The sequence below is a fragment of the Macaca nemestrina genome, chromosome 7, assembly GCF_043159975.1.
Source record: "Macaca nemestrina isolate mMacNem1 chromosome 7, mMacNem.hap1, whole genome shotgun sequence".
Taxonomy (NCBI): Eukaryota; Metazoa; Chordata; class Mammalia; order Primates; family Cercopithecidae; genus Macaca; species Macaca nemestrina.
The window spans coordinates 179224209-179296297 of NC_092131.1; the positions used below are offsets into that span (position 1 = coordinate 179224209).

Below are 72089 nucleotides of genomic sequence, written 5' to 3' on the forward strand. Positions count from 1 at the left end.
GGTGAGCGTCGGTCTTGCTCTGAGGAAGGCCCCTGACAAGTATCCTGAACATGCAGGTACACAGCTGGCTGACTCATCTGAAGGGACCTGCTGAGCTACGAGCTAGGGACAGCTAGAGAAAACTGCGTGAACCTTTGTGACTACTCACAGGTAGGTAGCTACTGCCTGAGACACAAAGGTAAAGAATTAACCTGAAACTGCATATTATAAAACTTATTTTTAAATGATGGCGCTTAATTGAAAAGACTCCCAAAGAATACTGCATTAGAAAGTGACAGAGTGAAACCGTGAGGCTGACCACAGGAGTCCCTGGAAATTTCACCAAATGTTGTGTCAAAACTGGGAAACAGAAGAACTGCACCTGATGAAACATTCCATTAATCACTCGAGTCCTCCCCACATACGAAGCTATGTAAAAAGTGTTCCCAGAAGGTAAAGTGAGCAGGAGGGCTGTGAACACACAAAGAGAGAGCCACTTCGTCCACGGACCACAACAAAAGAAACGCTAATGAGTGCCGACGACACGCTGGAGTCCAGGGCTCTGGGCGCAGCTGGGACGGGGACACTCAGGGTCCCACTGTCCAGATGGGAAACCAGGGTGGAAACACCAGGGAGCCTGTCCCAGGGTGCAGAGCTAGTGAACAGTGGTTCATACTGCGACAATCCCAGCTGCCAGGCTCTGGGGCTCCTCGGGACAGAATCCTGTTGACTTCACTCTGGGGTGCGAGAGGCGGCAGCATCCCCCAAAGGCACCTGGAGAAGTGGTGTTACCCTCCATCCCCTGTCCCCGGCGTTACCCTCCGTCCCCCTGTCCCTGGTGTTACCCTACTTCCTCTGTCCCCAGTGTTGCTCACCATCCTCCTCACCTCCAGGCCCCTCTCCCTGTCCTCCCTCGTTTTCCTGTTCAGCCAGAGCACATCACATGTCTCTTCCCTTTTCAAGAGACTCAGCTGCACCCAGAGGCATTCCAGCCTATTCAGGATGGGGCACACACCCTGGGGAAATGCCAGCACAGGGCCGGAAGGGCCTGAGACCCTCTCACTGTCGCCCAGGAAGGATGGAACAGCCCACGGTCATGCTCATTGTCAGGCAGGATGAAAACTTCTGGGTCCGAAATGTTCTTTTCACTGGAACTGTTCGGACCATTCGTGAACGAATCAGTTAAATACCAGCAAGTGCAACTCCCACTTATTCTCTGGCTAGTTTTCCACCCACCAGCAACCACACTCCTAGGAATTATCCCTAACGCAGAATCAGCGCCTTGTGCCTTTAGGAAAACCTCTTTCTCTCCAGCTTTGTCCTCCTTCCACAAAAGGTGCCTCTGACTGCCTCACTCGCTGTACCAGGATTTCACTCGGCTATGGAGGAAAATCTGCGTGGGGCTCAGAGGTGGGTGGTCCCTGCATGGGCAGCAGGTCTGTGACATCCTCCGAGGAGCCTGGCCCAGGCCTGCCTCACACGCCAGGACTCTGCCTTCTGGCCCTCGGGCCCCCGAAGCTGCTTTCCCTCCAGGTGTCATGCCCCGGGCAAGAAGGCCGGACAAGGGCCCAGGGCTGCTGTGGGTCAGGAAAGCCTCCTGACACCTCCCACTCCAGGACCCCCCATCAGCATCCCAGCATCTGGACCTGTGTCACCAGCCGCTCCGCCGTACAAGAGAATTGGATTTTCAGCTGGGTGTGCTGCTTCCCTAAACAAAGTAGGGTGTTGTTACTCAGGAAAAAGGAGAAAATTGGCATCTTCTTGGCAACCCCGCGACATCCAGCCACCGGTTCTCACCATCCCAGAGATGTCCATCCAGGGCAGATAGTGTCTTCAACCGAGCGCCACTGACCCAGAAGTACAGTAATTAGTACACTTTCACCAGAATCACCCACTCCTTCACCTTTACACTCAAGAAAAACATGTTTGCCAGGCAAATTAGATGTCCAGGAGGTGTAAGGAAACCCCAAGCCTGCTTTAAGCCTCAGACTTTTGAGACCGTTGAGGGCTGTGCGCACAAGAGCAAGGCTGCACCCGAAAGCTCTGCTTCTGCCGGACGTCATGGACAGACCACACGGCTCAGCCACATGGACCCTTCCAGGACTTCACGAGAGGGACTTCCGTGGTACATGCAATGATGTGCACTTCGTTCAGCCTCGAGCAGACCACGCCCTCGTTACAGGGTCGGTGGTCCACCTCCTGCCATCAGCCCCCCACCTCACCGAGGGTCTGTGTCTGCATCTGAAAGAACTTTGCTGTTTTACCTGGGTACCAAAATGCAGCATCGCGATGTTTAAAGGTCTTTAAATATCAACACTCCGGGTGCAGTCCTTGTCACTTTAATGCGGTCACTCGATGCAGGCCTCACTCACAACTCTGAGGTAGCTCATCCCTTCCCTACCTAACCAAGGAAGAAACGAAGGCATGGAAGGTGCAGCTCCTAAGGAGCAGATTAGGATTCAAACCAGTGAACTTCGTCACATGCTGACCTACCTCTCAGGCTGAGATAACGTTGAAAATTAACCAGGTAGAACAGCGTTCCATAAATCGGCTGGAAATGGTCCTTGTGCATGGGCCTGTGGTTACTCCCTGAAGAACAAGACCATTAGCCCAAAAATCCACCTGTGTCACACTCAAATGTTTACATATACAACTATTTTTTAAATAACCCAATCAAGCATGTTCACAGCCATTTAGAGCCATATAGATTGTCTGCTTCGCTGACAATCAACCCAAGACCTCTGTTGGCAAAGGGCACGGTGCCGGGTCCAGAGAAGGCGGGACAGAGACACAAGCAGGAACCTTTCCATCCCTGGGAGCCTCGCTCTGATCGGTCCGTGAGGACACGGTACAGACCGCGTGGCACAGGCAGACGGCAGGCCAGGAGAAGGGGCTGCATTGCCGGGAGGCAGTGCTTTGAGCTCTAATGGATGGAACACTGCTAACCAGTGAAGGTGGAGAGAGGGCACACGTCTGAGAGCATGTAGAGGCAGCAAAGCACAGCCAGCCTCGGGGAACCAGAAGCCACAGGGACATCAGGTTGGGTGCTGCTGTCTGCCGGCCACCGGCTGGGGGACTGTACTGGGCCTGGAGGGACATCCCTGACACTCCCCACCAGATGCCAGGGGCACCCCCAGCCCCAGGTGAGAACCACGGATCCCATGGCGAATGAGGCCAGCCTGTGAAAAGTGGGGCTGGGACAGCTCTGTACAGCTTAATAGGAAAGTTGGGTTCTATTTTGTGGGGTTTTGGTCACGCCGATGGCTAGTCACGGCTGTCCGTCAGGAAGTGATTTGAGGACAGACTAGAGAAGGGGCTGCCCAGACCAGCGGAGCATTTACTGCCTGGGTCCAAGGAAAAGGAAATAAAGGCTGGCGATGTCACAGTGGGGGGGAGCACAGAGCGAAGGAACTGGTGGAGACACAGGGCTGGCCCCGCACAGGGCTTTGAGCAGCTACCCGGGGGTCGTCCTATCAATTGTCCTCATGGCCCCAAGAGGCTGCTGTGAGGATCCATCTCCTGAGGACAGAACTGCTCCAGAGCCACACAGCGAGGATCCACAGAACCAAGATCCGGGCCAGCTCCAAAGAGGGTGAACTTGACCCCTCAGCCATGGTCCTAAGACAGGGATCGGAGCCCCCTGGACACACAGACACAGGAACTGCAGGAAGGGGAAACGGATGCCCCGGACCAGTGGCAGGACCCAGGGTTTCAGCCCTCCAGGGCCACTGGGACCAGCCACTGCACAGGTGGACACACGGTGCTTTAACCCGCGCTGGGGGAAGGAGCCCTCACTCTCAGGGTGGAGACCGCAGCTCGATCGGGCCAGCCTCCCTGCTGGACACAGCCTGAGCCACACAGGATGCTGAGGTGCCCCAACGTTGGGGTGCTCAGAGCCACTCAGCTGAGATCGTGGTGCTTTCTGTAACCACCCTCGTTTCTTTATGACATAGATCTGGACTCCATCCTTTGCAATGTGTGGGGTTCTAGGAAGAGGCTGGCCAGCCGGGGAAGTGTCCTGGGCTCTGTCCCAGTGATGACGAACTTGGCTCCCCACAAGGGCGGCCTGTTCACCACAGTGACCCCCGGGGACCACGCCCGCACCCACCTTGCTGAGGATAATTCACTTCTCATCCGTGAAAGAATAAAGCTAGACTAACTCAATTTCACACTCACTTCCAACTTTAACAACTTGTGTTAGGAAATCAAAGACAAGGACTCTGACCACGTCACAAACCCAGGAAGCAAAATCCGAGACTAACGGAATGATGCCACCTTCGCAGTTCCGAGCTTTACTAGTTGTTTTTCTTTTCTGGTCTGTTTTTCTCTTTTGGTTTAAATAATTAAAGACTCTCGTTGACAAGAAAAAAAATTCTCTATGAAACTAAAAAAAGTGGTTCTAATTAAACATTTAAACATTCTTCCATATGCTTTATAAACAGTTGAAATTACAGCTCTACTTAGTGTTAAGTACTTTAACCAAATGAAAGGTTAATTATACAGACTGGCAATTATAAAAAATAAGGCTACATATTCATGGTATCATGAATAATTAATAAGAACCGTTTGATTTCATTCAGACCAGGGATTCTGTGCTAATAGGCTCTCAGCTGTCTTGAAATAATGGTGAAATTTTAAAATTACTTTTGTACTTAAACATGTCCCCAAAGTGAAGCACAGCGGCTAACATCCATCATGGTGCCCTGCAGAGCGACCCACCCTACTATGGCCGACACCCTGATTCCCGAGGGCTGCATCCCGGGGCTGTACTAGTGCAGAGAATGTTCAGGAAACAGACCAGGTGGCAGGAGGGGGTCTTGTCCTCAAGGAACCTCATGAGTCTTGCTAGGGGGACAAACAGCGAGACAATGAAACCAGCAGCCACGGAATCCCGACAGCGATGCTCAGGCCTCGCTATGCATACCCCCTGGCTGGCACCTCCCTGAGACCCGTCTGGCACAGGCAGCGGCAGGTTCCGGCCCTTGGAGCGCAGGGATGGCAGCGCAGGGCCATCAAAGCGGGTGGCATGCCGACAGCGGCTTCTCTGCAAGAGCTCCTGGCTCTCGGGGAGCTGAGGGCTCCTCAATGGGAATTTCTGGCTGAGCTCCAGGGGAAAGCGGGTGGGAGGCCCGTCTCCTCTGCCCCCATCTCCTCTGCCCCAACCCTGGAAGAGGGTCAGATATCAATGCTAACTCTTGTGCTGACTCAATTAATTCAAACAATTCAGAAAACAAACTTGCTTTAAGTATTAATTTCCTAAAAAGAACTAACATGAGTTCAAATAATTCACATAATTAAAATGATTTTAATTGTTAATTTAATTAAAACATCTCCATTTTCACAGCATCATGTACCTTGGTACTTTCTCCTTATTGCATTTCCCATCTTCCAGGGCAGGTTTCCTTCCACCCAGGGCAGCAGCGACTCTGGTGTCTCGGGTATTCCCAGGCTTCCGTCAGCCCCTGGGGGGCTTACAGTTCTGCAGCGGTCTCCATCCTCATTAATCTGCATAAGAACATCCGTCCGCAGGGATGTCCTGTGGCCCCGTGGCCACATCTGACGCGCAGCTAAACGCTGGGCGTGTCGCCTGGTGACAGCAGATGACACAACTGTGGGCAAGGTAGCACCTCTGGGCGCCGACACTCTCGATGAGTTTTTTACAAGACCATTCTTTAATGGGTGAACCCTGACAGGAAACACTAAACATTGTTTTTAACTATTTTTATATCGAGACAAATCTTTGTCAAACGTTCACTCAATGTTAAATGTCACTTCTCCAGCCAACCCCTTTAAGAATACCTAAAACTTAAGACTGGAATGACGCTTTCAAACACATACTCTACTCATGTATTCCCGGGAGCAGAGAGCAGCTTAATGTTTTCACGATACACAGGCATGAAGTTTGGCGAAGGCATTTTAATATTTTTACCTGAATATTTTAATTAAATCAAAAGATCATTTTCACTCTAATACTCTACTTAGAATGTAATTTTCCATTAAATAAACAGTCAATGTTCAGTAACCCACGTGCTGATAAACTTTTGAAAACTTTAGAAAGTATTAAGTATAATCAAAGATTACCTTTAATTTTCGAGCTGGTAAGAGCCTGTGTCAGGGAACAGAGTTGAGATTGAAGAGATAAAAGCACGATTATTTTCTTAAAGAAAAGCGAAATTCGTAAAAGAGACCACGTGATTATATAAAGAAACACAGAATCCGTTTTCAGAAATGGCAAACATTGACCACAGAACACCAGCGTTGCCCGTGATGAGAGAAACAGTTAAAAGGAAGAATTCACGGTGGCCCAGCATAGATCAGGTGTGGGAGGACAGAGAGGTGATGAAATGCTCCTCCTTCTAACTTTCCAGAAAGGCACAAATGGCCAGCACTGTAACTGAGGACCACGCAGGCACCAGTGTGAACTCAGACTCCATGGCCAGCACTGTAACTGGAGACCACATGGGCAACGGTGTGAACTCAGACCCCACGGCCCACACCGTAACTGGAGACCACATGGGCACCAGTGTGAACTCAGACCCGACGGCACCTGCCTGGGCTACTCCAGCCAGCACCAGAACCTGTTCTGCAGCTGAACTGGAAGCTGATTCTGGAAGGAACTGAGGAGCATGAGGACGAGATCCTTCTACCTCAACAGGGATCAATTTTTTAATGATTTATCCTCTGGTAAAGGGCAGAGGCTGGAGATCGAGTTGATAACAATTATGCCTACTAGATGAACACTTTGTAAAAATCCCTGAATGGTGGGATTCAAAGAGCTTCTGCATGAGTGAAGAGCCATCCACACGCTGAAAGAATGGTACATGCCAACTGCTTGGAGACAGACCTCCTAAAACTAAGACCCTTCCAAAACTTGCTGTATGTAACTCTTTAGCTGGCTGTTCATTTGTAATATTTAAAATGTCCTTTGTAATAAATCAGCTAAGCAAACTGTTTTCCTGGGTTCTGTGAGCTGCTAAACCCTAGCAAATCTAACATAAAAAGGAGTTCTTGCCGGGCATGGTGGCTCATGTCTGTAATCCCAGCACTTTGGGAGGCCAAGGCGGGAGGATCACCTGAGGTCAGAAGTTCAAAATCAGCCTGGCCAACATGGTGAAACCCCCTCTCTACTAAAAATATAAAAGTTAGCTGGGCGTGGTGGCAGGCACCTGTAATCCCAGCTATTTGGGAAGCTGAGGTACAAGAATCGCTTGAAACTGGGAGGTGGAGGGTGCAGCGAGCCGAGATCACACCACTGCACTCCAGTCTGGGAGACAGAGCAAGAGTCTGCCTTGCAGGGGGTGGCGGGGAAGGAGTTCTTAGGAACCTCCAATTTTTAGCAAAGTCAGACAGAGGTTCTTCACTTTTTAAAAGATTCTTTTTCTTTTTGCTCTTCTGATTGAATAATTTCAAATAACCGGTCTTTGAGTTCACTGGTTATTCCTTCTGCTTGATCAAGTCAGCTCTTGAAACCCTGTATTGATCTAGTTCAGTTACTGTGTTCTTCAGCCCCAGAATCTACATTTCTTTTATTATGGTTTCTCTTTGTTGATATACTCATGTTGTTCATGTATTCTTTTCCAGATTTTACTTGTCTATCAGTGTCGTCTCACAGCTCATTGAGCTCCTTTAAGGCAATTTATCTTTAATTCTTATCAGGAAATTCAGAAACCTCCATTTCTTTTTCTTTTTTTTTTTTTTTTTTTTTTTTAGCGGAGTTTCACTCTTGTTGTCCAGGCTGTAGTGCAATAGCACAATACCAGCTCTCTGCAACCTCCATCTCCTGGGTTCAAGCAATTCTCCTGCTTCAGCCTCCTGAGTAGCTGGGATTACAGGTGCCCATCACCATGCCCAGCTAATTTTTTTTTCTTGTATTTTTAGTGGAGCTGGGGTTTCACCATGTTGGCAAAGCTGATTTTGAACTCCTGGCCTCAAGTGATCTGCCTACCTCGTCCTCCCAATGTGCTTTGATTACAAGTGTGAGCCACTGCACCCAGCCAAAAACCTGTATTTCTTTATGGTCAATTATTGTAGATTTATTTTGTTCCTTCAGTAGGGTCACATCTCCTTGATTTTTCAAGGTTGTTCAATATCTCCCAGTCTCACAGAGCTGTGCCAGTTGCCATAAGACACCCTGTATTTCTCCTTAGAGCTGTGCAATGATAGCCTGGGATGCTAAATGCATACTTCATTACTCTCCTTTCCTCCACTAGTCTCACATATTCCTCTGGGGGAGAAGTCTAAGGGGTCTGTGCCTTCTACCAGTCTCACAGAACCATGGGGGTCACCATAAACCTCCATACAAGCCTCCTCAAAATTCTCTACCTTGGCTTAGGAGTATGGGAGTCACACTGCAGACAATGGAGGCATAAGAAAGACATCAAAGACCCCTGTGAGCTTCTAAATCTCTACAGGCATCAGTAAAGATGGGTGCTAGACTGGGAGGCATGCCCATCCTCATGGGCAATCGCAGGATTCTCTAAGTCCTCCAAGGAGCCCAGCAATGGCTTATGTGGGCCTGGGCCACCCTTGCCAGCAGGGAGTAGTACTAAGGATGAGATCCACCAATGGCCACTGCTGAGTTATGCCAAATGAGATGTCCAGACCTCACAGTGCCTAGGAGGACAGATGGCAGAAGCTCAGCCAGGCCACGGAGATTAAAACAGTGCTAGGGGCTTAATGTATGTTTTTAGTGGGTCTGCTACATGTCGAGTTTGGATCTGGAGTCCAGCCTATAATCCTAGCAAAAATTAAACACCAAATATGATATTCAAAAAAGTGTATGTGGCTAAAAACATATGTTGGAAATACACATGACTAGAAACGTCTGGATTCAAAGAGAAATTGCTAATTCCATAAATATGATAGAGGAATTTAATAACAAGATCACACTTACATAAATAATAAATATCAACTCTATATTTATCTGAGTTGTAAAGACTTTTTTTCCCCATCTCAGTACACTAGTGGGTATATGTCATCAGTAAAATCAAAGGAGTATTCCAATTACATTCATGATATTAGTAAGTCTGATAAATAAAAGTAGCCAGAACCATAGAATTGGGGCTACAGCTGTGATCTTCAAGGAAAGTAAAACTTTAAAAACACTCATAAACCAAGATAAAGAAAAATAAAACAGTAGTTACTTGACTTTCCAAATTGTTACAAATGCAGTACATAATAATAAAAGTTAAAAAGTTAAAAGAATTTAATAAATAATAAAATAATGTAATGAATGAACAGATTTGACAGAAATCAATAGTTTAAAAGTTTTGAGAGCAAGATCATGAAACCAAAAAGACTCATGGTGGAAAGAAAAAACACAGGTAAATAAAAGAGACTGTATTTATTTAAAAGTAGTAATTCAAAATCTAAGAAATCAGAACAATTGTATTCTAACATGAATACATGATACATTGATTAATTTCCATGAAAATAGAGTTAAAACTTTCCCTCAGTAATCAGCAGAAAAAATCTGATTAGCTAATTTTAATGTTTAAGTTATACATCAGAGTTCATGTCAAATCACTTCTACCTCCTTTGTAATGTAAATGCTTTTGAAGGAGAAAAATAAGCCTGTCCTCATTAGTTTATTATGCTAATCAAAATGAACATAAATGCAACAATAACTAGAATTTTAACCAACAATTTTCATTAATTATATTTGCAAAAATCATTAATACACTTTTAGCCATTTGGCTATTTATTTTGGTCACCTGGCCATCACTGGTATGGTTAAATAATACCAGAGCATTGTAAAGTGGAGTTAATTGCAATAATAAAAGGATAATTCCATACTAGAAAACGTATTACTTTCACATATTAATTTTAAAGATTAAAAACAATCACATCAACTGATGTTTGAAAAAACACTTTCAAATAATTTAAATCTTTAAAAGTAATTTAAAATCTTTAAAAATCATATCGAATTGTGAGGACTAATTATTCTTAATCAATAAAATCTAAACTATATATTGAAGAGTTAACAAAAGAACCATTTCCACTTAAGGTAAGGCTGGAATAAGGAGGCTGGCTGGGGCTGATGCCATTCACCACTGCACATGATGCCTGAGGTGGGACCAAAACAAGACGGAAAAGGAGAGGGACTACAAAAATGGAGTCAAAGACATGAGACTGTAGTTATTCTCAGATGATGTGACTGTAAACTTGAAAAAGTAGAATCCATTCTAATTATCAATACTAATAAGAACATTTAAAAAGTGGGCAAAACTATTCTGAATAAGCTGAAATCAGTATTTCCTGTTTAGTAACATTAATCTTTAAACAAAGCAAACACACAAAATCAGTCTCTATTTACAATAGCAAAATATTATGAGGAACATTTGAAATAAATTTGTAGGCCCATGTAAAGAAATTTTAAAACTTAATGAGGACATTAAAATGACATGAATATAGCCTGAAAATAATATTATTAGATTGGAGGACACAGTGACATAAAACCCCGGTGACTGCAGACTCACGGCAAGCTAGACTTAAAAGTCACATGTAGTCTTTCACATGTAAAAAATGAGAATTAGTCTAAAAGCCAATTTTGTCTAAATTTTGATTTTTGGTGAGGATATAGTCAAAATAGTTGTGAAAAGAAAAAAATAAAGATGTCAAATTTCATGTAAATCTATGTTAGTTGGAAATTTAAAATAAGTCATGTAAATATTCATAATATTAAACAATATCATAAGTGGACTCAATAAAACATAATATTTTATCATATAAAATAGGTCCTGCCTTCCTGAGGAAAACATAAAGTCAAACGGCATGAAGGAAGGATTTTGGTTTCGCTACAGAAACATAATAAGACACCTAAGTGTGTATTTGTGTGTGTGTACATACAATTAAACTACAAAATATAAAATAGCATCTAAAATACATCAAAAATGAGTCACGCAGAAAAATTCATTTTACACATACATCTATAAAATAATAAAATGTATTCAGCCTCACAATTACTTTGTGAACTGGAAATAATAATGAATTGTCATTTTATCCAAATCTACAAAAAACATACATACAGTATCAAGTTCTGGTTAAAGTAGTAGATGAACTTTATGTGGTAGTTAAGAGTATCTACAGTTTGTGGGCTGCATCTTGCTATATTACAATATAAAATGTACCATTTATTTACTCTGCGATCAAACCCCCAAGTTACCCAAGTGGAGGAACCCTCAGACATTTGCAGATAAGTCAGTGTGCTAGTAAGCAGCATTCTTTACAAATCTATGAACATCAAGGTCTCCTTGGAACAGACGTGCTGTGAACAATTTCTAAAATACCCTCCTGTTAGACACTTACGTTGATTCCATTCTTAAAGCAATTACTGAATAAACAAACTCCATCGTGTGGATGAAATGCTACTTTAATTTGTCATAGCTATCATTTTCTAAAGTCTTCCTTCTAATCCAAATCATTAATATTTTGAGGCTAGATCAATACTGATTCATTGTTTTAAGCTTCAAATGCATTATACAATTGGGCAGAACAAATTTCCTCTCATTAATCTTCTTTTCCAGGATTTGTCAGGTATTCCCAACATTAATTCACTACTAATATGCACAGTGTTTCTAATCATGGTCAACAAGATCTGACAGTGCATCATCCCTAAACTATCCATACTTGCCTCACTGACATTATGTGGCCCACTTCCACACCATGTCTGGGTGTGAAGGCCTTCCCATATGATCCCCCGAATGGAACTTCACAAGTTAGAAATCACTGGGTCACAGTGTGATACTGTGAAGATGGGATGAAGTTAAGGGAAGGCTATGAGTGAGTTAGGAAATGTGTTAGGCAGGGTCAGATATTACGAAATCCTAAAAACAACATTTAAGGAGGGAGATGACAAAACAATCAGTGAATAATATGACTTTTTCCAGTGAAAATGTCATATCTAATTGTTCTCCATTTTTCTTCTCTGAGCTTCTTTCTAAGGCAAGATGTGTCTTGAGAAGTCCCTGCTGAATGTTAGGAACATGCATTTCAGGACTTCCCATCGACATACCCTCTTTCTTTATCACAACCACATATATGGGGGCATAACTCAACATGTGAAAAAGACAGTCTTCTGCTTTTCACTGAACCTCCAGGAATTCGGGACAATAAACTTCTACCTGGAGACCAACAGGTGAGTTTTTCTGCCCCTTCCTTCATAACACCCTTCTTCCCTAGTAAAGTCCACACACATCCTTACATGGCAGCTGTGGGTATATGAACTGGTCTGATCCCTTTTAGTCACAGAGCCTGAAGTATCTGCTAGTACCTGCTGAACACAGAGTCATGGGTGTGAATGGGCAATGCTTTTTCTTTCTCTGGTTCCTGCTGAAGTCTCTGCTAGTACCTGCTGAGCACAGAGTCATGGGTGAGAATGGGCAATGCTTTTTCTTTCTCCGGTTCCTGAGCTTCCCAAGCTCTCTCTCACTTCTGGATCCTGAATACCCAAATCTTATTGCCCTTTCTCCTCCAAGCTTCCTTCCCGGAACCAACAGCTCCTCCTCATTAGAAAGACACCTTTGTTCTCTGCTTACTTTAAAAAGTCTTGCTCTTTCCCTATCCACTGCCTTATGTCACTATGTGTATGTCTTGGGGCAGGTGGAAAGGTGAACAGAAGCCAGTAGACAGTAACCAGCACCAGCTTAACAGGAATGACATGATCTGGATGCGACAGTGGCAGTTTTCCCTTAACATCCCTGCCCCCTAAAGATTTGAGATCAAATTTCACACTCTTAAGTAACAGCAATTTGTCTTTCACGGTTTTAATCATATTGACTAAAAGCATTTGTCTTTTCCAGAACATCACATTAAGTCATCCAAAAATATAAAAATTAAAAAGATGTAATTATTGGCAAAAAAAAAACATAAAAGGTGAGCTTTCGAAATATCTTTGAGCAATTTATTCATTATGAACACATGGAATCTGTTGGAACAAAGTTCTAGGACAATTCAGCCCATCCTTCAATAATTTCAGAAAACAGCACAAAGAAAACTTGATATTTATACTTAGTTGGAAATTTTATCCTACAGTCATTAAATACAGAGATCATATAAAGGAATAGAGGAAGATGTTGAAAACTAAACTAACTCAAATCATCAATATTCTTACAAAGTGCACACTGAATTAATGTAAAAGTATTTACCAAACAAAAAGTATTTTCAATACATAATTAAGACTGAAAAGTATTGAGGCCTCATAAACTGAACCTGATACAACAAATTTCAAAGGGAAACTAATTTGGAAATCAGAAAATCATCTAAGGAATTTGAGAATTAGGCTTCTGTTGCCCCCTCTGCTACTGACAGTCAGGGCCCCCTCATTGTATTCTGTCCTCCACATCTCTGCTGATTGCCGTTTTGTCTATTTCCATTTACCCCACTACTACTTGCTCAGGTCACTCTCCTTCATTCTCAGTGTTTGTTCAAATTCCTCACACCCATCCACTTCCCATCTAAATTTCCCTCCCCTTTTGTCCCTCGCTGGCCCTACCTCCCTCTTCTCTTGTTTTCTCCTCACGATCCTGCCCCACCTCGACATCCACAGCGATACAGTGAAGAAGCCCCTGCCAAGGAAGAGCCCACTTCTCAGTGGGGCACCGGGAAGGTCACCGCTAGTGGGAGGTGACTGTCAGAAGGACGCGGGCTGTCACAGGATTGGGCAGGTCCCTTACCCCAGGCCCGGACTCAGCTTCCTGTCTGAAGCGGTCACCCCGAAGCGGGGGGTTTGCGGAGACGTAGGGCCTGGCGGAGGGAAGGATGGGGAGACATCTCAGGGAGGACTGGCGTCTGCCAAATCCCAGGGCTGCCCTGAGCTGCCAAGAGGGGCAAGGGTGGGGACGACGGGAGACAAGCCATGTGCCGAATGGGGACCTGACGCGGCGCGCGATAGGATAGGCGGACGGTGAAGAGAACTAGGGTAGAAGGGCTGGACGGGGCGACCTCAGTGACGGAACCGGACACAGACGCAGATCTGGCAGCTGAGCGACAGGCTTCGGAGCATTTCAGGGCTTCGCGGGGCTCCCCGCCTACAGTGGGGCTGTTGCCGAGCCTGTGACGTCCGTGGAGACCCACAGACCCCGGGTATGGAGGATGGCGCAGGAAGTGGACTGCGTGGCTGGATTTGGCCACAAAAAGCGGAGGGCACTCACCCGAGCGGACCTTGGCTCCGGAGAATCCGTTTCCGGGTCAACAAAAAACGCCGCGCGAAGGGCGGGGCCAGTACGTGCCGGGCGGGGAGGGGTGAGGCAGACAAAAAGGCGGGGCCGGGCCGGGGCGGGGTCTCGGGTCGAGGCAGGGCGCATTCTGAGTTCCCGCACGCGCTGCTTGCTTTTCCGACCCTGCCAGTTTTTTCCCCTGGGCTGAAAGCGCGTGTCTGCGTCCGGTTCTGTTTGAGTGCGTTCAGTGCACCTTGGGGGCGCGCCGCTTCCAACTTCCTGTTAGGTAAGAGGCGCGTGAGCCTCTTGTGCCGGGGGCGGTGCTGCTGCCTAGTCGGCGCCCGGCGGGGACGCGAGTCCGTACGTGCCGGCGGGAGCGAGAGGCGGGTGGGCACCCTCGCGATCCCGCACTCCGCCTCTGGGTAGCAGCCTCCCCGGCCCCACACGTTGTGACGCGCGCTAGGGCTCCGCGTTAGCGTGGAGTCAGAGGCGTAGCAATCGTCGGGCCCAGGGCTGGAGGGGCCTGGACCGGGTAGGGTCTTGCCCTGGACACCGCGCCGGCCGCTGCTCCGCACGGGTTCATTGCGTTCCTATTTTCAACCTGTCCTGCACCGCATCTGAGATGATTTATAAATTCGGTACCTTTGGGACAGGCGTGGATGATCTCCCATAATTTGCTTCCGTTATTAATTTCTAAATGTATTGTAATACCACTATCTAAAAGTATTTTTTATTTGAAATATATTTTTATATATATACATGCATATATTTATTTCTGAAACTTGTTTCCAGTACGTATAATGAGGCTTGTAAAGTGGATACTGTTCAGGAGATAGGTGGATTTTGCTTTTAAGTAGTAAAGACTTAGTTGGTGACTATTACTGGGGCTATTTGATAAAGATGTCTTTTTTTTTTTTTAATGAACATTAAAAGCAGTAAGATTGGATTTCTGGATTTCATTATCTTGATTTATATCTTAATTTGTGAAAAATGTAAGTTAACTCATTTTTATTTCCTTTGTAGAATCTGAAGTTTGTGCTACCGATGATTATTTCCAAAAAAGGCACACTTCTGGTTTTCCCAGAACTAATGCTATCTTTTCCATCTTTTGAGTTTACTTGATATTAATGTTTGACCTCAAATCATGTTACATTTTGGAAGAAAACTTTCTCTTAGCCAATGGAACATAAACCACCCTGGAGTTCATATAAAGGAGGCGTTAAACGCCTCTGACAGTGTCATGTGTTAAAACTCATGACCAAACCCAAGGTCACATAGTTTTCTGTGTTTTATTCTAGAATTTGTATAGTTTTGTCACTGGAAAAGGGATCTTGTCCCAGACCCCAAGAATGGGTTTTTGGATCTCACATTGGAAAGAATTTATGGCGAATCACAGAGTATAGTGAAGTTAAGGTAGTTTATTAGCGACTACTCAACTACATAGCAGGGCGTCCTCAGAAAGCAAGAGGAGGAATGCACCTGTTTTAAAAAAATTATTTTTTGAGGCGGAGTTTCACTCCTGTCACAATGGCATGATCTCGGCTCACTGCAGCCTCTGCTTCCTTGGTTCAAGGTTTCTCCTGCCTCAGCCTCCCAAGTAGCTGGGATTACAGGCGCGTGCCAACACATCCGGCTAATTTTTTGTATTTTTGTTAGAAACTGGGTTTCACATGTTGGTCAGGCTGGTCTGGAACTCCTGGTCTCAAGTGATCTTCCCGCTTCAGCCTCCCAAAGTGCTGGGATAACAGGCATGTGCCACCGCGCCCGGGCTTAATGTTTGTTTATATAGGTTATTATAAATAGTGTTGTCTTTTATAAAGGCTTGTGATCAGTTTGTGACAGGCTATTAATATTGTTACTTGTCTATGTTACTGTGGATTTTAACAAGAATTTATGAGTGTATTATTACCTTTAAAGTAAAACTTATTTTTAAACTAAGAATGCTTTTTTGTTCTTAAAGTCCTGGTACATTTTTATAAGTTTTATGTCTTTATTTATTAACTTGTTCCCGCAACCATAAATATTTTATAACCAAAAGTACTCAACCCCCTAAATATATAATCCAACAAATTTAACTTGTGTGTGTGTGAGGCAGGGTCTCACTCTGTCGCCTAGGCTGGAGTGGAGTGGTGTGATCATGGTGGGCTAACTGCAGCCTCAAACTCCTGAGCTCAATCAATCCTCCCGCCTCAGCGTCCCGGGTAGCCGGGACTACAGGTACGTGCCACCATGCCAGCTAATTTGTGTGTTTTTTGTAGACATAGGGTTCTCACAATTTGCCCAAGCTAGTCTTGAACTCCTGATCTCAAGTGATCTGCCCGCCTTGGCCTTCCAGAGTGCTGGGATTACAGATATGAGCCACTGCGCCCTGCCCAGATTTAACTTTTTTAAAACCTTTATTTAAAATAAAGTCACTGTGGTTAAGAGGCCTCTGACAGTTTCGCGTTTTAAGTCTGAGGACTATGTTGAGTAAATTTTTGCATAAGTTGTAAAATGTGCATTCATGTTGATTTTATTTCCTATGGTTTCCAATTAATTGTGCCTTCTGCATTTTTATAAATTCACGGGCTAGTGGGCTCTGTGTCAGTTTGCATTTCTAGAACGATAACGCCAAACACTCCATGCTGTCTTTAAGTGGTGCAGCGGGATGTGTAGCAGCGGGCACGGGGCTGCGGACAGCGCAGTGAGCTCTAGGGCGCTGCAGTGCCCCCGGCCGCCAGCAGAGTGCGCGCGAGTCCGTCTTTTCTGAGCCCTGAGGCGGCCGAGTGCTACCTCCTCGCCTGAGTCCTGCGAGAGCGGGAGCCGCGTTCTCCTCCGCACATACTGGGATACGCCCCTCGCTTTTGGACACCTCGAGCTCGCGTCCGTGGTGAATAAAATCCTTCCTTTTTCAGCCTTGGCAGCTGAGGGGCAGAGACCCTTCCTGTGGAAAATTAGAAACCAAAAGCCCCTGTGAATCCAGCACACTTGAGGTTCGTTCTCTGCACCCAAGGCGAGGCAGCCACGGAGCCAAGCCACGGTCTCGGAACAGAAATGTAGCCTCAGGAAAGCAACTGGAACATCCGCCACACTGATAATAACCCCCGTAGTACTAAGAACACTCCATCTGTGATGCTGGTGTTAGCACCCGTTGTATACAGAGATCACACCGTCAGGGTAACGTGACAGCTGCTGTCCAGATCCGACCCTAGGAATGCGGATGTGTCCCTCAGAGCGCACGTAACGCCCAGAATGCGGGGATGAAATCGTGTGCCTAACGCCACACCTGTCACACTTATATAACCTCCGGAACACGCAATCTGTCCCTCCGAGCACACACGTAACCACTGGAATGCCCGTGACACCGTCAGACTAATGCCACACCCGTCACACTCATATAACCCCAGGAACATGCATGTATCCCTGAGAGCTTACGTCCTGTCCAGGATGCGGCCATGGCCTTTGCAGCCCACAGGAGAGCGTCTGCAGCTCCCAGGGTGGGACCCTCTGGCTCTTGCTGGGGCGCTGGGTTGACAACCTCTGCCGGACTGGGTTTGGGCTAGATTTGGCCTGTCATGAAACTTCATGTTGTTGTCTGTGCCTTACTGACGTGGTATTGACACAGTTGATTTAAGAAGCAGTTTACTTCCCAATAATGTCATACTTCTGGGAAACTTACAACAGCAGTTAGTATGCCTTCTCTTTTCTCTCCAATTCCCCAGTGGTTATTGCTGTGCCATATTTGCAGCTTCACAAAGAATACCTCCCTGTGTTTCACCAAAAGCAGGAACAGTCCTCCAGATGATCCCCACATAACCCCCAAATTAGGAAATATACGGTCTCTATGTGAAAGTCCAGTCCGCAGACCTATTTCACTTCATTGCCTGCCCCAGCTGGGAGAAAAATGTGTTTTCATGTGGGCCCAATTTCTTTTTCGGGAACTGTTCATGAGACTCAGTTTTCTGGGGTTTTTTTTGGTTGTTTTTTTTAAGACAGAGACTCACTCTGTCATCCAGGCTGGCATGCAGTGGTGCCATCTTGGCTCATTGCAACCTCCGCCTCCCTTGTTCCAAGAGATTCTCCTGCCTCAGCTTCTGGAGTAGCTGTAATTACAGGCATCTACCACCACGCCCGGCTAATTTTTTGTATTTTTAGTAAAGATGTGATTTCACCATGTTGGCCAGGCTGGTCTTTAACTCCTGACCTCAGGTGATCCACTCGCCTCAGCATCCCAGAGTGTTGGGATTACAGGTGTGAACCACCGCATCTGGGCGACTCTCAGTTTTCACAGCCTTGACAGATGTAAAGAGCAGAGATGACTCTAAGCTGGGTCTGCCCAGCGTTTCGTCCTAAACAGGTGCAGATCCTGCATTCCTGGTAGGAACACCCTGGCCTGATGCCATGTTCTCCTCACTGTGGCCCACATGGAGGAGCACCTAACCACTGGCGATCTCACTTGGTAATGGCAAATATTCATTTACAATCACAAATTTCATCCTGTCAAGCTCTGGATTTAAGTTAGCCAATGATTTCCTCTGGCCTTAGAACCATGGCCTCCAGACCCTGAGTTCTCCTGCCTGCTGTCCTCTCCCATCCAGTCTGCTACAGCTCCCTGCAGTCCCTCTCATGGGGTCATGGGCTTCCAGATGTCTTGGGGATTTTGTGTGGGTTCCCCCAACCCATTCACCCACTGTCCACCCTAGTTTTTTAAGGCTTTGTTGAGATAAGTCCTTCAAGTCACAGCAGTTACGATATCTAAAAGTAGAAAAGTTAATAATGTGAATTTCTAAAGACAAAGCATTATTTATTAGATCATCTGTGAGATGACCCTCTTTTTTTTTTTTTTTTGGAGATGGAGTCCCCCTGTGTTACCCAGGCTGGAGTGCAGTGGCATGATCTTGGCTCACCACAACCTCCACCTCCTGGGTTCAAGCGATTCTCATGCCTCAGTCTCCTTAGTAGCTGGGACTACACGCACCTGCCACCACAGCTGGCTAATTTTTGCATTTGTAGTGGAGACAGTGTTTCACCATGTTGGCAAGGCTGGTCTTGAACTCCTGACCTCCAGTGATCTGCCTGCCTTGGCCTCCTAAAGTGCTGGGATTACAGGCATGAGCCACCATGCTCAGCCACCCTCAATTTATAAATTAAGGAAATACTAGTTCCCTGGAACCAAAATTCATGTTTGAAATAATTAGGAAAGAAAAATAAAATCTCGGTGCTGAAGGAAAGGCAAATCGCACAGTTGATTGTCGAAATTGCAGAAGAAGACTGGGCGCAGTGGCTCACTCCTGTAATCCCAGCACTTTGGGAGACTGAGGTGGGCGGATCACCTGAGGTCAGGAGTTCGAGACCAGCCTGGACAAGTTGGTAAAGTCCCGTCTCTACTAAAAATACAAAAATTAGCCTGGTGTGGTGGCACACACCTGTAGTCCTGGCTACATGGGAGGCTGAGGCTGGAGAATCGCTTGAACCTGGAAGGTGGAGGTTGTATTGAGCTGAAATCGTGGCACTGCATTACAGCCTGGTTGACAGAGTGAGACTCTGTTTCAAAGAAAAAATTTTTTTTCAGAAGAATTTACTGGACAGACTATTACCTTGCTATATTCTCTAGCCCTGTGTTAGCAGTTGCAAGGTATTTTACGTTTAAACACTTATATTTTTCTTTTCTTTTTCTTTCTTTTTTTTTTTTTTTGAAACAGAGTCTCACTCTGTTGCCCAGGCTGGAGTGCAGTGGCACTATTTCTGCTCACTGCAAGCTCTGCCACTTCCCAGGTTCACGCCATTCTTCTGCCTCAGCCTCCCGAGAAGCTGGGACTACAGGCGCCCACCACCACGTCCGGCTAATTTTTTTGTATTTTTAGTAGACACGGGGTTTCACCAAGTTTGCCAGGATGGTCTCGATCTCCTGACCTCGTGATCCGCCCGCCTCGGCCTCCCAAAGTGCTGGCATTACAAGCGTAAGCCACCACACCTGGCCTTAACACTTATATTTTATATAGTCATTTGGTATAGTTATCAAAAAGTCCTGTCCACATCATGACGACCTATATGAAATTTGGAAACCTCTTCATCAATACAATGGAAAATTGGTAAAGTAAGTGTAGATATTTAAGCGGATGAATTATTAATATTTAAGTATTGAAATGGAATGTAATAATGTCATAGTTCTGGCATGGGACTTGGGGGGCTTCCTCTGTTGCCTCTTGCTGGATGGCAAATTCTTGGCCTGTGGAGACTGAAGGATAAACTGTCACCTTCGTTGGAAACCCTAGTCCAGAATGAAAGTCCTCATTTCAGGATATACCATTTCCTCCCATGTATTTTCTTTTTTGAGACGAGTCTTGCTCTGTCACCCAGGCTGGAGTGAAGTAGCCTGATATCGGCTCACTGCAACCTCTGTCACCTGGGTTCAAGCAATTCTCCTGCCTCAGCTTCCTGAGTAGCTGGGGTTACAGGTGTGCGCCACCACACTGGCTAATTTTTGTGTGTGTATGTGTGTGTGTGTGTGTGTGTGTGTGTGTGTGTGTGTATATATATATATATATATATATATTTTTTTTTTTTGGAGGCAGAGTTTTGCTTTTGTTGCCAAGGCTAGAGTGCGATGGTGCCCTCTTGGCTCACCGTAACCTCTGCTTCCCAGGTTCAAGCGATTCTCCTGCCTAGGCCTCCCGAGTAGCTGAGATTACAGGCATGCACCACCAAGCCCAGCCAATTTTGTATTTTCAGTAGAGATGGGGTTAGTCCATGTTGGTCAGGCTAGTCTCGAATCCCAACCTGAAGTGCCCCGCCTGCCTTAGCCACCCAAAGTGCTGGGATTACAGGTGTGAGCCACAGAGCCTGGCGCTAATTTTTGTATTTTTACTAGAGAAAAGATTTCACCATATTGGCCAGGCTAGTCTCCAACTCCTGACCTCAAGTAATCCATCTGCCTTAGCCACCCAAAGTGCTGGGATTACAGGTGTGAGCCATCATACCTGGCCCTTTCTTTCTTTCTTTCTTTTTTTTTTTTTTTTTGAGACAGGGTCTTGCACTGTTGCCCAGGCTGGAGTGTAGTGGTGGGATCTCAGCTTACTGCAACCTCCACATTCTGGGCTCAAGCAGTCCTCCCACCTCAGCCTCCCTAGTACCTGGGACTGCAGCTGTGTGCCACCATGTCCAGCTAATTTTTGTATTAGTAGAGACGGGGTTTTGCCATGTCATCCTGACTGGTCTTGAACTCCTGGACTCAAGTGATCCACCTGCTTCAGCCTCCCAAAGTGCTGGGATTACAGGCATGAGCCACCTTGCCCGGCCTATTTTTAACTTTTTGATGAAATACCAAACTCTGTTACAAATAGGCTGCACCATTTTATATTCCGCATACCGTATTTAATGGTTGTGATTTTTCTCCGACTTTGCCAACCCTTGTTATTTTACATTTATTGGATTATAGCCTTTCTAGTGTGAGTGAAGGAATATCTGGTTGTGGTTTCAAGTTTGGATGGCCATAATGATAATGATATTGATCATCTTTTCATGTACTTCTTTGCCATTTGCATGTCTTTTTGGCAAAGTGTGTGTTCAACTCTTTCTCCATTTGTAATTTGGTTGTTCTTGTTGCTGAGTTATATAAATTTTATATATATTGTAGTTAACAGACCGTTGTTGGACATATAATGGGCAAATATTTTCTTCTTTTCTGTGGGTTGTCTTTTCTCTTCCTCTTTTTTTTTTTTTTTTTTTTTTTTTTTTTTTTTTTTTAGGAGACCAAGTCTTGCTCTGTTTCCCAGGCTGGAGTGCAGTAGTGCACTCTTGGCTCATCATAACCTCTGCCTCCTGGGTTCATGCGAGTAGCTGCGATTACAGGCATGGGACACCATGCCTGGCTAATTTTTGTGTTTTTGGTGGAGGTAGGGTTTCTCCATGTTGGTCATACTGTTCTCAAACTCATGATCTCAGATGATCCGCCTGCCTCTGCCTCCGAAAGTGCTGGGATTACAGGATTGAGACACCATGCCCGGCCTTTATTTATTTGTTTGTTTATTTATTTATTTATTTATTTTATTTTTGAGACAGGGTCTTGCGCTGTTGCCCAGGCTGGAGTAGTGGTGTTGCCTCGGCTTACTGCAACCTCCACATTCTGGGCTCAAGTGGTCCTCCCGCCTCAGCCTCCCTAGTAGCTGGGACTACAGGTGTGTGGCACCATGCCTGGCTAATTTTTGTATTTTTAGTAGAGACGGGGTTTTGTTATGTCCTTCTGCTGGTCTTGAACTCCTGCACTCAAGTGATCTGCCTGTTTCAGCCTCCCAAAGTGCTGAGATTACAGGCATGAGCCACCATGCCCATTGTGTTTTTAACTTTGTGAGGACATAACAAACTATGTTACAAATAGGCTGCACCATTTTATATTCTACGTATAGTATTTAATGGTTTTGATTTCTCTCCAACCTTGCCAACACTTGTTACTTTACATTTGTTGGATTGTAACCTTTCTAGTGTGTGTGAAAGAGTATTTGGTTGTGGTTTCAGTTTGGATGGCCATAATGATAATGATATTGATCATCTTTTCATGTGCTTGTTTTTCATTTGCATGTCTTTTTGGCAAAGTGTGTGTTCAACTCTGTCTCCATTTGTAATTTGGTTGTCCTTGTGGTTGAGTTATACAAATTTTTTATATACTGTAGTCAACAGACCGTTGTTGGATATATAATGCGCAGATATTTTCTTGTTTTCTGTGGGTTGTCTTTTCACTTTCTTTTTTTTTTTTTTTTTTTTTTGGAGACCGAATCTTGCTTTGTTCCCCAGGCTGGAGTGCAGTGGTGCACTCTTGGCTCACCACAACCTCCGCCTCCTGGGTTCAAATGATTCTTCTGCCTCAGCCTCCCGAGTAGCTGGGATTACAGGCATGTGCCACTACGCCCAGCTAATTTTGTATTTTTAGTCGAGATGGGGTTTGCTTTTCTTGGTCAGGCTGGTCTTGAACTCCCGTCCTCAGTTAATCCTTCTGCCTCAGCCTCCAGAAGAGCTGGAATTATAGGCGTGAGCCACCGCTCCCGGCCCTAATTTTTGTATTTTTAGTAGAGACAAGGTTTCGACATGTTGGCCAGGCTGGTCTCCAACTCCTGACCTCAAGTGTTCCATCTGCCTCAGTCTCCCAAATTGCTGGGATTATAGGCGTGAGCCATCATACCCATTCTTTATTTTTTTAAGATAGGGTCTTGCACTGTTGCCCAGATTGAAGTGTAGTGGTGTGATCTCAGCTTACTACAACCTCTACGTTCTGGAGTCAAGCAGTCCTTCCGCCTCAGTCTCCCTAGTAGCTGGGACTGCAGCTGTGTGCAACCATTCCTGGCTAATTTTTGTACTATTAGTAGAGATGGGGTTTTGCTCTGTCATCCTGGCTGGTCTTGAACTCCTGGACTCAAGTGATCCTCCTGCCTCTGCCTCCCAAAGTGCTCGGATTGCAGGCGTGAACCACAGTGCACAGCCAACTTACTTGATAATGTCTTCTGATGCATAGTTGTTAATTTTGAGGAAATTATTTCTTTTGTGGCTAGTGCTTTTGGTTTCAGATCTGTAACACCTTTGCCAAATCCAAGGTCATGAAGATATATCCCTGTTTTCTTCTAGAGTTTCTATTTGTAACTCTTATATGTAGGGCTTTGAACCATTTTTAGTTACTTTTTCTGTGTTGTGAGGTAAGTGTACAGTTTCTTACCTCTGACTCTAGGTAGTCAGATGCTAGCAGCATTTGTTGAATTTAGTGGTCTTGGCTCGTGTCAAAACTCAGTTGGCCGTAGAGGTATAGTTTTATTTCTGGACTGGACATTCAGTTCCATTGATTTATATTTGTCTCCTTATGCCAGTATTATGTTGTCTTGATTACTATTCCTTTGCAGTAATATTTGACAATGAGAAATGTGAGCCACTAAGTGGGCTTTTCGTTTTCAGGAGTGTTTTGTCTATTCAAGATCACTTGATATTTATACAAAGGGTTACGGTCAGGGGTCAGGGTTACAGTTGTTAGGTTTAGGGTTGCTAACATTAGGTTTGTTAGTGTTGTTAGGGTTAGGGTTGTTAGATTTAGGGTTGTTAGGATTTTAGGGTCATGGTTTTAGAGATGGGGTTGGGTTAGTGTTAGCATTATGTTTGTGGTTGGGTTTGGGGTTGGATTTAGGGTTTGGGTTGGGGTTCTGTTAAGTTTAGGGCTAGAGTTAGGGTTAGGGTTTAGGGTTAGGGTTTAGGTTTAGGGTTAGGGTTAGGGTTTAGTGGTAGGGGTTAGGGTTAGGGTTTAGCAGTAGGGGTGAGGGTTTGGTTCAGGGGTTAGGGTCAAAAGAAAAATCTTGAAAATCGTAAAAATCTCCAAAAATATTGGTGAGAAAAAAGTTTTAGCCCTCATATGAAGAAGATAAAAACTTGTTCCATTTTTTCCAGAAACACAGTTATAATACAAATATAAAATGGGGTAAAGACAAAACCCAAGTCCTCTATATAAGCTGGTGAATTTTGTATTATTATTATCACATTAGTCAGGGTTCCCCAGGAAGGCACAATCCGTCGGATTTATGTAGATAGACAGATGAGAGAAGATTCATTAGGGAAACTGGTTCACATAATTATTGAGGCTGAGAAAGTCCACAATAGGCTGTCTCCAAGTTGGGGAACTAGGAAAGCTGGTAGCATTGCTCAGTCCATGTCCAAAGGGCTCAGAATCAGTTCAGCCAATGGTGTAACTCTCATTCTGAGGCCAAAGGCCTGAGACCCTGAAGTTCTGATGTCAAAGACAAGAGAAGGATGTTTCAGCTTCAGAAGGAGATAATTCACCTTTCCTCTTCCTTTTTGTTCTATCTGGGCTCTCAAGTAATTGGATGGTGCCTTTATTAGTCCATTTTTGTATTGCTATGAAGAAGTACCTGAGGCTGAGCAATTTATAAAGAACAAAGAGGTTTAATGGGCTGACAGTTCCACATGGCTGGATGGGCCTCACAATCATGACGGAAGGGGAAGCAAAGATGTCTTTCTTCACATGGCAACAGCAAGAAGTGCTAAGTCAAAGGGGAAAAGCCCCTTATAAAACCATCAGATCATGAGAACAGCATGGCAGTAACCACCACCATGATTCAATCGTCCCCCAGCGGGTCCCTCCCACAACATGTAAGGATTATAGGAGCTACAATTCAAGATGAGATCTGGGTGGGGACACAGTCAAACCATATCAGTGCCCATCCATATTGGGTCAGAGTGGATCTTCCTTATCTCAGTGTCTTCCAGAAACACCCTCACACTTATGCCCAGAAACTGTGCTTTACCAGCTATGTTAGTATCTCTTAATCCAATGAAGCAGACATCTAAAATTAACCATCAGAATATTTATGCCTGATTCGTGGCTAAAATTTCAGGATGAAAGATATGAGATCTCTATTTGTGTTTGTATGTCTATTAATGTATGTTTTGTATATTTGATTTTTCTTAACTCTGGATAGCATTGCAAATTTCATTTATAAAATCCTCTAAAAGTGCTCTATTCTAACTTGGCTTGGAAAAAAATCATTTATAAATAAATATTCCCAAACTCCTAGAAATATAGGAACCGATCCAAATGTTTTTCAGGTTAATGTGATTTGGATAAAACTTAAATAAAATAAATTTAATATTTTTTGTGTAATAAAACAACTATGTCTTCAGAGTTATCACTATTAAATATAAAACAAACAAGTTTTTTTTTTCCTTGAGATGTAGTCTCTCTCTGTCACCCAGGCTGGAGTGCAGTGGTGCGATCTTGGCTCACTGCAAGCTCCGCCTCCCAGATTTATGCCATTCTCCTGCCTCAGCCTCCCGAGTAACTGGGGCTACAGGTGCTCACCACTACATCCAGCTAATTTTTTTTGTATTTTTTTTAGTAGAGACAGGGTTCCACAGTGTTAGCCAGTATGGTCTTGATCTCCTGACCTTGTGATCCACCTGCCTCAGCCTCCCAAAGTGCTGGGATTACAAGAGCGAGCCACCGTGCCTGGCCCCTATAACAACTCTTGATGTCTGAGTGGGTTCCCACACAGTCATCTGTTGTAAGACTTTCTGATTCCTTTTTTTCCTTTGGTCATTATGAATAGGGCTTCTGTACATAATTGCATGGTAGCTTTTGTTTGGAAATAATATCAAAGTAGCGGTCAAAATACTTTACGAATATGATTTTTGCATTGTAAGGTGAGACTTGTTTAGCTTTGGGAAAAACTGCCCAACTACTAATAGGGGAGGAAAAATAATTTTCTCTCTACCTTTACGGAATTCTTAGATGGGACCCTCTGTAACAAATTACAGATTAAAATGAGAAAAAAGTAGACGAGTTTAAAAACATGTATACCTTATGGATACATGGGAGATATCAGGGAAAAATGAGTAAATCCCCAGTAGGTGGCTTTCAATTCAAGTGTAAATGCTATCTTCAACTTAAAGAAAGAAGATTTGAGGCTCAGTAGTGGGGACATAGCAAGCAAAAGCACAGTAGACAAGGGTAAGTTTTCTTATACAGTCTTAACTCCATGCGTTCTCTGTTGATAAGACTCTTTTAATGATTTAGTTATCCTCTTCTTGGTTAGTGCTGAGAGAGAGAGAGAGAGAGAGAGAGAGATCTTTTAAACGGGGATTTCCTTTATAGATGTAAATTTTCCTTACACAAGGGTAACTTCTCTGTTTTCAGAACTTCCTTTTTTAGCATTTTTTCAAAGTAATCAGCTCAGAATAATTCTTATGCCAAAAGGGACATATTTTGGGGTGGCATATTCTGGTCTTACACACTGTCTTCTACCAGCAATGAAAAGAGTTCTTGTTTTTCCTCCAGCAATTTGTCATTTTTTTAGAGTTTAGCTGTTCTAACAGATACAGACCAACTGTGCTATCTCATTGTGGTTTTCAGTTATCTACTATGTTGAGCATCTTTTTGTATGTTTACTTACCATCTGTAGATTGTCTTTGGTGAGGTGTCCAGATCTGTGTGCATTTTTAATTGGGCTGTTTAACTTACTGTTTAGTTTTAAGAATTTTGTATGTATTTTGAATACAAATTCTTTCTCGGATCTGTATTTTGCAAATTTTTTTTCAATATGTGGCTTGTCTTTTTGTTCCCTTAACAAGGTCTTTCCCAGAGTATAAACTTTAAATATTAATAAATCCACATTGTCATTTCTTCTGTGTATATAAACCTTTGGTGTCATTTGTTAAAATTCATTACCAAATCCGAAGGCACATAGCTTTTCTTCCATAGTTTCTTCTAGAAATTGTATAGTTTTGCATTTTTAGTATAAGGATGATTTTGAGTGATTATTTGTGTAAGTTGTAAAGTTTTCATCTATGTGCATATCATTTCCTTTGGTTTCCCATTAATCTTTCCCTCACTATTTTTGGGAAAGACACAGGATAGTGGGCTCTGTTAGAGCACATAGATAGCTAGACATGAACAGGAGGGGGAGCTCCTGGAAAAGGGAAAGTCTGGGAAGGCTCACCTAGAGGGACCACCAAAAATTCACATATTAGTGGCATCTCTAATGCTGGAGTGGATGGGCACTTGTCAATTGTGGGTTGGAGGGAGAAGAGGTACCTATGCATAAAGAAACACCCTACAACTCCTCTTAAGATGCCCCAGTCATCATTCACTCTGCAGTAATAATGTCACAATACTGCTGGCTACATGCTGATAAGGACAAAGGGGACATTCTTAAAAGAAACCTGGCACCATAAGTACAGATTAGGGCAGAGAAGGACATTCAAAAGAGATAGGCACAGTAGATACAAATGTGACTGCTGTCAGCCTGCCTGGGATGGCGGGAAGGAGCCTGGTGCCAGAGTGAGTTCGGATTGATCACCACACATGTGCCTCAACCAACAGTGAGGAGGTCCCACAAGCCTAAGTGGGGCAAGTTGGGGACCTAAGGCAGTAGCAGAAAAACCAGACAAAGAAAACAGGTGGAGACTTGAGACAGAGGCAGGAATGTGAAGAAGTCCAAAATAAAATTCCCTGCACAGGACTCTTAGACTTCTTTCCTGCACGATCAGCCTACTCCTTCCTATTTTTCTACAATAAGCTCTTCACACTGTATTTTTTTCAATGAAGTTATCTGCCATCTTTGTATTGCCTCTTGGTGAAAATACTTCTTCCAAGTTAGACAAGAACCGGGACATCAGCTCTCCCCAGTAATAGCTCCGTTTCAGTTTGAATTTCCAGAACTGATGGCGCTTAATAACTGGCGCTCCAACGTTAAGTGGTGCAGAAGGTGGCCAGTAGGGGGCGCCAGCCATCACACCTGGAGCAAGAGGGCCCTGCATAGTCCCCATCTGCCTGCAGGTGTTGTGCTGCGACGACACTGCCAGCAAGAGGGACCGGCAGTGTCCCCAGCTGCCAGCAGGGGGCGTACGACGACTACATTGTGAGCAAGTGGATCCTGCAGTGTACTTAGCTGCCAGCAGGTGGCGCACGGGCACCACACCATGAGCAAGAGGACCCTGCAGCGTCCTGGTTGGCAGCAGGGGGCGTGCTGCCACCACACTGTGAGCAAGAGGATCCTGTAGTACCCCCAGCGGCCAGAAGGGGGCGTGCCCCCACTACAAGGCAAGCAAGAGGGCCCGGCAGTGTCCCCAGCTGCCAGCTGCGGAGCCAGCCGCCACTTCACTTGGAGCAAGAGGGCCAGGCAGTGTCCCCAGCTGCCAGCATCGGGAGTGCTGCCACTACACTGTGAGCAAGAGAGCCCTGCCACGTCCCCAACTGCCAACAGGTGGCGTGCCATCACTATACTGCGAGCAAGAGGGCCCTGCAGTGCCCCGGCGCCAGCAGGGGGCGCTGGCCACCACTGCAAGAAAGAGGGCCCTGCAGTTGCTGTAGTCGCCAGCAAGGGGCGCACTGGCACAGCACTGTGAGCAAGAGGGCCCTGTAGTGCGCGGCTGCAAGCAGAGGTCACCGGAGCCCGGCTTTTCAGATTACTGATGTTTCGCCCGTCTCCGCCGCTCCCCTCTAAGCATGCGTCTCTGCGCCTGCGCCGCGACCCTCCCCCCCTCCCCCCCACCGCGCAGGCGTGCGACTCTGCGCTTGCGCCGTGCTGGCCTGCGACTCTGCGCTGGCCTGCGCCGCGCCTGGCGCGCGACTCTGGGCCTGCGCCGCGCCAGCCTGCGACTCTGCGCCTGCGCCGGCCTGCGCCTCGCCTGGCGTGCGACTCTGTGCCTGCGCCTCGCCGGCCTCTGACTCTGCGCCTGCGTCGGCCTGCGCCCGCGCCTGGCGTGTGACTCTGCGCCAGCGCCGGTGCTGTACGTTTGTGAGGGCGGAGCTGAATTCTCCTCAGCCCAGACGCTGAGAGCATCGCGAGGGCGGAGCTGTGTTGTCCTCTGCACAGACCTCGGGGGTACCGTGAAGACAGAGCAGCGTTCTACCCTGCCCAGACCCTGGCGTGGGGGGCACCGCGAGGGCGGAGCTGCGTTGTGCTCAGCACAGACGTTGGCGGCACCGCCTCGCTTTGGGACAACTCGGGGCCGCATCCACAGTGAATAAAATACTTCCTGTTTCTAGCCCTGAATAACGAAGGTCAGAGACTACTTAGAATGGTTCAGTGTGGAAAACGGGAAACCGAAATCCCCTCTGAATCCTGCGCACAGAGGTTCTCTCCACCCAAGGGTTAGGGTTAGGATTTTAGGGTTAGGGTTTTAGGGCTAGGGCGAGGGCGAGGGTGAGGGTTAGAGGGTTAGAGGTTAGGGGTTAGGGTCAGGGTCAGTTTCGGAGTCGGGGTCGGGTTAGGGGTTAGGGTTGGGGTTGGGTTAAGGTTAGGGTTTGGTTCCATGTTAGGATTAAGATTCGAGTTAGGGTTCGGGTTCTGTTTTGGGTTAGGTTTAGGGTTAGGGTTCATGTTCGGGTTAGGGTTCAAGCCGTTCTCTTGCCTCAGCCTCCCGAGTAGCTGGGGTTATAGGCACCCACCAACATGCCCAGCTAATTTTTTTATTTTTGGTAGCGACAGGGTTTCACCATGTTTCCCAGGCTTCTCTCGAACTCCTGACATCAAGTAATCCACCTGCCTCCGCCTCCCAAAGTGCTGGGATTACAGGCATGAGCCACTGTGCCCAGCCTTCACTTTCTTCTCTGAGTCAGAGATCTCTAGCAAGATAGCCTTTTCACAACTTTTATTGCAACGGAAGTATTTCAGAACTTTATCAGGTTAAACTGTTAAGGGTATGTCTGTTTTTCTATGATACACTGAATTTAGGAATATATGACTCAGTAATGAAAGTTGATCCGGCATCACTCTTGGCATTTGAGTTCCTAGATGGAGAAGGGTCTGTTTTTCTGGCATGATCATATCTTACAGGATGCAGCACCCCAAGAGGACCCTAGCAATTGGGAGAATTTTGTTTACATGACACTAAACCCCAAATAACCTTAAATTCTAAATAAAAGTTCCAAGGGTAATTTGTATAAGGGTCTTGTTTTTTGTTTTTTGTTTTGAGATGGAGTCTCACTCTGTCACCCAGGCTGAAGTGCTGTGGCATGATCTTGGCTCACTGCAACCTCCACCTCCCGAGTTCAAGTGATTCTCCTGCCTTAGCCTCCAAAGTAACTGAAATTATAGGTGCCTGCCACTATGCCCAGCTAATTTTTTGTATTTTTAGTAGAGACGGGGTTTCACCGTGTTGGCCAGGTTGGTCTCAAACTCCTGACCTCGTGATTTGCCCGTCCCAGCCTCCCAAAGTGCTGGGATTACAGGCGTGAGCCACTGCACCCAGCCAGTGCCTTGTTTTTAAAGAAAATAAATTATATGACAGGTTTGTTTCATATACATCTATATATATAAACTATACTCGTGAACATTTTACTCAACATTTAAAAATCTTTAAGACCTTTCAATACATAAATCTTACATAACAAAATCTAGCAAAAGTGTATAAAATCTAAACACATTTCTAAAAGAAAGGGTGAGGCTTTCAGGGTGGCTATGCTGTGTTGGATATGGGCAGTGTTCTCTCTCTCTTGTGGTTCTGCTTATATGGCAGTTCCAGCTCACAAGAGCCCTCGGAGCCTGTCTGTTGGCCTGCATCCTGTGGCATTTGGCAAGTGAGATCTGTTTAATATAAGGTGTCCATAAAGCCAAGATTATGATATCTAAAAATAATCAACACTAATTCCCCAGAAATTTTGTCTTTTTTGACCAAGCCACTGGTGCAATGTGGAGTCACTGCATTATATGCAAAAAGAATAATGCCCTCACTCCAGAGTCTGAACCAGAACTGACCCTTGGTGGTGATTCCCCCTTTATTCTAGGAGGTGTTAACATTAGCTATGGCAATGTAAAAACGGTGTTTCTGGACCTCCCGGGTTCACGCCATTCCCCTACCTCAGCTTCCCGAGTAGCTGGGACTACAGGCGCCCGCCACCTCGTCCGGCTGGTTTTTTTGTATTTTTTTAGTAGAGACGGGGTTTCACCGTGTTAGCCAGGATGGTCTCGATCTCCTGACCTCGTGATCCGACCGTCTTGGCCTCCCAAAGTGCTAGGATTACAGGCTTGAGCCACCGCGCCTGGCCTTGCTTATTTCTTTTATAATAACTAAGTCATATAAATTGAGCTCACAAAAATATTTATATTAATAAAATTATAATTTATCATTTGTAATGTTTGAGTTTTTCTTGTACATTTATATATAGCAAGAAAAACAGTTTTTACTTTTAAAAATGGTTTTTAAAAAATCAGAGCAAGCCTAAACCCCTTCATTTTATAAATACAATAACCTGAGGCTCTTCATTGCTGGTGACTCACACAGGCACACACTCAGCATTGCTGGATGTCAGCTCAGGATCCAGAATGCATTTGAACAATTCATGCTAAATTAATAAATGCACTTTAATATAGGCCCATATTAATCCCAAAATAACTAAACCTGTGGAATTTGTAAAATAAGATGTTTATGAATGAGGACATGGCATTTTGACTTAGTTGTGATTCCCCCCTTTCTGAAAGCAGAATCTACAGTCTATTTTCCCATTGCTAGATTTCAGAGGAGAGCCTGGTGTCACTTACAGCAGACATTGCAGATGCCTCAGCATTTCGGATGAAGACGGTAAAGACCTTCTTTGTTTCAAAAAAACCTTTTTTTCCAGGGGAGAAAACACAGGTTGGATCTAAACTCAATCCTCCTGTTGAAATATTTTAATGACACTGAAAGAGGTTGTTGCATTTGGCAGGTGCAGGTGGAGCTGTGCAGTCCTGCACTGAAGCCCTGCAGTCCTGACTTCTGAGTGGAGCTAGAGGAGAATTATATTAATGTGTTTGCACTACTTGCTCAATTGTAAAGCATAACAAATATATTTAAGGCATGTTTTTAAAATGAGAATAAAATAGTTTAACAATGTTTATACACCTATTTTAGTTATTACATTCTCTAATCTATTTTTATCCTCACAACCATGGAAGCGCTCCACCATCTCCATTTCAGAAAGTAGACAGTAACTGAACAACACTATCTTCTTTTAAAAAACATTTATTTCATTATGAAAGTTTATGGTTTATGTAATTAATACCTTTTTGTGGTCTGCATTCAATGGGTGTGGGCATCTGCACACTGTCGTGGGTCCACTATTGTGATATCGCACACAGTGGTCTCACTGCCCTAAACAGCCAAGGCTCTCTGCCCATCCATCCTTTCCTGTTCCCAACCCCTGTCAACCACTGATTATTTTGCTATCTATGTAATTTTCCCTTTTCCAAAATGTCACATAATGCCCACAGCAATGAATGCGAGTTTCTTTTGCTCCACATCCTCACCAGCATTTGTTGTTTTTGGTCTTGTGGATTTTGTCCATTCTAATAGGTATGTAGTGGTATCTTACTGTTGTCTTAATTGGCAATTCCTAATAAGACATTATACAGAGCATCTTTTCATATACTTAATTTCCATCTGCATAAATGTTCAGCTTTTACCCATTTTTAATTGGATTGTTTGTTTTCTTATTGAGTTTTAAGAGTTCTTTGCATATTTCAGATATGAATCCTTAGATATAGTTTGCAAATATTTTCTCACAGTCTCTGGTTTGTCTTTTTATTCTCTTAACAGTATCTTTCACAAAACTAAAGTTTTTTTATGTTAAAGTTCAAGTTCCCAATATTTTTCTTCGTGAATAATGCTTTTGGTGTTGTATCTAAAAGAATCACCAAATCCGAGGTTATCTAGAGTTTTTCCTTATGTTATCTTCTAGGAGTTTGAAAATTTTGCATTTCATATATTGATCTAATCTCTACTTTGCATTAACTTTTGTAAAAGGTGTAACGTCTGTTTATAGATTCTTTTTTTTTTTTTTTTTTTTGCACATGGATGTCCATTTGTTCCAGCATCATTTGTTAAAAAGACTCTCCTCTCTCCATTGAATTGCCTTTGCTCCTTTGTCAGAGATCAGCTGGCTGTATTTCAGTCTGTTTCTGGGCTCTCTGTTTTGTTTCTCTGACGTATGTGTATATGTCTTCTGTTTTGCCTTCAGTTTAAAAAAATGTAATTGCTACCTCAATTTGCTTATGAATTCTCATTTGTAAACAGAAGAGCGTAAATTAATGCCTGAGTATATTTTAGGGTAGATGTTGCCTTGAATACAATGAGCAGAATGAGTTATAATTTTAAAGTGAATATAAAAATTTGACCATAGTGGTAACAGATTTGCGAACTAGTGATATCAATGACAGAGTCCATTGCAATATTGCTTCATCCTTTGGCTCAGCTCTGCTTCACACCAGGTAACTACCAATCCCTTTTGTGATTAGTTCAAGGATTTCTGTGGGGTGGAAAGTAGAAATACGATATCAGTGGAGGGAGAGAAGGCAGTTTCCCAGACTGCGAGCAGTCAGATCTCCAGTGGGTCCCAACACTGCTCTGTGGCAATATCTAGAGGGTGATGGAAACAGAGACAGGGTGCAAATGAGGTGGGTGCTGGCCCTAGGGTTCCCAGTGTTTCCTGGTTCCCATGGTCCATAAGACGTCTGAAATGAGACCTTCCGGGCTTTGGGGGGCCCCTGAGGAATTGGAAAATGAGGAAGTGAGCAGTGACAATCTAGACTGATTATTAGAGGTACGTCTCTCATTTTTCAGTAACCAAGGAGCCTTTGATTAGTAGTGAAATTGTGGCACCCCAACAATGGTGGAGTGGAATATCCTGCTACTCTGGAGGGGTGATGGCTCAGGGTCAAGACTGAACTAATTAGAAAAAGAAATGCACTCCAGGAATATCAAGTCCAAAACGAAGCTCTTCAAACCATCTGGGAAGAGAAAACAGCATGACAAGGAAAGGTATATTTGTCTGATCCCAGGAATCAATATAAACATCCATGATAACCCCACCTATTTTTTAAATATATGATTTGGATGAAACAAGAGAAAGAGACTGATTGTTGCTGAGTCCCTGCTGCAGTCCCGACACAGCTGGAGATGCCCTGCTCCCCTGCTCCCCTGCTCCCCCGCTCCCCCGCTCCCCCGCTCCCCCGCTCTCCTGCTCTCCTGCTCTCTTTATTTTGTTGATGCTCATGAGGACCCTGATGTCTGAGGAAGAAGGTTCCCGTCCAGCTCTGCCCCTGGTGTGTCACGTGCCGGCCTTGTCAACGCACAGGAGAACCTGACAGGGTGAGTGTTATAACCCCAATCATAGAAAAGGAAACGTCTCTAAAGTCTTTAGCATCTTGCCCGAGTTCGGACACTTAGCAGAGGCCTGAGTTTAGATGCAGCCCCGTCTTGCTCTTTGACAGCCTCAGCACCACGTGCCCTGGGTGACCCACGCAGAGTCACTGACAACCCTCTTGGTTGGCTCATGGCACAGCGTGGAGCGAAATGGCCCACTGACTTTTCCAGACACTTTGACAATTCGTGATATAGTTTATGCGGTCACTCCCAGTGAGTTCTATTGTTCAGTTTAATAGAATACCTAATTCTGTGTTTATTATGAATAAAGGGAGATTTCTTGTGGTTTGTAAGAATATGAAGGATATCTATTTTGTATACAAGTTGGAAGTTCCAATACTATAGGAAGCATAAGTGCAGGTTATAATGATGGGTCTTTTATAAGACTGAATTCACATCAAACTGAATCAGTAACTCCGGCTGTATGAACGGGGTGAGACATTAAACATTTAATGAAAAGAATTCCTTTCTTACGTTACAGCAAGGACTAAATATGTCTAATTATCATTCCCGCTAAGAAGATGTATTGTGATATTTGCAGTTAATCACTCATTCAGTTCCAAGGGTATTTATTAATTGTCTGCTCTGGGCATAACAACAATTGGAAGCAGTATGTTCACATGAAAAAAAACTTACCTGAGGCTCTAAGTCACAACTTTCCATGACCAGCACACATTTCTGATTTGAAATACATATCTAAAGCTTCAAATGCATAAATAGATATCCCAATCTAGAACTAAGTTAATAGTTGCTTAGAATTAATTGTTTAAATTATCCTGGGAACCAGAAAGATATGTCTACATGAAACAATAAAGGTTATATTAGAATTAATAAACTTTAGAAGACCATTTTAATCTTAATATATAAGCATACTACCTAGGCACACTGTTTAAATACATCTGCAACCTACTATTTTTAGATTTAGGTAAATCATTAATCCTTAAATTTGGAAGATTTCAGCGTTAGAGCTCTAGACTATGAAACTTGGAAGTTTTTCTAAAATTTTTCAGTTTTTATCCAGAAATACATATTTTCCTGGCACTGAGAACTGCAAGAAATTTCACTTGGAGTCTCCAAATAGTCAGCCATGTGTGATGTCAACATCAGTGTAATAGATACTATCACAAACATCCTGTGACTTTTATTTTTTTTTTATACTTTAAGTTCTGGGATACATGAGCAGAACGTGCAGGTTTGTTACACAGGTATACACGTGCCATGGTGGTTTGCTACACCTGTCAACCTGTCATCTATGTTAGGTATTTCTCCTAATGCCATCCTTCCCCTAGGCCCCGACCCTGCAACAGGCCCCCATGTGTGATGTTCCCCTCCCTGTGTCCATGTGTTCTCATTGTTCAACTCCCACTTATGAGTGAGAACATGCGGTGTTTGCTTTTCTGTTCCTGTGTTAGTTTGCCAAGAATGATGGTTTCCAGCTTCATCATGTCCCTGCAAAGGACATGAACTCATCTTTTTTTATGACTGCATAGTATTCCATGATGTATATGTGCCACATTTTCTTTATTCAGTCTATCATTGATGGGCATTTGGGTTGGTTCCCAGTCTTTGCTATTGTGAATAGTGCTGCAGTAAACATACGTGTGCATGTGTCTTTATAGTAGAATGATTTATAACCCTTTGGGTATATACCCAGTAATGGGATTGCTGGAGCAAATGGTATTTCTGGTTCTAGATCCTTGAGGAATTGCCACACTGTCTTCCACAATGGTTGAACTAATTTACAGTCTCACCAACAGTGTAAAAGTGTTCCTATTTCTCCACATCCTCTCCAGCATCTGTTTCCTGACTTTTTAACGATCGCCATTCTAACTAACATGAGTTGGTATCTCATGGTGGTTTTGATTTGCATTTCTCTAATGACCAGTAATGATGAGCCTTTGTTCATATGTTTCTTGGCCACATAAATGTCTTCTTTTGAGAAGTGTCTGTTCATATCCTTCACCCACTTCTTGATGGTTTTTTTTTTTCTCCTTGTAAATTTGTTTAAGTTCCTTGTAGATTGTGGATATTAGCCCTTTGTCTGATGGATAGATTGCAAACATTTTCTCCCATTCTGTAGGTTTCCTGTTCACTCTGATGAGAGTTTCTTTTGCTGTGCACAAGCTCTTTCGTTTAATTAGATCCCATTTGTAAATTTTGGCTTTTGTTGTCGTTGCTTTTGGCGTTTTAGTCATGAAGTCTTTGGCCATGCCTATGTCCTGAATGATATTGCCTAGGTTTTCTTCTAGGGTTTTTATGGTTTTAGGTCTTATGTTTAAGTCTTTAATCCATCTTGAGTTAATTTTTGTATAAGGTGTAAGGAAGGGGTCTAGTTTCAGTTTTCTGCATATGGCTAGCCAGTTTTCCCAACACCATTTATTAAATAGGAAATCCTTTCCCCATTGCTTGTTTTTGTCAGGGTAGTCAGGCATCTTAAACTTTAAAATTTAAGAACTTGCATTTTTTTTAAAGTAACTGGCAACTGACAATCATTTAAAAATCCATAACCTAAAAAAATAATAATTCCTCCTAAGTTTTCAACCAAGAGAAGTAAAAATCTGTTGACACAAAGGTCTGAATATAAGTATTCATAACAACTTTCTTCTTAATAGCCAAATATTTTTAAAATAGTCTATCACTGAAGAGTAGATAAGCTGTAATATATTCCTACAACGGTTACTGCCCAACATAAGAATGACATATACACTGGAAATCACATGGACGTATCTCAAAGGCATTAGAATATATGAAAGAAACTAGGTATAAGAGAATATTCTATATGATTCCATTTATATCAAATACTTCTTTTTTGAGATAACATCTCACTCTGTCACCAAGGCTGGAGTGCAGTGATGTGATCACAGATCACCGCAGCCTTGACCTCCCAGGCTCAGGTGATTCTTCAGCCTCCTGAGTATCTGGGACCAAAGGGGTTGGGACCAAAGGGGTGTGCCACCACACCTGGCTAATTTGTGTGTGTGTGTGTGTGTGTGTGTGTGTTTTAAGAGATGGGGTTTTGCCATGTTGCCCAGGCTGGTCTCAAGTTCCTGGGCTCAAGTGATCCCCGCTTCTCAATCTAGTGCTAGGATTACAGACCTGAGTCATTGCATGTGGCCTGTATCATATTCTAAGACAAACAAAACTAGAGTGAAAGAAAGCAACTGCCGGAAGCTGTGGTGTGGGGCAGGGGTCACTGACTACAGCAGCATGCAAGAGAAATTTGGGGGTAATGAAATGTATTTTAATGGTACTGTTGTGTACATGACTATATGTATATTTGTCAAAATGCATTGATTTGTACACTTAAAATTACTAAATTTTGTTATATGTAAATTAAACTCAATTAGATAATAAAAAATAAACTTTTGATCCTGAAAAAATACCTACCTACATACAAACTACCCTGAAACAAACTACTTTTTCAGAATTTCTAATTTAAATATTCAGAAATATGAATGATGATGATGAATTTTAACAAGGCTTACATAATTCAATTCTGTTTTGGATCATGTCTGAGAGGCATATTAGCTGCTGGACTTATTTGGATTTCCTTTCCTCCTTTGCATATGTAAAAATAAGAGGTTGAGACAGAAACAAGATATGTAATTTATGTACAATGAAACTTTCTACTGCCCAGGAGATGAGGCTTTCTATTGTCCAATGAATTGTGCCTGGCAGCACAATTCACTGCTTCACAATTCATCGTTCTTTTTACCCTCAGAGCATCCTTGAAATGATTGACTCAACCATGAGGGAAACACTGTAAATATTCTCAGATGCAAAGTCACAGTACCACCTTCACAGAACACCTGCAGGTGCAAGTAACTAAAAATCTAGCTCAATTTTACTTTAAATACAAGGGAATTTATTGACTCAGGTGGGTAGTTCAGAAGGAGGCCAGGCTTCAGTGTGAATCTGAGCACAGAAGCTCATGGATGCTACCAGGACTCAGTCTCTTCCCAATTTTCTGCTCTGCCTTCAGTGAAGTCAGAATAATTCTGCATGTGGCAAAATCTCCAGGAACAATTTATGAGGTTGCATTCTTCACCAAAGAGGGAGCATGAACAAGCACACCCTTGTTCCTAACAACCTAGCGCAACTTGTATTTGACTCTAATTGGAACAACTCAGACCCCGCCCATCCCAAAGTCCATTAGGGGGACCAAGGGAGTGCTTTGTGGCACCTGGCATGAGCCTCAGTTATGCACTCACTTTGGAACCAGTAACTGTGACACAGGGTGAGACAGTGCTGGTTAAGTCAACCGGGACCCACCCCATGTTTCAAACCACGTGACTGAATAATTCAGGGCTCTGTTGGGAAGGAGAAAGGGGGATGCTTCTTAAATAGCACCCACCACTCAACTACAATTTAATTTGACAGGAACCCGGAGGCCCTGCCATAGAAATCTCTCACAGTTGCTTGGAATGAGAGCACTCAATACAAAAATCCTATGGTAGCAACCCTATGGCCTCAAGGGCGCCACGTAGTTGGTGTGGAGGGTGGGGCAAGGAGGGTGGGGAAGGGCTCAGGGTCTTCTGAAGATGAAGCCAAAGAACAGATGGCACTGACTTAGCAGAGTGGAAAATGTTTAACCCCAAGAGATTCCTACAGAGGCAGCTAAGCCACACCACAGACTCCTAGAAGGGCTTGTGTTAGGGTTCCCAAGTGTCTAGGTAAGCTGAGGAGATGGTGAGGCAGACACAGAGGGTCGGTTCAAAGCACATTGGGAAGACTGATCCCAAGACCCCTCAGTCCACACTGGCAGTCAAATGCTCCTCCCTGACATCAGAAAAAGAAACAATTTATTTTCTTCAGATACTGAAACAGAACTTTTCTAAGCTCCAGGACACTGGATAATGCTGCTTATGCAAAGACAGTATTTAGTTAAAGCCAATTTACTGAGCAGGGAGATCAGCGGATTCTTTCTCCCTCTTGGCTCCCAGAATGCTGGGATCAGCTTGTAGTCTTAGGAGATTGGCGACCTCTTTTTGGAGAGGATCTGCAGATACCAACATTTTCAGGGTTTCCTCAGGTCCAGGAGTGCCAGGCTCCTGTGGACTCTTCCTTTGGGGAAGCAAAAGAAGACTCCATCTGTACACACAGAATGCATTAATTATATTTTCTTATTTTCTGTTTTCTTGACGCTCTAGCATCTAGTCTATACTGGGAAAAGATTGTCTTTCCCAGGACCAGCCAATTAAACTACCAATTCAGAACCCATACTCCTAACCACCTACTTTATCTAGCTCTGATACTGTAGGAGACAATACCGCCCTTCCTTAATCACCACAGGGTGAGGTACTAGACAACTAGAAATGGCCCCTATGCCCCAGAGCCTGCTGAAGCTATTAACGCTGGGCAGCCTAAGCCTGCCTGCCCTGCCTGCCCTTGCTGTCCCACAGAGACTACAGCAGAGGATCCTGCCCGTGCCTTCCCCTCTCCTGCCTCTGCCTGGGGCGTCCCTGTGCCTCCTATTTCTAGGGATCTTTGAGTTTGAATGGGACAGTCACTTCCATGTCTCCAGGTCTTAACATCCCTGGTTAAAACAAATTTGAGTACATTTTAAAACATAAGGCTTCCAATGTAATCTTTAAAACCCTTATATGGACAATTTTAAACATATATGTAAATAAACATGAATATAACCAACCCCTGTATATCTATAACCCTTCAGAACAACAAGAAACACATGGGCAATTCTGTTGTATTATGGCTAAAAGGTAGCCATGGACACGAAATGAAGACAAGAAGTCTTTGGAATAAGTGATCCCATCACAATGAATCAATTTTCCATTGGAACATATTTTTACAAAGTCACTGTTTTGAAAATATTTAGCCATGAATTGAAACAGAGTCTGTAAGGTTTTTTTTCCCGGTCTAAGGCGAACAGCATTTTAGAGAATGAACCAGGACACAACTACAGCACAAGAAAAAAGTATGATAATTAAGTTTACACATATGTGTGACTACTCTAACAGAAAACATGTAAAGAGCATTTGTTTTGATTTATATATCAATCTGTACTGTTTAATTTTTTGTGTCATATGCTCTTATTTAAAAAAACAGGACTAGTTAACAGTGTCAATTACTAGTAATTCGTGGTATAAATAATTAAACAAAGAAGTATTCAAAAATTATAACTGTTTTCAATAAAGTTTTATTTTACATCATTTTTTTTTACTTACTCAGAAATTGCCCCCCCAAAAATGCAGAGATTTCCCATGTAGCTGCAACCTAGTTTCATCTCTTATTAACATCTTCTATCAGTGTGTCTCACATGGCTTATTAATATCTTACATAATTTGTCATAGTTAATGAACCAATACTGATAGACTATTATTAACTAAAGTTCATATTTCATTTGGATGCCCTTGGTTCTGTCTTACTCTGACCCAGGATCCCATCCAGGATCACGCATGACATGTGGTCATCACGTCCCTGTGGGCTCTTCCTGGCTGTGACAGTGTGTCAGGCTTTCCATGTCATGATGACCTTGATAGTACTGAGGAGGATTGGTCAGGAATTTTGTAGAATGTCCCCCATTGTCACTGCATGTTCTCAAGGTGAACTGTCACCTTTTATGTTCACTTGAATCATTTGGAAGAGCTACTGTTTGTCAGGTTTCTCCACTGTGAAGTTATTTTTCCTCCTTGCCCATACTGCATGTGTTCTTTTGGAGCAAGTCACTGTGCAGAGCCCACACTTACGGAGTGAGGAGTTGGCTCCACATTATTGATGGCTGAGTGTCTACATCAATTACTTGGAATTCTTTTGCAAAGGAGATTTCTATGCAACTCTGTTTTCTTATTCACCTGTGTATACAAATACAGACACCTAGATAATTACTTTCAGCTTTAATTATTATTCAACACTACAATTCATTCCTGTGTTGGCCATCAGTAGCTGTTTTTATTGGCTATTATTTTTCTTTGATATATTTTAATTTTTTTTAGTACTTACTTTCTGATACTTCAAGATTATCCCGACTCCTATATTTACTGTCCCAGTTCTAGTATCAGACATTTCTTCAAAGAGCCTCATTCCTTTCAGAATGGTAGGAAAACTTACATCTGGCTGCCGAATGAGCACATTGTTGAATGAGCACTTGTTCCTCATTAGCAATGCTAGGAAGTATATGTGTGTGTGTAACCTACCTATACACACCTAATTATAAAGTTTTCTATGTAGAACTGTGTGTATCTATATTAAACTAAACATAAGTTTACGTTCATGTCTCCACCTCTGATCTAATAGCACATGAATCATTCTAGCCTTCTCCCCTTGCTAATTTGTAACCTCCCACTTCAACAGTGAGAAACCTGGTTACTACCATCTGCGACTTATGTAAGTCATTGTTTTATTCCAGATACAGATACTGTGGTTTTACAATTGTTCACAATTGCTTCTGTTGGAAAGGATTTTATAAAATAGAATCCAGTGATGAAGTATAGTTTGTTTGCCTTCAGCATACGGATTCTATTAATTTTCAAAGTGACTTAGGTCAACACCATTTTCCCTACACCTTCAGTGAGTTTTTTCCTACATTTGTGTCTTAGTCTGTTTTGTGCTTCTGTAACAGAATACCTGAGGCTGGGTAATTTATAAATAAAAAAGGTCCTTTTGGCTCACAATACTGGTGGCTGGAATGTCTGAGATTGGGCAGTTGCATCTGGTGGAGTCTCAGTCTTTTTCACCTCATGGTGGAAAGTGGAAGGGGAGCAAGGGGTGCACCAGAGATCACATAGCAAGAACGAAAGCAAGAGGGAAGCCAAGGAACCCAGACTCTTGTTAACTACCTACTCCTGCAGGAATTAATCCATTCCTGTGAGAGCAGAACTCACTCATCCCCATGGAGAACATTAATCTATTCATGAGGGATCCGTCCCCATGACCCAAACAACTTCCACTAGGCCCCACTGCCCCACACTGCCACATTGGGGGTCAAATTTCAACACGAGTTTTTGCAGGGACAAACCACATCCAAACCACAGTAATTTGTAGCATAGTTAAATTATTTTTCACATGATGTATTCTGTCCTGGGATACTCCACATCCTGAGTAATTTTATTTAATTTGAATAGAGTTTGATTTACCCATTTGGTTGTAAAATTCTGCATATTTTGACCAGTGCATTGTGGTAGGTATCCCACTATTAAAGTATCATATGAAATGCTTGAAACCCCCACCCCATGGAGCCAATGGTTTCCCATCTGTGTAGTTTGCTTTCTGCAGTGTCTCATTAAATGAGGTCACACTGTGTGTATTCTCCTCAGACTGTCTTCTTCCACTTAGCAATGTGCATACAAGATTCACTCATGTCTTTGTGTGAGTTGATAGCTTGTTCCTTTCTATGGCTAAATAGTATTCCATTGCATGAATGTACCACAGTTTGGTTATGCATTTTGGGGAGCAAAACCTGCCTCTTCTAACTTTGTTCCAGAGTTGGAGACCTTCAAATTAACTGACAATAGATACATTAGTAGGAGAGACAATACTTGGCTTCTTATTCCACAAGTATTATTGTGGGACAAAATTCATCAGATGGCAGGATCCAGTTTACAAAGAGGTAAAAATAGCCCAAAAACAAGAAACAAGACTAGAATCTGATAACCCACAATAACTATAGCTTTCCTTAAAAAAAAATTTTTTTTCAAGACGGGGTCTGGCTCTGTCACCCAGGCTGGAGTGCAAAGGTGCAACAATCTCGGCTCACTGTAACCTCTACCTCCTTGGTGCAAGTGATCCTCCCTCCTCAGCCTCCTGATTAGCTGGGACTACAGGCACATATCATCGTGCCCATCTAATTTTTATATTTTTGGTAGAGATGGGGTTTCCAACATGTTGCCTAGGCTGATCTAGAACTCCTGGCCTCCCAAAGTGCTGGAATTATAGGCATGTGCCACCATGCCCGGCCAAGTTATAGTTTTCCATTGAAACATAAAGTTATTCTCTGTAGTAACCATCATTTTTGACCATAATCAAAGTAAGACTATTCTTGTTTTAAATTTAAGTATAGTTTTGTTAGATTTTGCTTGATTATTTACGTAAGTGCAGCAAGAACAGGAGACGACCACATAGGTGCTTTCAAGTTTCTTTGCTGGAAGTTTTCATACAGAATCTCAGATTTGACTTTTAAAGGCCTCATTCAGGCTAAAAGCCAAGCTAAGAACATACTATCAAATTTCAGCTGCAGTCCTTATAGCTTTGTGTGAATTCCTCTTTTCTTGAGGCCCCCCAAATATCCCTAAATTCCTGGGCCTACCAGGAAATGACCTTCTTTACTAACCTGTAAGGCTGTGAACCCTGTAACGTAAGTATCAGGCTGACTTTTCTCAGAGTGCTGTTGGGAACGAAGTTTTTGGTGTTCTAAAAAAAAAAAAAAGAATTAACATGGGAACAAATAATCTCTTAGCAAGGCGAGCTTTACTTTCTGCAGAAACGGTGCTACTCAATAGCTGTCCAGCCACAAGAGCACACCGAACAAAGGAGACAGAGTTACTTATAACCTGATATGTCTACCCTACTGCTGTGTCCAGTTACCATTGGCTGGAATAGGACCTCACATTTTACACTTTACCCAATTGGCTATTAGTTTAAAACTTTCTTAATTAGGTAAGGGGAATAGAACAAAGAAAGAAAAGGAAGTTGCCAGGGATAGTTAAGGAAGCATCTCCAAATAAGGAATGGCATACAGTATGGGCTGGGGCTTGTCTAGTTCTGTCCAGGCATGCCGGAGCAAGCTAGGACAACTGATTTGGAACACACACACACACACACACACACACACACACACACAAATAGTGGATAGCAATCTTATAGTAAGAAATTGTGACTTTTTACAATCTTTGAAGAAGAACTTTCCCATTTCTCACAGTGCTTTGTAAGCATTGTCTCCATAATAGTCAACCTTACTTCCTTAAAATTGCTGGTCATAACTGATCTTAGATACGCTTCTAAAATATGATGTTCCAGTAAAAATCTTGATAATATAACCAAATTTTCCAATTATGTCCTGTTATAAGGTGAACAGATTCTTACTGGACTTTTGCTAATAACTATATCATCATGAAAAAAAGAGTATTCAGTAAGAATTTCAAAATTCTGGAGAGATTAGGCAGGGAAAAAAATGTAAACGCTTCATTTCTGTTTACAAAAGTATAATCTACCAAATTGTTGTAAGTTACAGTTAAATTAAGAGAAAGAGATTTCTTAAATTCAGAAACTAGAACATTAAAGAACCAGCAATGCTCTAAAAAGCTATAAAATTATAATCAATTTTCATCAGTTCATTCAGTGCCACGTAATCAATTCCAGTCTTGCTGGATCTTGGGTTAGCAGTCTCATGACCCCATCAATTTCTCCACCAGGCTTCTGGAGATCTTCACTGAGTCAAGTGTATGGTCTTAAAGTTATTTAAGCAATATCATCAGAAGTCTTTAACCAGAGTACCTGTCATACTCTTTTCCATGAGTCTCAGAGGGAGTCCTGTATCGGAGATGAACATTCTGACCTGTAGCTGATCGCAGGAGCTTTCAGGAAAGCATCAGGGGGAAATAATATCTAAATGACAAAGAGTATGAAATGGCTGTGATTATACCACAGTTGACAAGGATATTTGATTTTTTCTGTGGCATACAACATTTATTTATTTATTTATTTATTTAGAAACAGAGTCTCGCTCTGTCACCCAGGCTTGAGTACAATGGCGTGATCTCAGCACACTGCAAGCTCCGCCTCCCAGGTTCACGCCATGCTCCTCCCTCAGCCTCCCGAGTAGCTGTGACTACAGGTGTCCGCCACCACGCCCAGCTAATTTTTTGTATTTTTAGTAGAGATGGGGTTTCACCGTGTCAGCCAGGATGGTCTTGATCTCCTGACCTTGTGATCCACCCACCTCGGCCTCCCAAAGTGCTGGGATTACAGGCATAAGCCACTGCACCCGGCACAACATTTAAAATAATAATTGGAATTATGACTCATAACTCTATACTGGCACATAGCATGGATAAGGAGGACATTGACAAATTTCCAGGAATTTTGTATAATTTCTGAAAACAACATTTTACTGATACAAATATAACACAGGGAAGGTTAGATATCTCTTTTTATTTGTATTTTTTGTAAGGTTTTCCTTATAAAAAATACATCCTACTTTACTTGTGAATCATGCCCTACTTTTCTTGCATGCTTTGCATAGAGTTGTTTCTAGTTATTCTATTGCTTCTAGTAGTTTTATTTACACATATTGATTATAATTTTAATACTTAGTAATCTTTTATTTTCCAGAGAAAACTAACAAGTAAACAGTTATAAACTGTCATATATTAGCATTCCATAGTAGGTTAGAAAATGTATGAGTATACCATCTCCCGACATCTACATGGATGTGTTTCCTCATCGTACAATTTCTCATTGTGGTAGACAAAAACATGTTTATTAATGGTCCAAAATATCTTTAGTCTCTCTGTAAAAATAAGAATCGAAAATTATATAAACTTTAATTATTTATGTTCAGTAATTAATGTTTTAGTATTGTATCTTATTTATAAATGGTCTAGATATTTAATGCAAATCTTTTACTTAGCTTAACTTTAAGGTTAAAAATTACCAAAAGTATTTTGGAAACTACTATTAAGCAGATTTACAGTAAACAAATTATTTTTGAAATAATGTTTTTCGCTTTTCACAAGATGGCACCGAAAGTGAAGAAGGAAGTTCCTGCCCCTCCTAAAGCCAAAGCCAAAGCCAAAGTTTAAAGGCCAAGAAGGCAGTGTTGAAAGGTGTCCACAGCAACATACAGAAAAGAAGATCCACATGTCATTCACCTTGAGGTGGCCCAAGACACTGCGACTCCGGAGGCAGCCCACATATCCTCGGAAGATCACCCCCAGGAGAAACAAGCTTGACCACTATGCTATCATCAAGTTTCCGCTGACCACTGAGTCGGCCATGAAGAAGATAGAAGAAAACAACATACTTGTGTTCATTGTGGATGTTAAAGCCAACAAGCACCAGATTAAACAGGCTGTGAAGAAGCTCTGGGACATGGATGTGACCACAGTCAACATCCTGATTCGACCTGATAAAGAGAAGAAAGCATATGTTCGACTCGCTCCTGATTATGATGCTTTGGATGTTGCAACAAAATTGGGATCATCTAAACCGAGTCCAACTGACTAACTCTAAATATATGTATATCTTTTCACCATAAAAAAGAAATAATGTTTTTCATAAGAATGACAACTTAATTAGAATCAAATTTAAAAGCTTTAAGATTTTACGTTTCTAGTAAGTATAATATTAGCTTATTTGAGTAGAACTCAAGCAGAATAGGAATTTATGTTTGTTTTATATTCGATAGTGGTAACTTTGAAGACATAGTTGTTTTATTACACCAAAAATATTATATTAACCTTATTTAATTAAGTTTTATCCAAATCGTGTTAACTTAAAAAACATTTGACCAGTTCCTATATTTCTAGGAGTCTGGTGAATATTTATTTATAAATGCTTATGTTTTTGCAAGCCAAGTTAGAATAGAACACTTTTAAAGAATTTTATAAATGAATTTTGCAACGCTAACCTGAGTTAAGAAAATATCACATATACATAACACACATTAATAGACATACAAACACAAATAGAGATTTCATAGCTTTCATCCTGAAATTTCAGGCATGAATCAGGCATAAATATTCTGATGGTTAATTTTAGACATCTACTTGATTGGATTAAGAGACACACAGCTGGTAAAACACAATTTCTGGGCATATGTGTGAGGGTATTTCCGGAAGACACTGAGATAACCCTGACCCAATGTAGATGGGCACAGATATGGTTTTGCTGTGTCCCCACTCAGATCTCATCTTGAATTGTAGTTCTTATAATTCCTACATGTCGTGGGAGGGACCCAGTTGGAGGTGATTGAATCATGGTGGTGGTTACTGCCATGCTGTTCTCATGATAGTGAGTGAGTTCTCATGATCTGATGTTTTTATAAGGAGCTTTTCCCATTTGGCTCAGCACTTCTCCTTGTTGCTGCCATGTGAAGAAGGACGTCTTTGCTTCCCCTTCCACCATGGTTGTGAGGCCCCTCCAGCCATGTGGAACTGTCAGCGCATTAAACCTCTTTGTTCTTTATAAATTGCTCAGACTCAGGTATTTCTTCATAGCAGTGTATAAATGGATGAATATAGGCACCATCCAATTGGTTGAGAACCCAGATAGAACAAAAAGGAAGAGGAAAGGGGAATTATCTCCTTCTGAAATGGAAACATCCTTCTTCTCCTGCCCTTGACATCAGAACTTTAGGGTCTCAGGCCTTTGGCCTCAGAATGAGAGTTACACCATTGGCTTCCCTCATTCTGAGTCCTTTTGACCTGGACTGAGCCATGCTACGCTTTCCTAGTTCTCCAACTTGGTGATAGGCTATCGTGGAACTTCTCAGCCTCCATAATTATGTGAACCCATTCCCCTAATGAGTCTTCTCTCATCTATCTATCTACATATATCACATTGATTCTGTCTTTCTGGAGAACCCTGACTAATGTGATTACAATAATACAAAATTTACTAGTTTATACAGAAGACTTGGTTTTTGTCTTTGCCCCATTTTTTATTTGTATTATAACTGTGTTTCTGGAAAACGGAACAAGTTTTTACCTTCTTCATATGAGGGCTAAAGCTTTTTTCTCGCTAATAATTTTGGAGATTTGTAAGATTTTCTTTTGTTTTGACATACAATCTTACAGAGGCTGAGAAATAATTTTTTTTTCTGTTTTATTTTTCAGCCCCAGGTGTTTGCTTTTGCAGATTCTTGAGCATGTTGAGAGCCTCCAAGGCATGGAGCAGGGTGCCTAAAGTTTCAGTGATTGTAGGGAGTTGAGAGACTCAAATGGGAAGGGAAAGATCTAAAAGGAGGCAGTTTGGAAGATAAAAATTTTCTCAAAGGAGCCATTTAAGTTCTAAATAATTCTTATTCTTAGTAAAGTCATGCAAACAGGAAAGGAAGTAGACAGAACTAGCTCCATATTGGTGGAACACATAGTCAGCAGAGGTTTGAGAAGGGAGAATTTAGTCAACTGAGAAGTTCCCATGAAAAGAGCAAGATCAAGATCACAGAGACACCATGAAACAAAAAGCCAGGAATAACTTCCAACCCAAGAGGAGAACACAGAGGCCTCAAAACCAAAGCTAGGATAAGAAACTTGTATCCCAAAAGTTACCTTCCAGACAAAGAAGCCTGAGATTCCAACCCAGCTTCACAAAGTACTCACTCAAAATGTTACTGAAACTGTAGGCTTTTCAATGACTTAGCCATGCATGCAAAAGGCATTCCTTAAGGTGGTACAGAAGATGGAGCCCCCCTATCCAAAGATAGCCAAGGAGAAAGAAAGACCCCTGTTGGCAGAGCCAGTGGGCAAAGGCAACAGAAAAGGAGACAAGAATCCTAATGGGATGAGATTCTTTCAGATTTAGGATCATACAAACTCCTGAGAATTGGCAGGTTGACAGCCATAAATGGGCTACCAACATTTCTACTCATTGGATTACAAGTTCTTCAGCATCCAAAATGATTAACAAAATGACAATTTCATAAATTTGGAAAGGAGACATTTCTTTATTTTTATGGTTTTTTTTTTTTTTTTTTTTTAGAGTTTCACTCTTGTTACCGAGGCTGGAGTGCAATGGTGCGATCTCGGCTCACTGCAACCTCCACCTTCTGGGTTCAAGCGATTCTCCTGCCTCAGCCTCCCAATTAGCTGGGATTACAGATGCCCACCACCAAGCCTGACTAATTTTTTGTATTTTTAGTAGAGACAGGGTTTTCTTCTATAGTTTCTTCTAGAAATTGTATAGTCTTGCATTTTTAGTGTAAGGATGATTTTGAGTGATTATTTGTGTAAGTTGTAAAGTTTTCATCTACATGTATATCATTTGCTATGGTTTCCAATTCATTGTTCCCTCACTATTTTTGGGAAAGACACAGGATAGTGGGCTCTGTTAGAGTAGATAGACAGCTAGACATGAACAGGAGGTTGAGCTCCTGGAAAAGGGAAATTCTGGGAAGGCTCACCTGGAGGGACCACCAAAAATTCACATATTAGTAGCATCTCTAATGCTGGAGTGGATGGGCACTTGTCAATTGCGGGTAGGAGGGAGAAGAGGTACCTATGCAGAAAGAAACACCCTACAACTCCTCTTAAGATGCCCCAGTCATCATTCACTCTGCAGTAAAAATGTCACAATATTGCTAGCTACATGCTGATAAGGACAAAGGGGACATTCACCCCCAGCGATGGGGCTCCCAGAAGCCAGGAGTGCGGGCCGGGGGTGGCGGCTGGGAGCCCGATCGCGGGGGGTGCCTGCACCCCCAGCGACGGGGCTCCCAGAAGCCAGGGGGGTGGGCCGGGGGTGGCGGCTGGGAGCCCGATCGCGGGGGATGCCTGCACCCCTGGCAATGGGGCTCCCAGAAGCCGGGGGGGCAGGCTGGGGGTGGCTGCTGGGAACCTGATCTGGATATTTGGAAGAGTATCACAAGGGGTTGTACAGTGTCTGTGATACTGAGATTAATATCAGTCTCTCGGCCTTGGAATATTGAGAAGGATGAAACAGGGTGAATGTCCACCCTGTGCCACATTGCGAGTAATATCAGCCTGTCCCCTCCATGGATATTAGGAACAATATCCCAGACTGGGTGTACGCCTCCTGCTGTACAGAGTGCAATATCATCCTCTCCCTCCCAGGATAGTAATTACAATATCACTGGGCGGGAGCACACAGCCTGCGAATTATTATCATCCTCTACCCCTCCGCATACTAGGAACACTATCTCAGAAGAGCTGTACCCTCAGTGCCATATTCGGACTAATAGCATAGGCTTCTTCCGGGAATATTAGGAGCAATATTACCGGGTAGCTATCCATTTATTGCTATGTTTGGAGTCATGTGATACTCTTCCCCGCTTTATATTCGGATCAGCATCACGTGGTGAGCGTACACCTACTGTGATATTAAAACTAAAATCCGGCCGGGCACGGTGGCTCAAGCCTGTAATCCCAGCACTTTGGGAGGCCGAGACGGGCGGATCACGAGGTCAGGAGATCGAGACCATCCTGGCTAATATGGGGAAACCCCGTCTTTACTAAAAAAATACAAAAAAATAGCCGGGCGAGGTGGCGGGCGCCTGTAGTCCCAGCTACTCGGGAGGCTGCTGAGGCAGGACAATGGCGTGAACCCGGGAGGTGGAGCTTGCAGTGAGCTGAGATCCGGCCACTGCACTCCAGCCTGGCCGACAGAGCGAGACTCCATCTCAAAAAAAAAAAAAAAAAAACTAAAATCCTGCTTTCCGTCCCTGGATATTAAGAACAGCATCACAAGTAGGTTTACATTTCCTGTGGAATGAGGAATAATAATATGATTATTAATCATCAATGATCGATTTTAATAATTATCAATGATACTAAAAATTCATAAGATACCATTATTAATTATGGATAATGATTTTCAATACATGATTATGCCTGCTTTCAATTAATTATTAATATTAATGTCATCAAATATTATTAGTTCCTAAAACTAATTATTATTTGATTCCCAGCATCACTGGGTATTGATTTAAGTCACATTAATTGCTAATATCGTTATATTATTATTAATAGTGATATTACTAATAATTATTGTTACAAATCATTAACATTTTAAACCAGTATTAATTTTTACTCTCTTTATTGTGATCATTAATATCAATAATTATTATTAATATTAATATAATTACTAATATTAATGATTAATAGACTTGTTCCTGATATCCACCGGGGAGAGGACGATGTTAATTTCTATATCACAGACGGTGTACACCCCCCGTAATAGTGTTTCGAACTTCTGCTTGGGAGAGGAGGATATGACAATCAGTACCACTGGAAGTAGAAACAACCCTGGGATACTGTTCTGAATATTCAGGGAGGAAAAGGCTGATATGACTCCTAATACAGAGGGGGTTACTCCCTCTGAGTATGTGCACACTGGGGGTGTACAATCGTCTGAGAAGGAGATGAAAATTTTCAGATGTGGAGATGATATTACTCACAATATCAGAAAGAGGCTGTGAGTCCACAAGGCTCCCAGAAGCCAGGGGGGCGGGCCGGGGGTGGCAGCTGGGAGCCCGATCGAGGGGGGTGCCTGCACCCCTGAGGATGGGGCTACCAGAAGCCAGGGGGGCTGGCCGGTGGTGGCGGCTGGGAGCCCGATCACGGGGGGTGCCTAGGCGATGGGGCTCCCAGAAGCCAGGGGGCCGGGCCGGGGTAGGCGGCTGGGAGCCCGATCTTGGGGGGTGCCTGACCCCCCGGCGATGGGGCTCCCAGAAGCCAGGGCGGCGGGCAGGTGGTGGCGGCTGTGTCGAACCAGTTTTGACCAGAACAAACCAGATCAGACCGGATGGATCCGGTTTTGACGGGATCAAACCGATTTTGACCGGATCAGACTGGATCAAACCGGATCGAACCGGACCAGACCGGATGAAACCGGATCAGACAGGTTCAAACCGGTTTTGACCGGATCAAACCAGATCAGATCAGAACGGATCAAACTGGATCGACCGGTTCCAAATGGTTTTGACCGGATCAAACCGGTTTTGACTGGATGAAACCGGATCAGAACGGAAGAAACCGGTTCAGACCGGATCAAACCGGATGGAACCAGATCAAACCGGCTCAAACTGGTTGAAACCGGATCAATCCGGTTCAGACCGGATGAAACCGGTTAGGCCGGGTCAAACCGGATGGAACCAGATCAAACCAGCTGAAACCGGTTGAAACCGGCTCAAACAGGTTCAAACCAGCTCAAACCGGTTCAAACCGGATCAGACCGGATCAAACCGGATGGAACCGGATCAAACCGGCTCATACTGGTTCAAACAGGATAAATCCGGTTCAGACCGGATAAAACTGGATGGAACCGGATCAAACGGCTCAAACCGGTTCCAACCGGATCAGACCGGATGAAACCGGTTCAGACCGGATCAAACGGGATGGAACCGGATGAAACCAGGTGAAACCGGTTCAAACCGGCTCAAACCGGTTCAGTCCGGATCAAACCGGCTCAAACCGGGTCAAACGGGATCAGTCCCGATGAAACTGGTTCAGACCAGATCAAACTGGAAGGAACTGGATCAAACCAGCTGAAACCGGTTCAAACCGGATCAAACCGGATCAAACCGGATCATACCGGCTCAAACTGGTTCAAACCGGATCAAACCGGTTCAGACAGGATCAAACCGGATGGAACCGGATCAAACCAGCTGAAACCGGTTCAAACCGGCTGAAACCGGATCAAACCGGCTGAAACCGGCTCAAACCGGATGGAACCGGATCAAACCAGCTGAAACCGGTTCAAACCGGCTGAAACAGGTTCAAACCGGCTCAAACCGGTTCAAACCGGATGAGACTGGATGAAACCGGTTCAGACCGGATGAAACCGGATGGAACCGGATCAAAACAGCTGAAACCGGTTGAAACCGGCTGAAACCGGATCAAACCGGCTCAAACCGGTTCAAACCGGATCAGACCGGATGAAACCGGTTCAGACCGGATCAAACCGGATGGAACCGGATCAAACCAGTTGAAACCGGTTGAAACCGGCTGAAACCGGATCAAACCGGCTCAAACCGGTTCAAACCGGATCAGACCGGATGAAACCGGTTCAAACCGGATCAAACCGGATGGAACCGGATCAAACCAGCTGAAACCGGTTGAAACCGGCTGAAACGGGATCAAACCGGCTCAAACCGGTTCAAACCGGATCAGACCGGATGAAACCGGTTCAGAAAGGATCAAACCGGATGGAACCGGATGAAACTGGCTCAAACTGGTTCAAACCGGATCAAACCGCTTCAGACCGGATCAAACCGGGTGGAACCGGATCAAACCAGCTGAAACCGGTTGAAACCGGCTGAAACCAGATCAAACCAGCTCAAACCGGATCAGACCGGATGAAACCGGTTCAGACCGGATCGAACCGGTTCAGACCGGATCAAACCGGATGGAACCGGATCAAACCAGCTGAAACCGGTTGAAACCGGCTGAAACCAGATCAAACCAGCTCAAACCGGATCAGACCGGATGAAACCGGTTCAGACCGGATCGAACCGGTTCAGACCGGATCAAACCGGATGGAACCGGATCAAACCAGCTGAAACCGGTTGAAACCGGCTGAAACCGGATCAAACCGGCTCAAACCGGTTCTAACCGGATCAGACCGGTTCAGACCGGATCAAACCGGATGAACCCGGATCAAACCAGCTGAAACCGGTTGAAACCGGCTGAAACCGGATCAAACCGGATGGAACCGGATGAAACCGGATCAGACCGGATGGAACCGGTTCAGACCGGATCAAACCGGATGGAACCAGATGAAACTGGCTCAAACTGGTTCAAACCGGATCACACCGCTTCAGACCGGATCAAACCGGGTGGAATCGGATCAAACCAGCTGAAACCGGTTGAAACCGGCTGAAACCAGATCAAACCAGCTCAAACCGGATCAGACCGGATGAAACCGGTTCAGACCGGATCAAACCGGATGGAACCGGATCAAACCAGCTGAAACCGGTTCAAACCGGCTGAAACCGGATCAAACCAGCTCAAACCGGCTCAAACCGGATCAGACCGGATGAAACCGGTTCAGACCGGATCAAACCGGATGGAACCGGATCAAACCAGCTGAAACCGGTTCAAACCGGCTGAAACCGGATCAAACCGGATGGAACCGGATCAAACGGGCTGAAACCGGTTCAAACCGGCTGAAACAGGATCAAACCGGCTCAAACCGGTTCAAACCGGATCAGACTTGATGAAACCGGTTCAGACCTGATCAAACCGGATGGAACCGAATCAAACCGGCTAAAACTGGTTCAAACCGGATCAGACCGGATGAAACCGGTTCAGACCGGATCAAACCGGATGGAACCGGATCAAACCAGCTGAAACCGGTTCAAACCGGCTGAAACAGGTTCAAACCGGCTCAAACCGGTTCAAACCGGATCAGACTGGATGAAACCGGTTCAGACCAGATCAAACCGGATGGAACCGGATCAAACCGGTTAAAACAGGTTCAAACCGGATGAAACCGGTTCAGACCGGATCAAACCGGATGGAACCGGATGAAACTGGCTCAAACTGGTTCAAACCGGATCAAACCGGTTCAGACCGGATCAAACCGGATGGAACCGGATCAAACCAGCTGAAACCGGTTGAAACCGGCTGAAACCGGATCAAACCGGCTCAAACTGGTTCAAACCGGATCAAACCGGTTCAGACCGGATCAAACCGGATGGAACCCGATCAAACCAGCTGAAACCGGTTATAACCGGCTGAAACCGGATCAAACCGGCTCAAACCGGTTCAAACCGGATCAGACCGGATGAAACCGGTTCAGACCGGATCAAACCGGATCAAACCGGCTGAAACCGGATCAAACCGGATGGAACCGGATCAAACCAGCTGAAACCGGCTGAAACCGGATCAAACCGGATGGAACCGGATCAAACCAGCTGAAACCGGTTGAAACCGGCTGAAACCGGACCAAACCGGTTCAAACCGGATCAGACCGGATGAAACCGGTTCAGACCGGATCAAACCGGATGGAACCGGATCAAACCGGATAAAACTGGTTCAAACCGGATGAAACCGGTTCAGACCGGATCAAACCGGATGGAACCGGATCAAACGGGCTCAAACTGGTTCAAACCGGATCAAACCGGTTCAGACCGGATCAAACCGGATGGAACCGGATCAAACCAGCTGAAACCGGTTCAAACCGGCTGAAACCGGATCAACCCGGCTCAAACCGGTTTAAACCGGATCAGACTGGATGAAACCGGTTCAGACCGGATCAAACCGGATGGAACCGTATCAAACCAGCTGAAACCGGTTGAAACCGGCTGAAACCGGATCAAACCGGCTCAAACTGTTTCAAACCGGATCAAACCGGTTCAGACCGGATCAAACCGGATAGAACCGGATCAAACCAGCTGAAACCGGTTATAACCGGCTGAAACCGGATCAAACCGGCTCAAACCGGTTCAAACCGGATCAGACCGGATGAAACCGGTTCAGACCGGATCAAACCGGATCAAACCGGCTGAAACCGGATCAAACCGGCTGAAACCGGATCAAACCGGATGGAACCGGATCAAACCACCTGAAACCGGCTGAAACCGGATCAAACCGGATGGAACCGGATCAAACCAGCTGAAACCGTTTGAAACCGGCTGAAACCGGATCAAACCGGCTCAAACCGGTTCAAACCGGATCAGACTGGATGAAACCGGTTCAGACCAGATCAAACCGGATGGAACCGGATCAAACCGGCTAAAACTGGTTCAAACCTGATGAAACCGGTTCAGACCGGATCAAACCGGATGGAACCGGATGAAACTGGCTCAAACTGGTTCAAACCGGATCAAACCGGTTCAGACCGGATCAAACCGGATGGAACCGGATCAAACCAGCTGAAACCGGTTATAACCGGCTGAAACCGGATCAAACCGGCTCAAACTAGTTCAAACCGGATCAAACCGGTTCAGACCGGATCAAACCGGATGGAACCGGATCAAACCAGCTGAAACCGGTTGAAACCGGCTGAAACCGGATCAAACCGGCTCAAACCGGCTGAAACCGGATCAAACCGGATGGAACCGGATCAAACCACCTGAAACCGGTTATAACCGGCTGAAACCGGATCAAACCGGCTCAAACCGGTTCAAACGGGATCAGACCGGATGAAACCGGTTCAGACCGGATCAAACCGGATCAAACCGGCTGAAACCGGATCAAACCGGATGGAACCGGATCAAACCAGCTGAAACCGGTTATAACCGGCTGAAACCGGATCAAACCGGCTCAAACTAGTTCAAACCGGATCAAACCGGTTCAGACCGGATCAAACCGGATGGAACCGGATCAAACCAGCTGAAACCGGTTATAACCGGCTGAAACCGGATCAAACCGGCTCAAACCGGTTCAAACCGGATCAGACCGGATGAAACTGATTCAGACCGGATCAAACAGGATCAAACCGGCTGAAACCGGATCAAACCAGCTCAAACCGGTTCAAACCGGATCGAACCGGTTCAGACCGGATCAAACCGGATGGAACCGGATCAAACCAGCTGAAACCGGTTGAAACCGGCTGAAACCGGATCAAACCGTCTCAAACCGGTTCAAACCGGATCAGACCGGATGAAACTGATTCAGACCGGATCAAACAGGATCAAACCGGCTGAAACCGGATCAAACCGGATGGAACCGGATCAAACCAGCTGAAACCGGCTGAAACCGGATCAAACCGGATGGAACCGGATCAATCCAGCTGAAACCGGTTGAAACCGGCTGAAACCGGATCAAACCGGCTCAAACTGGTTCAAACCGGATCAAACCGGTTCAGACCGGATCAAACCGAATGGAACCGGATCAAACCAGCTGAAATCGGTTGAAACCGGCTGAAACCGGATGAAACCGGCTCAAACCGGTTCAAACCGGATCAGACCGGATGAAACCGGTTCAGACCGGATCAAACCGGATCAAACCGGCTGAAACCGGACCAAACCGGACGGAACCGGATCAAACCAGCTGAAACCGGCTGAAACCGGATCAAACCGGATGGAATCGGATCAAACCAGCTGAAACCGGTTGAAACCGGCTGAAACCGGATCAAACCGGCTCAAACCGGTTCAAACCGGATCAGACTGGATGAAACCGGTTCAGACTGGATCAAACCGGATGGAACCGGATCAAACCAGCTGAAACCGGTTGAAACCGGATCAAACCGGCTCAAACTGGTTCAAACCGGATCAAACCGTTTCAGACCGGGTCAAACCGGATGGAACCGGTTCAAACCAGCTGAAACCGGTTCAAACCGGCTGAAACCTGATCAAACCGGATGGAACCGGATCAAACCAGCTGAAACCGTTTCAAACCGGCTGAAACAGGTTCAAACCGGCTCAAACCGGTTCAAACCGGATCAGACTGGATGAAACCGGTTCTGACCAGATCAAACCGGATGGAACCGGATCAAACCAGCTGAAACCGGTTCAAACCGGCTGAAACCGGATCAAACCGGCTGAAACCGGATCAGACCGGATGAAACCGGTTCAGACCGGATCAAACCGGATGGAACCGGATCAAACCAGCTGAAACCGGTACAAACCGGCTGAAACCGGATCAAACCAGCTCAAACCGTTTCAAACCGGATCAGACCGGATGAAACCGGTTCAGACCGGATCGAACCGGATGGAACCAGATCAAACCAGCTGAAACCGGTACAAACCGGCTGAAACCGGATCAAACCAGCTCAAACCGGTTCAAACCGGATCAGACCGGATGAAACCGGTTCAGACCGGATCGAACCGGATGGAACCAGATCAAACCAGCTGAAACCGGTTCAAACCGGCTGAAACCGGATCAAACCGGATCAAACCAGGTGAAACCGGTTCAAACCGGCTGAAACAGGTTCAAACCGGCTCAAACCGGTTCAAACCGGATCAGACCGGATGAAACCGATTGAAACCGGATGGAACCGGATCAAACAGGTTCAAACCGGATGAAAGCGGTTCAGAGCGGATCAAACCGGATGGAACCGGATCAAACCAGCTGAAACCGGTTCAAACCGGGTGAAACAGGTTCAAACCGGCTCAAACCGGTTCAAACCGGATCTGACTGGATGAAATCGGTTCAGACCAGATCAAACCGGATGGAACCGGATCAAACCGGCTAAAACAGGTTCAAACCGGATGAAACCGGTTCAGACCGGATCAAACCGGATGGATCCGGATGAAACTGGCTCAAACTGGTTCAAACCGGATCAAACCGGTTCAGACCGGATCAAACCGGATGGAACCGGATCAACCCAGCTGAAACCGGTTGAAACCGGCTGAAACCGGATGAAACCGGCTCAAACTGTTTCAAACCGGATCAAACCGGTTCAGACCGGATCAAACCGGATGGAACCGGATCAAACCAGCAGAAACCGGTTGAAACCGGATCAAACCGGCTCAAACTGGTTCAAACCGGATCAAACCGTTTCAGACCGGGTCAAACCGGATGGAACCGGTTCAAACCAGCTGAAACCGGTTCAAACCGGCTGAAACCTGATCAAACCGGATGGAACCGGATCAAACCAGCTGAAACCGTTTCAAACCGGCTGAAACAGGTTCAAACCGGCTCAAACCGGTTCAAACCGGATCAGACTGGATGAAACCGGTTCTGACCAGATCAAACCGGATGGAACCGGATCAAACCAGCTGAAACCGGTTCAAACCGGCTGAAACCGGATCAAACCGGCTGAAACCGGATCAGACCGGATGAAACCGGTTCAGACCGGATCAAACCGGATGGAACCGGATCAAACCAGCTGAAACCGGTACAAACCGGCTGAAACCGGATCAAACCAGCTCAAACCGTTTCAAACCGGATCAGACCGGATGAAACCGGTTCAGACCGGATCGAACCGGATGGAACCAGATCAAACCAGCTGAAACCGGTACAAACCGGCTGAAACCGGATCAAACCAGCTCAAACCGGTTCAAACCGGATCAGACCGGATGAAACCGGTTCAGACCGGATCGAACCGGATGGAACCAGATCAAACCAGCTGAAACCGGTTCAAACCGGCTGAAACCGGATCAAACCGGATCAAACCAGGTGAAACCGGTTCAAACCGGCTGAAACAGGTTCAAACCGGCTCAAACCGGTTCAAACCGGATCAGACCGGATGAAACCGATTGAAACCGGATGGAACCGGATCAAACAGGTTCAAACCGGATGAAAGCGGTTCAGAGCGGATCAAACCGGATGGAACCGGATCAAACCAGCTGAAACCGGTTCAAACCGGGTGAAACAGGTTCAAACCGGCTCAAACCGGTTCAAACCGGATCTGACTGGATGAAATCGGTTCAGACCAGATCAAACCGGATGGAACCGGATCAAACCGGCTAAAACAGGTTCAAACCGGATGAAACCGGTTCAGACCGGATCAAACCGGATGGATCCGGATGAAACTGGCTCAAACTGGTTCAAACCGGATCAAACCGGTTCAGACCGGATCAAACCGGATGGAACCGGATCAACCCAGCTGAAACCGGTTGAAACCGGCTGAAACCGGATGAAACCGGCTCAAACTGTTTCAAACCGGATCAAACCGGTTCAGACCGGATCAAACCGGATGGAACCGGATCAAACCAGCAGAAACCGTTTGAAACCGGCTGAAACCGGATCAAACCGGCTCAAACCGGTTCAAACCGGATCAGACTGGATGAAACCGGTTCAGACCAGATCAAACCGGATGGAACCGGATCAAACCGGCTAAAACTGGTTCAAACCGGATGAAACCGGTTCAGACCGGATCAAACCGGATGGAACCGGATGAAACTGGCTCAAACTGGTTCAAACCGGATCAAACCGGTTCAGACCGGATCAAACCGGATGGAACCGGATCAAACCAGCTGAAACCGGTTATAACCGGCTGAAACCGGATCAAACCGGCTCAAACTAGTTCAAACCGGATCAAACCGGTTCAGACCGGATCAAACCGGATGGAACCCGATCAAACCAGCTGAAACCGGTTATAACCGGCTGAAACCGGATCAAACCGGCTCAAACCTGTTCAAACCGGATCAGACCGGATGAAACCGATTCAGACCGGATCAAACAGGATCAAACCGGCTGAAACCGGATCAAACCGGATGGAACCGGATCAAACCAGCTGAAACCGGCTGAAACCGGATCAAACCGGATGGAACCGGATCAAACCAGCTGAAACCGGTTGAAACCGGCTGAAACCGGATCAAACCGGCTCAAACCGGTTCAAACCGGATCAGACCGGATGAAACCGGTTCAGACCGGATCAAACCAGATGGAACCGGATCAAACCAGCTGAAACCATTCAAACCGGCTGAAACCGGATCAAACCGGCTCAAACCGGTTCAAACCGGATCAGACCGGATGAAACTGGTTCAAACCGGATGAAACCGGTTCAAACCGGATCAAACCGGATGGAACCGGATGAAACTGGCTCAAACTGGTTCAAACCGGATCAAACCGGTTCACACCGGATCAAACCGGATGGAACCGGATCAAACCAGCTGAAACCGGTTATAACCGGCTGAAACCGGATCAAACCGGCTCAAACTGGTTCAAACCGGATCAAACCGGTTCAGACCGGATCAAACCGGATGGAACCGTCTCAAACCGGTTCAAACCGGATCAGACCGGATGAAACTGATTCAGACCGGATCAAACAGGATCAAACCGGCTGAAACCGGATCAAACCGGATGGAACCGGATCAAACCAGCTGAAACCGGCTGAAACCGGATCAAACCGGATGGAACCGGATCAATCCAGCTGAAACCGGTTGAAACCGGCTGAAACCGGATCAAACCGGCTCAAACTGGTTCAAACCGGATCAAACCGGTTCTGACCGGATCAAACCGAATGGAACCGGATCAAACCGGCTGAAATCGGTTGAAACCGGCTGAAACCGGATGAAACCGGCTCAAACCGGTTCAAACCGGATCAGACCGGATGAAACCGGTTCAGACCGGATCAAACCGGATCAAACCGGCTGAAACCGGACCAAACCGGACGGAACCGGATCAAACCAGCTGAAACCGGCTGAAACCGGATCAAACCGGATGGAACCGGATCAAACCAGCTGAAACCGGTTGAAACCGGCTGAAACCGGATCAAACCGGCTCAAACCGGTTCAAACCGGATCAGACTGGATGAAACCGGTTCAGACTGGATCAAACCGGATGGAACCGGATCAAACCAGCTGAAACCGGTTGAAACCGGTTGAAACCGGATCAAACCGGCTCAAACTGGTTCAAACCGGATCAAACCGGTTCAGACCGGGTCAAACCGGATGGAACCGGTTCAAACCAGCTGAAACCGGTTCAAACCGGCTGAAACCTGATCAAACCGGATGGAACCGGATCAAACCAGCTGAAACCGTTTCAAACCGGCTGAAACAGGTTCAAACCGGCTCAAACCGGTTCAAACCGTATCAGACTGGATGAAACCGGTTCTGACCAGATCAAACCGGATGGAACCGGATCAAACCGGTTCGAACCGGTTCAAACCGGATCAAACCGGTTCACACCGGATCAAACCGGATGGAACCGGATCAAACCAGCTGAAACCGGTTCAAACAGGCTGAAACCGGATCAAACCGGCTCAAACCGGATCAGACCGGATGAAACCGGTTCAGACCGGATCAAACCGGCTGGAACCGGATCAAACCAGCTGAAACCGGTACAAACCGGCTGAAACCGGATCAAACCAGCTCAAACCGGTTCAAACCGGATCAGACCGGATGAAACCGGTTCAGACCGGATCAAACCGGATGGAACCGGATGAAACTGGCTCAAACCAGTTCAAACTGGATCAAACCGGTTCAGACCAGATCAAACCGGATGGAACCGGATCAAACCAGCTGAAACCCGTTGAAACCGGCTGAAACCGGATCAAACCGGATGGAACCGGATGAAACCGGATCAGACCGGATGAAACCGGTTCAGACCGGATCAAACCGAATGGAACCGGATCAAACCGGTTCGAACCGGTACAAACCGGCTGAAACCGGATCAAACCAGCTCAAACCGGTTCAAACCGGATCAGACCGGATGAAACCGGTTCAGACCGGATCAAACCGGATGGAACCGGATGAAACTGGCTCAAACCAGTTCAAACTGGATCAAACCGGTTCAGACCAGATCAAACCGGATGGAACCGGATCAAACCAGCTGAAACCCGTTGAAACCGGCTGAAACCGGATCAAACCGGATGGAACCGGATGAAACCGGATCAGACCGGATGAAACCGGTTCAGACCGGATCAAACCGAATGGAACCGGATCAAACCGGTTCGAACCGGTTCAAACCGGATGAAACCGGTTCAGACCGGATCAAACCGGATGGAACCGGATCAAACCAGCTGAAACGGGTTCAAACAGGCTGAAACCGGATCAAACCGGCTCAAACCGGATCAGAACGGATGAAACCGGTTCAGACCTGATCAAACCGGCTGGAACCGGATCAAACCAGCTGAAACCGGTACAAACCGGCTGAAACCGGATCAAACCAGCTCAAACCGGTTCAAACCGGATCAGACCGGATGAAACCGGTTCAGACCGGATCGAACCGGATGGAACCAGATCAAACCAGCTGAAACCGGTTCAAACCGGCTGAAACCGGATCAAACCGGATCAAACCAGGTGAAACCGGTTCAAACCGGCTGAAACAGGTTCAAACCGGCTCAAACCGGTTCAAACCGGATCAGACCGGTTGAAACCGATTGAAACCGGATGGAACCGGATCAAACAGGTTCAAACCGGATGAAAGCGGTTCAGAGCGGATCAAACCGGATGGAACCGGATCAAACCAGCTGAAACCGGATCAAACCGGGTGAAACAGGTTCAAACCGGCTCAAACCGGTTCAAACCGGATCTGACTGGATGAAACCGGTTCAGACCAGATCAAACCGGATGGAACCGGATCAAACCGGCTAAAACAGGTTCAAACCGGATGAAACCGGTTCAGACCGGATCAAACGGGATGGATCCGGATGAAACTGGCTCAAACTGGTTCAAACCGGATCAAACCGGTTCAGACCGGATCAAACCGGATGGAACCGGATCAACCCAGCTGAAACCGGTTGAAACCGGCTGAAACCGGATGAAACCGGCTCAAACTGTTTCAAACCGGATCAAACCGGTTCAGACCGGATCAAACCGGATGGAACCGGATCAAACCAGCTGAAACCGGTTATAACCGGCTGAAACCGGATCAAACCGGCTCAAACCGGTTCAAACCGGATCAGACCGGATGAAACCGGTTCAGACCGGATCAAACCGGATCAAACCGGCTGAAACCGGATCAAACCGGATGGAACCGGATCAAACCAGCTAAAACCGGCTGAAACCGGATCAAACCGGATGGAACCGGATCAAACCACCTGAAACCGGTTGAAACCGGCTGAAACCGGATCAAACCGGATGGAACCGGATGAAACCGGATCAGACCGGATGGAACCGGTTCAGACCGGATCAAACCGGATGGAACCAGATGAAACTGGCTCAAACTGGTTCAAACTGGATGAAACCGGTTCAGACCGGATCAAACCGGATGGAACCGGATCAAACCAGCTGAAACCGGTTCAAACCGGCTGAAACAGGATCAAACCGGCTCAAACCGGATCAGACCGGATCAAACCGGTTCAGACCGGATCAAACCGGATGGAACCGGATGAAACTGGCTCAAACTGGTTCAAACTGGATCAAACCGGTTCAGACCGGATCAAATCGGATGGAACCGGATCAAACCAGCTCAAACCGGTTGAAACCGGCTGAAACCGGATCAAACCGGCTCAAACCGGATCAGACCGGATGAAACCGGTTCAGACCGGATCAAACCGGATGGAACCGGATGAAACTGGCTCAAACTGGTTCAAACCGAATCAAGCCGGTTCAGACCGGATCAAACCGGATGGAACCGGATCAAACCAGCTGAAACCGGTTGAAACCGGCTGAAACCGGATCAAACCGGATGGAACCGGATGAAACCGGATCAGACCGGATGAAACCGGTTCACACCGGATCAAACCGGATGGAACCGGATCAATCCAGCTGAAACCGGTTCAAACCGGCTGAAACCGGATCAAACCGGCTCAAACCGGATCAGACCGGATGAAACCGGTTCAGAACGGATCAAACCGGCTGGAACCGGATCAAACCAGCTGAAACCGGTACAAACCGGCCGAAACCGGATCAAACCGGATCAAACCGGCTCAAACCGGTTCAGACCGGATGAAACCGGTTCAGACCGGATCAAACCGGATCAAACCGGCTGAAACCGGACCAAACCGCACGGAATCGGATCAAACCAGCTGAAACCGGCTGAAACCGGATTAAACCGGATGGAACCGGATCAAACCAGCTGAAACCGGTTGAAACCGGCTGAAACCGGATCAAACCGGATGGAATCGGATGAAACCGGATCAGACCGGATGAAACCGGTTCAGACCGGATCAAACCGGATGGAACCGATCAAACCGGTTCGAACCGGTTCAAACCGCATGAAACCGATTCAGACCGGATCAAACCGGATGGAACCGAATCAAACCAGCTGAAACCGGTTCAAACCGGCTGAAACCGGATCAAACCGGCTCAAACCGGATCAGAACGGATGAAACCGGTTCAGACCTGATCAAACCGGCTGGAACCGGATAAAACCAGCTGAAACCGGTACAAACCGGCTGAAACCGGATCAAACCAGCTCAAACCGGTTCAAACCGGATCAGACCGGATGAAACCGGTTCAGACCGGATCGAACCGGATGGAACCGGATCAAACCAGCTGAAACCGGTTCAAACCGGCTGAAACCGGATCAAACCGGATCAAACCAGGTGAAACCGGTTCAAACCGGCTGAAACAGGTTCAAACCGGCTCAAACCGGTTCAAACCGGATCAGACCGGATGAAACCGGTTCAGACCGGATCAAACCGGCTCAAACTGGTTCAAACCGGATCAAACCGTTTCAGACCGGATCAAACCGGATGGAACCGGATCAAACCAGCTGAAACCGGTTATAACCGGCTGAAACCGGATCAAACCGGCTCAAACCGGTTCAAACCGGATCAGACCGGATGAAACCGGTTCAGACCGGATCAAACCGGATCAAACCGGCTGAAACCGGATCAAACCGGATGGAACCGGATCAAACCAGCTGAAACCGGCTGAAACCGGATCAAACCGGATGGAACCGGATCAAACCAGCTGAAACCGGATCAAACCGGCTGAAACCGGATCAAACCGGCTCAAACCGGTTCAAACCGGATCAGACTGGATGAAACCGGTTCAGACCGGATCAAACCGGATGGAACCGGATGAAACTGGCTCAAACTGGTTCAAACCGGATCAAACTGGTTCAGACCGGATCAAACCGGAATGAACCGGATCAAACCAGCTGAAACCGGTTGAAACCGGCTGAAACCGGATGAAACCGGCTCAAACTGGTTCAAACCGGATCGAACCGGTTCAGACCGGATCAAACCGGATGGAACCGGATCAAACCTGCTGAAACCGGTTGAAACCGGCTGAAACCGGATCAAACCGGCTCAAACTGGTTCAAACCGTATCAAACCAGTTCATACCGGATCAAACCGGATGGAACCGGATCAAACCAGCTGAAACCGGCTCAAACTGGATCAAACCGGATGGAACCCTATCAAACCAGCTGAAACCGGTTGAAACCGGCTGAAACCGGATCAAACCGGCTCGAACCGGTTCAAACCGGATCAGACTGGATGAAACCGGTTCAGACCAGATCAAACCGGATGGAACCGGATCAAACCAGCTAAAACTGGTTCAAACCGGATGAAACCGGCTGAAACCGGATCAAACCGGCTCAAACCGGTTCAAACCGGATCAGACTGGATGAAAACGGTTCAGACCAGATCAAACCGGATGGAACCGGATCAAACCGGCTAAAACTGGTTAAAACCGGCTGAAACCGGATCAAACCGGCTCAAACTGGTTCAAACCGGATCAAACCGGTTCAGACCGGATCAAACCGGATGGAACCGGATCAAACCAGCTGAAACCGGTTCAAACGGGCTGAAACAGGTTCAAACCGGCTCAAACCGGTTCAAACCGGATCAGACTGGATGAAACCGGTTCTGACCAGATCAAACCGGATGGAACCGGATCAAACCGGCTAAAACTGGTTCAAACCGGATGAAACCGGTTCAAACCGGATCAAACCGGATGGAACCGGATGAAACTGGCTCAAACTGGTTCAAACCGGATCAAACCGGTTCACACCGGATCAAACCGGATGGAACCGGATCAAACCAGCTGAAACCGGTTATAACCGGCTGAAACCGTATCAAACCGGCTCAAACTGGTTCAAACCGGATCAAACCGGTTCAGACCGGATCAAACCGGATGGAACCGTCTCAAACCGGTTCAAACCGGATCAGACCGGATGAAACTGATTCAGACCGGATCAAACAGGATCAAACCGGCTGAAACCGGATCAAACCGGATGGAACCGGATCAAACCAGCTGAAACCGGCTGAAACCGGATCAAACCGGATGGAACCGGATCAATCCAGCTGAAACCGGTTGAAACCGGCTGAAACCGGATCAAACCGGCTCAAACTGGTTCAAACCGGATCAAACTGGTTCAGACCGGATCAAACCGGATGGAACCGGATCAAACCAGCTGAAACCGGTTGAAACCGGCTGAAACCGGATGAAACCGGCTCAAACTGGTTCAAACCGGATCGAACCGGTTCAGACCGGATCAAACCGGATGGAACCGGATCAAACCTGCTGAAACCGGTTGAAACCGGCTGAAACCGGATCAAACCGGCTCAAACTGGTTCAAACCGTATCAAACCGGTTCATACCGGATCAAACCGGATGGAACCGGATCAAACCAGCTGAAACCGGCTCAAACTGGATCAAACCGGATGGAACCCTATCAAACCAGCTGAAACCGGTTGAAACCGGCTGAAACCGGATCAAACCGGCTCGAACCGGTTCAAACCGGATCAGACTGGATGAAACCGGTTCAGACCAGATCAAACCGGATGGAACCGGATCAAACCAGCTAAAACTGGTTCAAACCGGATGAAACCGGCTGAAACCGGATCAAACCGGCTCAAACCGGTTCAAACCGGATCAGACTGGATGAAAACGGTTCAGACCAGATCAAACCGGATGGAACCGGATCAAACCGGCTAAAACTGGTTAAAACCGGCTGAAACCGGATCAAACCGGCTCAAACTGGTTCAAACAGGATCAAACCGGTTCAGACCGGATCAAACCGGATGGAACCGGATCAAACCAGCTGAAACCGGTTATAACCGGCTGAAACCGGATCAAACCTGCTCAAACCGGTTCAAACCGGATCAGACCGGATGAAACCGGTTCAGACCGGATCAAACCGGATCAAACCGGCTGAAACCGGATCAAACCAGCTGAAACCGGTTGAAACCGGCTGAAAGCGGATCAAACCGGCTCAAACCGGTTCAAACCGGATCAGACCGGATGAAACCGGTTCAGACCGGATCAAACCGGATGGAACCGGATCAAACCAGCTGAAACCATTCAAACCGGCTGAAACCGGATCAAACTGGCTCAAACCGGTTCAAACCGGATCAGACCGGATGAAACCGGTTCAGACTGGATCAAACCGGATGGAACCGGATCAAACCAGCTGAAACCGTTTCAAACCGGCTGAAACAGGTTCAAACCGGCTCAAACCGGTTCAAACCGGATCAGACTGGATGAAACCGGTTCAGACCAGATCAAACCGTATGGAACCGGATCAAACCGGCTAAAACTGGTTCAAACCGGATGAAACCGGTTCAGACCGGATCAAACCGGATGGAACCGGATGAAACTGGCTCAAATTGGTTCAAACCGGATCAAACCGGTTCACACCGGATCAAACCGGATGGAACCGGATCAAACCGGCTGAAACCGGATCAAACCGGATGGAACCGTCTCAAACCGGTTCAAACCGGATCAGACCGGATGAAACCGGTTCAGACCGGATGGAACCGGATCAAACCGGCTGAAACCGGATCAAACCGGATGGAACCGGATCAAACCAGCTGAAACCGGCTGAAACCGGATCAAACCGGATGGAACCGGATCAATCCAGCTGAAACCGGTTGAAACCGGCTGAAACCGGATCAAACCGGCTCAAACTGGTTCAAACCGGATCAAACCGGTTCAGACCGGATCAAACCGGATGGAACCGTATCAAACCAGCTGAAATCGGTTGAAACCGGCTGAAACCGGATCAAACCGGCTCAAACCGGTTCAGATTGGATGAAACCGGTTCAGACCGGATCAAACCGGATCAAACCGGCTGAAACCGGACCAAACCGCACGGAATCGGATCAAACCAGCTGAAACCGGCTGAAACCGGATCAAACCGGATGGAACCGGATCAAACCAGCTGAAACCGGTTGAAACCGGCTGAAACCGGATCAAACCGGCTCAAACCGATTCAAACCGGATCAGACTGGATGAAACCGGTTCAGACCGGATCAAACCGGATGGAACCGGATCAAACCAGCTGAAACTGGTTGAAACCGGCTGAAACCGGATCAAACCGGCTCAAACTGGTTCAAACCGGATCAAACCGGTTCAGACCGGATCAAACCGGATGGAACCGTATCAAACCAGCTGAAACCGGTTCAAACCGGCTGAAACCGGATCAAACCGGATCAAACCGGTTCTAACTGGATCAGACCGGATGAAACCGGTTCAGACCGGATCAAACCGGATGGAACCAGATGAAACTGGCTCAAACTGGTTCAAACTGGATGAAACCGGTTCAGACCGGATCAAACCGGATGGAACCGGATCAAACCAGCTCAAACCGGTTCAAACCGGCTGAAACAGGATCAAACCGGCTCAAACCGGATCAGACCGGATCAAACCGGTTCAGACCGGATCAAACCGGATGGAACCGGATGAAACTGGCTCAAACTGGTTCAAACTGGATCAAACCGGTTCAGACCGGATCAAATCGGATGGAACCGGATCAAACCAGCTCAAACCGGTTGAAACCGGCTGAAACCGGATCAAACCGGCTCAAACCGGATCAGACCGGATGAAACCGGTTCAGACCGGATCAAACCGGATGGAACCGGATGAAACTGGCTCAAACTGGTTCAAACCGAATCAAACCGGTTCAGACCGGATCAAACCGGATGGAACCGGATCAAACCAGCTGAAACCGGTTGAAACCGGCTGAAACCGGATCAAACCGGATGGAACCGGATGAAACCGGATCAGACCGGATGAAACCGGTTCACACCGGATCAAACCGGATGGAACCGGATCAAACCATCTGAAACCGGTTCAAACCGGCTGAAACCGGATCAAACTGGCTCAAACCGGATCAGACCGGATGAAACCGGTTCAGACCGGATCAAACCGGCTGGAACCGGATCAAACCAGCTGGAACCGGATCAAACCGGCTGAAACCGGATCAAACCGGATCAAACCGGCTCAAACCGGTTCAGACCGGATGAAACCGGTTCAGACCGGATCAAACCGGATCAAACCGGCTGAAACCGGACCAAACCGCACGGAATCGGAACAAACCAGCTGAAACCGGCTGAAACCGGATCAAACCGGATGGAACCGGATCAAACCAGCTGAAACCGGTTGAAACCGGCTGAAACCGGATCAAACCGGATGGAACCGGATGAAACCGGATCAGACCGGATGAAACCGGTTCAGACCGGATCAAACCGGATGGAACCGATCAAACCGGTTCGAACCGGTTCAAACCGGATGAAATCGGTTCAGACCGGATCAAACCGGATGGAACCGAATCAAACCAGCTGAAACCGGTTCAAACCGGCTGAAACCGGATCAAACTGGCTCAAACCGGATCAGAACGGATGAAACCGGTTCAGACCTGATCAAACCGGCTGGAACCGGATAAAACCAGCTGAAACCGGTACAAACCGGCTGAAACCGGATCAAACCAGCTCAAACCGGTTCAAACCGGATCAGACCGGATGAAACCGGTTCAGACCGGATCGAACCGGATGGAACCGGATCAAACCAGCTGAAACCGGTTCAAACCGGCTGAAACCGGATCAAACCGGATCAAACCAGGTGAAACCGGTTCAAACCGGCTGAAACAGGTTCAAACCGGCTCAAACCGGTTCAAACCGGATCAGACCGGATGAAACCGGTTCAGACCGGATCAAACCGGATGGAACCGGATCAAACCAGCTGAAACCATTCAAACCCGCTGAAACCGGATCAAACCGGTTCAAACCGGTTCAAACAGGATCAGACCGGATGAAACCGGTTCAGACCGGATCAAACCGGATGGAACCGGATCAAACCAGCTGAAACAGGTTCAAACCGGCTCAAACCGGTTCAAACCGGATCAGACTGGATGAAACCGGTTCAGACCAGATCAAACCGGATGGAACCGGATCAAACCGGCTAAAACTGGTTCAACCCGGATGAAACCGGTTCAGACCGGATCAAACCGGATGGAACCGGATGAAACTGGCTCAAACTGGTTCAAACCAGATCAAACCGGTTCAGACCAGATCAAACCGGATGGAACCAGATCAAACCAGCTGAAACCGGTTGAAACAGGCTGAAACCGGATCAAACCGGCTCAAACCGGTTCAAACCGGATCAGACCGGATGAAACCGGTTCAGACCGGATCAAACCGGATCAAACCGGCTGAAACCGGATCAAACCGGATGGAACCGGATCAAACCAGCTGAAACCGGTTGAAACCGGCTGAAACCGGATCAAACCGGCTCAAACCGGTTCAAACCGGATCAGACTGGATGAAAACGGTTCAGACCAGATCAAACCGGATGGAACCGGATCAAACCGGCTAAAACTGGTTAAAACCGGATGAAACCGGTTCAGACCGGATCAAACCGGATGGAACCGGATCAAACCAGCTGAAACCGGTTGAAACCGGCTGAAACCGGATCAAACCGGCTCAAACTGGTTCAAACCGGATCAAACCGGTTCAGACCAGATCAAACCGGATCGAACCAGATCAAACCAGCTGAAACCGGTTGAAACCGGCTGAAACCGGATCAAACCGGCTCAAACCGGTTCAAACCGGATCAGACCGGATGAAACCGGTTGAAACCGGATGGAACCGGATCAAACAAGTTCAAACCGGATGAAAGCGGTTCAGAGCGGATCAAACCGGATGGAACCGGATCAAACCAGCTGAAACCGGTTCAAACCGGGTGAAACAGGTTCAAACCGGCTCAAACCGGTTCAAACCGGATCTGACTGGATGAAACCGGTTCAGACCAGATCAAACCGGATGGAACCGGATCAAACCGGCTAAAACAGGTTCAAACCGGATGAAACCGGTTCAGACCGGATCAAACCGGATGGAACCGGATGAAACTGGCTCAAACTGGTTCAAACCGGATCAAACCGGTTCAGACCAGATCAAACCGGATGGAACCGGATCAAACCAGCTGAAACCGGTTGAAACCGGCTGAAACCGGATCAAACCGGCTCAAACTGGTTCAAACCGGATCAAACCGGTTCAGACCGGATCAAACCGGATGGAACCGGATCAAACCAGCTGAAACCGGTTATAACCGGCTGAAACCGGATCAAACCGGCTCAAACCGGTTCAAACCGGATCAGACCGGATGAAACCGGTTCAGACCGGATCAAACCGGATCAAACCGGCTGAAACCGGATCAAACCGGATGGA

General features: G+C 45.8%; 2 long non-coding RNA genes across 5 annotated transcripts; one reads left to right on the plus strand and one right to left on the minus strand.

The window, feature by feature from the left end:
* Positions 1-5264: 5264 nt before the first annotated feature.
* On the minus strand, positions 5265-14176 carry LOC139355532 (uncharacterized). The gene is made up of 2 exons (XR_011606314.1): positions 14130-14176; positions 5265-5566 (listed from the first exon to the last, which is right to left on the minus strand). It is a non-coding gene; the product is annotated as an uncharacterized lncRNA (long non-coding RNA).
* Positions 14177-29416: 15240 nt separating this feature from the next.
* LOC139355533 (uncharacterized) lies at positions 29417-46600 on the plus strand. Of its 4 annotated transcripts, XR_011606315.1 has the most exons (4): positions 29417-29664; positions 32115-34397; positions 34636-34727; positions 46472-46600. It is a non-coding gene; the product is annotated as an uncharacterized lncRNA (long non-coding RNA). The 4 variants fall into 4 exon arrangements; XR_011606317.1 differs by lacking the exon at positions 46472-46600 and having other exon boundaries at positions 34656-35764; XR_011606318.1 differs by lacking the exons at positions 34636-34727; positions 46472-46600 and having other exon boundaries at positions 32115-33847; positions 34200-34595.
* Positions 46601-72089: the final 25489 nt, after the last annotated feature.